The sequence below is a fragment of the Branchiostoma belcheri genome, unplaced genomic scaffold, assembly GCF_001625305.1.
Source record: "Branchiostoma belcheri isolate BF01 breed outbred unplaced genomic scaffold, Haploidv18h27 scaffold6, whole genome shotgun sequence".
Taxonomy (NCBI): domain Eukaryota; kingdom Metazoa; phylum Chordata; class Leptocardii; order Amphioxiformes; family Branchiostomatidae; genus Branchiostoma; species Branchiostoma belcheri.
In genome coordinates, this window is record NW_017804242.1 from 7,003,084 (window position 1) to 7,060,311 (window position 57,228).

The following is a 57,228-nucleotide window of genomic DNA, read 5'->3' on the forward strand; positions in this document are numbered from 1 at the left end:
AGATGGATTTTTCATTTGATGTAATTGTTATGTTGCAAGTTCTTTGCAAAGCAGTCTTACTTAACTTGCTTAATTACTAGTACCTTAGATTTAGAAATGATGTTTACACTATTGTCTAATTACTGTTTTATTCGTGTATACAAGCTTGATCTGCTTGTCAATTTTCATGAACTAATATTTGAAATGCATTTCCATTTGTGTTGTCAACTTGTCGTTGGCTCTGGTGTTTTTGTATCTAGTTGTAATTTGATGAATGTCAATATGAGATGCATATTATGTTGTTATTTGGATTGTGATATCAAGTGTGATTGTTATTTGGTTATGATATTCTACATGTCTGTTCACTGTTGGCTGTTCTCTTCTTTTGCCTGACATTAACAAGTTCCATGTGTTCTTTTCCCAACCAATACAGATTTTAGAACAAATATATTGTGATATCTTATGTACAATTGTGATATCATGTGTGAGATGTATTTTCTTGTGATTGTTGTTCCTTGTTGCTCCCAGTGCTCTTCTTTTGCCTCACTAACAATGTTTCTTGTGCTCTTCCCCCAATCAAAGCAGATTTTGTAACAAATGTTGTGATTATCATGATGTCATGCATAAGTGAATATTGTGAACATTGCTGTATACTTTGTGTATGTAAATGTGGCTTGACATTTTTCTGAATGTTTATTTCTTTTACACCCTTAGAACTTATGGGAAGCTGAGACTGTATCTGACCATGTTCCTGTGCGTGTGTGCTGTGGGACCCGTCTGTGTTCCTGTACATATTCCTGGAGTATCTGTCAGCTATCCTGTGTACCTGTCCTGTTCCAGAAGGATTTGCCTGTGTGTGTCCCTGAGGGACCTGTCACCTATCTACGAGACAAGAGAACATCGGACCTTGATTGTGAGTTGGCTTTAATTTTTAGAATTCTTTCTTTCAAAAATGGGGTCTGCATGCCGCAATGCGTAAGAACATGAATTAGATTTGCATAATGTGAAGTCAGGTCGTTATAACTTAATATTGAACGTAACATTATGAGTAAAGCATTAGGCGGAGGCATGAATAAAGCGTAATGCCGGGTCACTGCTTTGAATTTGAATTTTGCATAATTCGAAGTATATCTACGTGTTAAGCAATTCCAGTCTGCATAAATAAAGAATTGTAACACGTGGCCGCTGCTTTTAGTGCAACGAAAGCATGATCGGGACCTCCCATGCACAGACCCAAAAAATGACAATGAAATATGTTGGAATAGGGCATCTCTGCGATCCTCTGAATTTTAGTTCCAAACACCTGATTATTCAAACTGGCCCTCTCTACTATTCATTGTTATTTTTGATTGAAAGAGTTCACATTTCTTTTTTAATATCTAGTTTAAGGTTGTGACTAATATTAGTGTATGCATTTATGGTGTATAATTTAGAACACAGTTCTAGTACATTTTCCCACTAAGGAAAACACTTCAAATATTGTCTGTTGTTTCATTCTGTATAGCAATGGCAACCACATATTATAGTTTAAAAAGTATTATGGTAAACAGTTTCAGTGTGACACAGGTAGCATTTAAGGGCAGTTGTAAAAGAAATTATCGTTAAAATGTAGAATCTCTGATATGAATATAGTGAAAGAAATTGAGGGAATAATCTGAGGAATTTCACAATTATATGACAGTTTTGTTTCGCTGATTTCTTTCATGTATACGTAGACCCCAGACTTTATTGTCACAGTTGATGGACTTGTAGCAATACTATTTACCTCCTGTTGGAAAATTCAGGGCTCGTCTCATGTTGATCTAGTAGAGTTTGACAGTGATGTTTTGTGCTGACAGACTTTATTTGATGAGCTTGAGAGTAGGTCTGGGTTTTGGAGCAGGAGGTTTGAATTGTTTCCAGTATATTAACAGTGATAACAGAGTTTGATTGGGAGTTTATATCACTGCATGACGAAACACAATTCCTCTCTTTCCGTATGTTCTATCCTTCCACTTCTTGTCCCTGGGCTTAGCCTGGAGGAGGAACTTCTGTCCCAGGGTTCAAACTTACACATGCCTTGACTCTGCATAGTAGACTTGTTGAGGAACAACTTTGTCCGTCATCAGGCCTACTATGCTAACGGAGAGGGGCTTTATGTATTTTTGTTACCCTGGCCCAGAGGTTTTCTCCTCCAGGCCTCGACACCTATGGTTTGCATGGTTGCTTGGTCTGTTGTTTAAGTTCACTTTGGACCCTTGCATTTAAATTTGCCAACACTTTTGAGTTCAATTTTCCCACCAAAAAACTTTCACTTAGTTAATCAACACTTGGTTGATGAATTGCGAAAAAAAAAATTCTGTTGAAATCCTGCCTGACAAAAACATTTAGCCTAATTGGGACCCTCAAGTGGATAATTAATTGCATTAAAGTTTTCCCGCCAAAAAACTTAGTATATGGGATCCTGACCTTTGACCTTTACTCACTTAGCTACATTGAACCAAGTCACACTGTTCCAATGCTTGGACTTCTACACTTAACTTCTCCAAACACTTTGTGACACTCGTGCTATGTCAGACCAACCTCCCGAAACACTTCAGTTACTTGAGTGAGATTTTTCTGCCAGAATGATTGTCACTGTACTGTCAGCAATGCACAGAAGTTTGCTCCCCTGGGGATGTCTTTGCGGAGACACGGTGTTTCGACACACCAGCATTCTTGTGCAATTGACTGACCAGTACAGTGACAACCATTCTGGCAGAAAAATCTCACTCAAGTAACTAAGTGTTTCTGGAGGTTGGTCTGACATTATAAGCACAAGTGTCACAAAGAGTTTGGAGAAGTTAAGTGTAAAAGTCCAAGCATGGGAACAGTGTGACTTGGTTCAATGTACATGTAGCTAGCTGGTATGAGTGTGGTGTAAGGGTCAAAGGTCATGATCCCCATATACTAAGTTTTTTGGCGGGAAAACTTTAATCTAATTAACTATCTACTTGGGGGTCCCCATTATCCTAGGTGTTTTTTGACAGGCAGAATTTTGGCAAAAAAAAATTACACACACAATTCACTAGGTTCAAAGTGACAATTTTGGGGAATTAGGATAATTGAGGGTCCCCATTAGCTCATTTTTGTTTTCTTGGCAGGAAAATTAAAGTGTAAGGGTCCAAAGTGACGCTTTGCAATGAATTCAGGAATACAAATAATGTGGATTTGAAATGGCCAATTAAATTTTGTGACAACGGTGAATGGCTTCTCACGAAAAAGGCATCCAGACCCTCAAAGTAAAGTGACTGAGAGAAATGCGAGTGTGAGTTCAAGTGAGTGCAAACGTGTGCACCTGAAAGCATGTGGAGTGTTGTCTTGTGTTAACAAAGAAACCATACTCACACCTCCCCATCTTCTTTCATGCAGCCCTGCCTACAAAAGTCTGGTTCTTCCTCCTGCTGCAGTCCAGTCTCCGGGTTCACATCTTGAAGACAGAGAAACAAAAGTCACTATATTGACAACAGAAATTGGCCTTACTAATGCAAGATATTATATCACACAACATGCAAATTTATGACAGATTGTAGCTAAATGCTTAAAGGTCCAAAGCACTGCAAAAAGAATCCATAAAGTGTGACGTGCTGTTATCTCAAATGACAAAGTGCAATGTGGGACCAAGGGGGTCATACTGGAGACACTATAACTTCTTTGGTATGAGTAATTGTTTGAAAATGTGAAAAGGAGTCTAGAAAAGTGTGACATACCGTGTAATTAAAAGCTTTAGTGACTGGATGATTGGATTTTAGGATAGAAATGTATTAGCCTGGGTTTGTTGCTGAACAAATGAACTATACTCACAAGTTACAAGTGTGCCCACTGTCTTCTCTAGCTGCTTTGCTGTCTTCATTTCCTTCTGCATCTTCAAGTCAAATGGTTTGCTGTCAAAGCCATCTTCACAGGTTTCTCCCAGACTGGACAGCCAGCCATCACACACCTAAAAATAATATAAAAGGATGTGTTGAGGAAAAACATCCCCAGGCAACACTGAATAACCAAACTAATAATAGCAAGAACAATTCAACTATCCCATTGATTGAATAAATTCTTAAAGAGTTAGGCTCTAGACAACTGCTTTTTAAAGTGCTGTACTCGTAGCATGTTACACCTTTAGAGTTCTTATTGAAAATAACATGTGAGGCAAGGAATAAGTCATGTAAGTTGTCAAGCAAGTTGCTTGAATCGATGCACAAAAAGTTAGTATTAGGCTTTTGAAAGTGTTACTAATAGCAAGCTATGCCACAGCTTTTAATACATCCAATAGGAAAGGAAAAATCTATGACGTTGTTAAGTATTGTCGCACTTGCACGAACAGGTACAAACTCTGTGTCTTCAGGTCAACTGGTTTGCTCAGCCGTCATCACAGGTTTCTCCCAGTCAGGATATGAACGCCAGGACACACCTAACTAATATAATGAATAATTAGTGTGATGCTCCCCAAAAAATTTCCAGGCAACTAGGTGACAATGAAAGTGATAAAATCCTGCAATTTAACTACCAGTATCCCTTTGCTTAGATATTTATACAGTGTTAAAAGTAGCTTGTTATGCCTCTGAGTTCTTAACACAGAGAAAAAAACGTTGAAAGCATTGTCTCACCTGTATTAACTCTTCACTCTGTCATCAACTTCAAGCTGTCTCATCTAGCTTGGTTTGGACAGGAACATCAGGACTGCTGACCCTAATTATAACTACATAATCATAAAAGAACAATTGATGCCAGGTACATGACTATTGTATGAATGGGTAACTAGCTACCAGGTAAAGATGATCTCTTGTATACTACCTTTTACTTTGCCTCTTCCTAGAAATGTTGAAAAAGTTCTCAAGAAGTTTTAATTAATATTATAATAATACTTAGTGTAGTAATTTATGTGAAAGATGTTTTGCTACATGTGTGTTATTTCTATTAAGTGTAAGACATAAGGGAAGAGTGCTTGAGTCAAACAGATATTCTAAAGCATTGTCTCACTTGTGGATGTTGTTGTCATCTTGCTCTTGTGTCTCTAAATCACCCGATCAGGTCCAATTTCTCTTGTCAGGTTCAGACAAGAGTCTTCACTACTGCATCAGTCAGCAGCAACCTATCTATACAGACATTAGAAATTATACACTTGTCTCAAATAACAAAGTAAATAGTAGGTTGAATGCAAAATTCAGATTTTTCTTACCTGAGAGTCATCTTTGGTCTTCAAATCACCTGGTCTGGTCCAATCTTCTCTTGTCAGGTTTACAAAGAATTCACCACCACTGCATCAGTCAGCAGCCACCTAACTATACAGAAATTAGAAGTCACACACTAATGTCCTAAATAACATGAAATAGCTGTAGTTAAATGCAGAATTGGGATTTTTCTTACCTGATATTCCTCTTCGGTCTTCAAATCAGCTGGCCTGGTCCAATCTGTCTTGTCAGGTTCAGACAGTAGTCTTCACTCCTGTATAAGTCGGCAGCCACCTAACTATGCAGACATTAAAAGTTACACACTTGTTTCAAATAATACCAAGTAAATGGTAGGTAAAATGCAGAATTGGAATTTTTCTTACCTGATATTCCTCTTGGGTCATCAAATCATCTGGTCCAGACTGTCTTGTCAGGTTCAGACAGAAGTTCTCACTATCAGTCATCACTTAACTAATATACAGAAATTAGAAGTTAGACACTTGTCTCAAATAATAAAAACTTAAGCAATGCACAAACACACCTTAAATATCGTTACTTTAAAACAAACACACATCTTGAACCTCCACGAAAACTCTACATAACACTGGTCGCATCAATTTTGGAAAGTCACAAGGCATTTGGAAACTCAAGTAAAAATTGATTTTCAACATTCAAGTTTCACATCAGTGTGTAGCTCTTGGTGTAATGAGCACAGTGATATGAAAATTATTGTTCTGCAGTGTTCATAACTTAAGATATCATTAATAATAAATACAAGCAGACCGGTGGTCTTTCCTAACAGCCCGTCAGGCCTAACAACTAGCCCGCAAGTTTTAATTACAGGACCTTCGGTCTAAAGGCATTAGACTACAGGTGTAGAATCCCAGCCCGCGGGCTGATTTACTCAAAAACCATTCAGACCGTCAGCCTAACTTCAGCCCGCGGTCTGGAATTTCTGGTCAAAGAGGTGCAAAAAGCCCAAAACAATGGCATGGAAGGCGTGAATTGATTGATGTTTGCAGACTGTCTGTGCCAATTTCAGCCTGGTGGGGTAAGGATTCAGACCTCACGGACTACATCTCAGCCCGCGGTCTGATCCAAGTGATGTGTAAAACTTCATTCTCAGAGCAGAAAATAAGGAAGGAGAGCATAATCCACACCCATCTGTTAACAGTGTTGTACATTTTTGCCGCTTTCAACCTCATTCACTCACTCAATCACTCAGCTTCGCATGCTCTTTCCACTACATGTAGACCACAAAAAAGAAAGAAGAGCTTACAAACACGTTCTGTACCAGCTAGGGGTAGAAAATGAAACAATTTTTTCTCATGAGCATCCTGAATGTCATTGAAGTTCAGTTCAGTTCAGTTGAAACATTGGGAAAATTATGTTACAGACAGTTTTGCCAGACAAAATTCTAGTGCCTAATACATGCATTGCAACTTAAACCTGCTTTCAAGCAATGGAGTTATAAAATCCTCAGTCCATTTCTGTTCAACCATGGTTCAACAGTTCTCAGGTAATTATCTGATCAAGGAACAATTGTTATGCGGGATGAAACTAAGTTTAGCTATTGTTCTTGACATGCAAATGCCACTGTCCAATTATCAAGTTGGACTATTGTTGAGTTACACGTCGAATTACAGTACCCCTATCTGGGCCGCTTGACTACTGGGTCACCCAGTAGGAGCCTGAAAAGATGACCATCTTAAAAAATAAAACTAGGATTCTCATCATTAATTTCTTGTTCATAATCTAAATCTAATCTAATCATAATACTACAAACTAGTTGAGGGATAGAAAGATTTGGCCAAGACATGGTTCTCAACGTGTGAACCCAGGCCATCTGACACTGTCATTATATACAATGTCATAAGGTTTTCTGATTGGATATTTTTTCGGGCTATTGAGCTATACCCAGTGCAAGCTGCAAAGACCATGTCACCCATGTCTGGGTACTAGTAGCCCGACCAGACTCTCTAATTTGTTAATTGGACAGGTATGAATGATAACATGCATGGAAATTAATTTTGAAAATTTTCTTCCTGCAGGAAATTTCTGCAGGAAAAACCTACTAAGACATTGTAGATTCCTGCAGATAGAATCCTTCCTAGAAATTTCGGCAGGAATGACTGTATAATAAATATATACAACTGTTAGGCCACACCAATATACATGTAATGTAGTCTCCACCAGACTCCTTTGCAGGCTAAATAAATAGTAGCAATCGGCTAAGGCATGGAGGTAGCTCCATGGCTAAGGGGAACATCATTGGCCAGAGGAGTTGGCCGGCCATAGAGACTAAATATAATGTCATTACATGTTTCTCAGACTCATTCACTTGAAGAAGAATCCTGTTCTATAAAATTACAACATTATATCAATATTCTCTCAAGGTCACCTTAGTAATTGATCAATGATCATCTGATTTTTTGTATGTCATGACAATTCATCATGCAGTCTGATAACTCAATGAATGCTTTTGCTTCGGAAGCAAAAGCATCCCCTTTCTTCAGTTGTAAACACGTCTAACATTGATCAGATTCTGACTGGAGACTAACTTCAAGTTGTTGCTTGGAAGTTAGAACTTGTTAATTTTATCATAATCACCTCCCCTCCCCTTTTGTCACCCATTTTTAAAGAAACTGTGTTCTTTGTGTCTAGGGGATAACAAGCCTTTACAATGTAATTCATAGGCTTATTGAGGGATGTCTATTATCACTCTATGGTGACATTTCCTTGGGCAAATGTTGGCCCTCCAGGAGCCAAGGAGCTAGCCTGGCAGCAGTCTGGTACCCATGTAACAGTGGGGGGGGGGTTATAGGCGCTACAGCTCGCCCCTGTTTCTTACACACACCCAGGCTACCTGGTCTGCTATCATACATGTACATCCTGCGCTGTACAAGCATTTTACGTTCTGTTCCTGAATTTTTAGGAAATATCCAAACTGAATGAACAGCTCTTTTCATTATATATATAACCTATTTGAGATGTTTCACAAATATTGTAACAATTAGAAAATTTTCTACTTTTTTTAAATCATACTTTGAAATTATCTAGAAACATTGTGTTTTTTTCGAAATGGTTACAATTTGTAATGTGGAATATAGCAATATAGAATTGACTCTAGGCCTTGGGCAAGCACTTCCAATTAAATTGTAATTTAGACTTATTACAAATCCTGTAAAGATTCTCATCATTAATTTTTTGTTCATAATCTAAATCTAATCTAATCATGACACTACAAACTAGTTGTGGGATAGAAAGATTTGGCCAAGACATGGTTCTCAGCGTGTGAACCCAGGCCATCTGACACTGTCATTACAATGTCATGAGATTTTCTGATAGGATATTTTTTGGGCTATTGAGCCAGTGCCAGTGCACCCATGTCAGGGTAACCCGACCAGACTCTCTAATTTGATAATTGGACAGTGGTCATTTGCATGCCTGGAACAATAGGTGACCTGAGGTATGACCCGCATGACAAAGGTGCAGGAACAGAATAATTACAAAAGAAAATGTAACATGAATTTCCTAAAGCATTGTACAACTCCTTGCACTGAAAGCAAGTTCATGTTGCAAATTGAGGATCGATTCCTTGCTTTTTATGTTTTCAGTATACATCGGCTGAGGCTTATACATGGCAGGATTATGGCACTAAAACTCCAAATGTTTTCCTTTTGATTTAAATGTTTCCATGGAGTTATTGTTTATCTGTTAACCATGTCCATTCATCTTGTTTTGTTGTGACCTGTACTTAGCCAAGTCTTCATTCATAAATTTCTACCCCCATGATGTTTCAAAGGGATTTGGCCAGGGGAGTTGCCCATCCATAGTAGGACAGATTGGACTATACCTGCCAAACAGAAACTGTAAGTGACCATGAAGTGTCCTCAAAAGTTGGCTTCCAACACCACAACCAATCAGGTCTAATATGAAGTGTTCTTGCTGAGACAAGGGTCTTTTATGATGCTATCTGATCTTTTTTAGTCATAACCGTTACACAAATGTTACACCCCGCCCAGGTATCAGCCCAGGTATCTGTATCTGTATCTGTAGGTAGCACAGCAGGAGCAAAATCCACCTCCTCAAACATGTTCAAAAAGCTTTCTACTAGAAAGAGACTTTTTGCAGTCTTAATAGCAGAACAATTCTTCCCATGTACAGGAAAAATTCTTCCAGTAGAAATTTCTGAAGCTTTTGCAGAAAATGTTCAAAATGAATATTCATGAAAGTTATCATCATTCATACCTGTACATCATACTTGTCAATAATATGTAATCACTTATTGAAAATATTAGCTGAAAATGTGAAGGGTGTTTATTAATATGAAGTGATATGAAGTGAAGTGTAAACCATCATCAATCTGGAAGCATCAATTAATTTGGCAGCATATTTTTGTTTCCCACTTTCTGTTTGGTGTTTAAAGTCTGAAGGTTCTCTATCATAAGGCCTAATCATCAGCCCAGCCTGTCCACAGACCAACAGGCCTGTTCAGGCCCGCGGGCTAACCATTGAGCCCAGACCTCTCATGAATTTATCACAAACTTGTTAATTACACGGGTGTGAAAATGTGAATTCTCATTAATTCAGTGGTTTTCATGGGGTGTTCATGAGGCTAATTGGATGCGGTCTGGATGCGGGCTGGCTAACTCAGGCCGCGGGCTAAAGTTTAGGACTGCCAGGCTAAGCTGCTGGGCATGACGGTGCGTGTTCTAGACCGCCAGGCTTGCAATTTTTAAAGTCAAATATCTTGATAAATTTGTACATTCTGACCATAAAAAAAGCAACCTGGTACTGAAGATAGCATGATCTTTCCAATGGCATGCAAAAGTTCACTGTACATCCAGGAATAACAAAGTTGAAAATCAGGGGTTTCAACATAGGTGTCTCAAAATTCGGAAAGTGACATTCCAAAATTGAGGTGACCAGTGTTACATAATGACCATAAAAACGGGGATAGAAACAACAATAAGATAAATCAACCCCCTTCAACTGAAACTTTATGTGGAATACGAAAAAAACTCGGCGCAAAATGTTTTGAAAACAGGAATTACTACCGTCAAGCATAGTCAACTGTAGTGTTTGCGCGAAAAATACTTGGGCTTGGTCATTACTAGTACTCTTTACTGAATTACTCAAAAAACGAAACGAACAAGCTTTTAAATTATACATCATATGGTGCAGATGATAAATGAAGAACGAAAGTATGATCTACTCAACATAACTAGTTTTGTATCGTATTCATTTCAGCGCCTTGAAACTTAGAGGACCCTATCTTGTTAACGCAAATTTTTGGCGGTATCATCAAAAATAATTATGTAAAGTTACATGGCCACATTCCACAGGTATTTTGAACCACGTGGAGATAAAGAGAGAAATGGTTTGGTCAATGCAGAATTTCTTTCGACAAATATAACCTCAAAACGGTGAACAACTGACTAAAAGACATGCACATACATTTAACATTCTACAAGTGCACCACACATTGAAAATGTTGAAAACGCGGCAACTTGATGGACTTTTCTAAGCCTGTGTAAAATTAGGAACGGTCGCTGCCTAATACAGAAATAGTTCATTTCTTACGGAATATGTTGACATGTTCGTACTAGTTTCTAAGGAATAATGTCAGCCAAACAATAACAGTACTGGTTTACCTGCAACAATAAGTAAAGTCGTCTCCATACCAGGCTAACGTTACTCGTCCCAACTGTCTCGCCATTTTTTTACTTCTCCAAAATTCACCAGGTCAGGAAATCCGCATTTTCTCTTCAAAACATCACGAGAACGGCACAAATACACAGCACAAACTCCCAGACGTTCTGCTGCACACTTACTAAGACATTCTATCGACGAAAACGTCTGAAAGTACACAGAAAGTTGTGAAAAAATCAGCTCAAGTATTCCCGTCGTACGAAAGCGCCATTTTGAACGGACGATACCAAACTTGTTTTTACACAGGTGTGCAGAACGGCCGTGCATAATTAATGTGAAGTTGATAATCTAATTATGACAACCAATGACGGCCCGTTTTGGTGCCAGGCACTTATATGTGTCGAAGAAGGACGATTAGATTATCTAAGTACGAAGGATACTACCGTTGATGTCAATCTCGGTAAAAAAATGGGCAAAAATACAGCTACAGGGCACCTTTAAATTCGTATTTCTATCATCACAAATAAACGTTCTCAAGAATATGCTGTTATGTGGCCACAGTATGAAACATAACACTCTTGCCCAATTTTGCTATTCCTCTATTTTCGCGGTTTATTCCGTGGTAGAATAAACACCTTCCACACACAGGCAAACCTGTCCTTGGTGCTGAACACCTTCCACACATAGGCAAACCTGACCTTTGTGCTGAACACCTTCCACACATGTTCACAAGCAAACCTGTCCTTGGTGCTGAACACCTTCCACACACAGGCAAACCTGTCCTTGGTGCTGAACACCTTCCACACATGTTCACAAACAAACCTGTCGTTGGTGCTGAACACCTTCCACACATGTTCACAAACAAACCTGTCCTTGGTGCTGAACACCTTCCACACACAGGAAAGTGGCTTGTACAGATTTGACTGTAGAGGCATAAAAATGCGACATTTGCTACCGGTAAGAAAAAGGCTTTTAAATCTTCTTGAAATCTTCACTTTAATCTCATTGATCAAATATCATATAAAGTGGACACTGGACCAAACAATACAGTCATACAAAAGTGCCACGAGAAATAATTAACATGTGTTCAATCTTGGGTCTTGAATTTAAATATTGCCATGAACCGTAATTAATTATTAATTATGTCATGTATCGATTTTAGTCTGGATTCATTAAAAATCAAAATCTAATGTTGCTGCAAATAAAAAGAAATAAGGAAATTAGTCCTAGCTAAAAATTGCAAATCAAATCTAATCAAATATACCATTAATATAATATAAATATATACTAATACCATTTTCACAGACAGTTCAAATACATTAGGACAGTTGTTGACAGCACATAATATCTTGTGTACAGAATCTGATATATAAACCTTTTTACACATACATGTACATTGTACAAATGTACTGCAATGCCACATATACATTGAAATACAGGTAAATATACAGGCCATATCTACAGTTTCACTGCATACCAATATGGTTGAAGGATCATTATAATTATAAAATTCATAATTATATTTTAAAGTATCATAACTACATACCATAATCTTGTGTAAGTGAGCTATTGGTGAAACTACACTGTACCAAACATAATTGAGTGTGTTTAGAGCTGGAAACACAGCTGTCAGCCATGTTTGTTTACATTCTGGTATAATTTGTGGTGGCACCACAAACTGAACTGTGCCTCATCTGGGCTGCTTTAGTGCCAGCCATAAATGTCAGAAATGTGAAATAATTGCACAAATATGTTAAAAAGTAGATTAGTAAATTACAATCACACAAATATTTCTTAACTTTAAATTATTAGTCAAGACTATTTCAATTTTTCGTACAAAAACGTTACATAATGCCCCTTTAAGTGCAGAGATTGATGCAATCACATGAACTTTACAGTGGCAACCATACATGTACATGTAGATGCAATCATAGCCACTCTTTCAATAAATATATATTTGTCGAGTACAAACACATATTAATAAACACAATATCAGCAACTTTTTTGTCATCTTGTGTACTTGTATAAATATACAGACTGAGGTTACTGAAGTTTAAGGCTTTTCGCGTGTTAAATTTCACTGGAAGGTGACTTCTTTTCACTGAAAGTTCAGAAGAAAATTTTTTCGGAAATCATTCGGAATGTTCAGCCATGTACTTTCTAAACCGTTCAGCATACTCCTCTGGTGGTACGGTGGAGAAGGACTGTCCAGGAAAACGAATCTTCTTCCACAGGTTTTCCAGCTTTTTCTTTAAGCCGTAGGTTACGAAGAAGTCGATGATACCAAGGAAATATCTGTACTCCTCTCCATCTACGATGTGTAAGCTGTTTGGTGTGTTGGGCAGAAGTCTTCTGTTTAGGCCTGGGATGTTCGGAATCATGTTGTTTTTCGCGCCGGGGTCTGTTTCGCGTTCCGTACCGGCGTTCGGGTCGGGCGGAGGTTCGTCGACCGAGTCTACCATGCCGGGAAGCGAACCCATGACGCCGTTGACAGGAAGGGTCGCGGCGGAGTGGCTGATTTCCTCGTGCAGGGTGCTGCCAGCTGATTTGGGGTTGTTGGCAGACTTTTCAGGGCTTCCATGATGAAGGGATCTACATTGTACATGAAAAATGTATAATGAAGTTGCAATCCATATGACACAGTATATATCAAATGTATGAACCGTATGCTATCTATCGAACCTGTATTCTGTGGAACTTTTGGAACTCCGTGTGATAACTGAATATATAATTCTTATCATTTAGAACCTGTTATATCAAACGGGTTGGAACACCCTTATCAAACATTATCATGGCCCAGGTATGATATTAAGTACAGTATGTACACCCCAGGCCTACATTGTATATATATATGGTCTGACACCACTACATGTACAATGTATGTTCCGACAAGCAGAAAGGTAGGGACATTGAAACATACATGCATGGTTATCGGAACATACACATGCCCCCATATGTTAATTAATAAACTGTCAGCCAACTATATGACATTGTACATTGTACATGGTACATAATAGAATACAACACGTGGTATTCTGTATCGCCCGAGGTACCAGCCCGACCGCGCGTCGGATCACCCGAAGGCCGGAGGGAGATCCGATCCGTGGGAGGGCTGGGACCGCAGGTGATGCGGAATACACCGTGTTGTATTCTATTCATGTCATACCCACCCAACACCTTTCAATGCGACATGAGTGAAAATTTTGTGTCCTTAAACATCAATTCCAACGTCTGAATTTTGTATCCCAATTTTTTTAAAGCAGTGCACGTAGTTAGGGCGAAACATGTTCGAATATTTCCATCTATAATGGAACATTTGGAAGCCCGGGCTGTATGCCTAAAGAAGCCTGGGCCGTACTGTAAAGTACGGCCTTGGAACACCCGTATCAAATGTACAGTAATTGTGGCCCAGGTATGACATAAATGTACGTGTTAATAATAAATCATTATTATCAACTTACTTGGTAACTCTCTGGACTAGGCTGGCCAGGTCTTGGCTGTTTTTCTCATCACTGTGTAGCTCTGTGATCCCCACCAGTAAGCTGTAGTCTAGAACACCTAACTCTTCCAGCAGTTCTGTGTCAGCCTGCACCTGTTGTAAGAACCATGCTCTGTTGCTACCTGGAACACAAAACACTTGTGTGAGACTTTTGAATGTGTAAGAACCATGAAGCAGCAAACTTTGGCCTTATCATGTTAATTTTTTTTTACCGTTTTAACGTAATTTTTCCCAGACGGGGGTGGGGGGTGGGGTAGACGTGCTTGCATGAAGTACAAGTCTTTTTGTTGAAGCAAGATTTTACGGCTGGATGCCCTTCCTAACGCCAACCAAACCCTAGTAGGGCCCAGGAACCCTCTAGCTGATCTGGATAGATTACTTTATTTACCAAAAATACTGAAAAAAATACTGCAAAAACTGCTCAAAAGTCAAGGGCAAACTACAGTAAATTTTTTTCATACTCATAATTAATTTTTATTGAACATGTAACACTTGTTACAGTACAAAATGTAAGGCTGTTTAAAAAAAAACAGGTTATGTGTGCAAAATGTAAATGGTAAAACTAGGTTCAATGGTTCAACAAGGTTAAAGAAATGTTCAAACAAACACGTCAAACAAACAAACAAGCATGTCGGCATAAAGTACTGTGCCTGCGAGAAACCTGACATGATAGCACTTTGACAGAACGTCTCTGTTTAAGGTCCTTTTCACGTATTTAAGCATGACATCCCATCTACAGGTTTTAAATGTTGTGTCAGAAAAGATAGAGCCAGAAACAGACAAACTTCTGATGCGACGTTAACCAAACATCCAACAGAAAGTGCGGCTTAATTTCGCACAGGTACAGTACGTTCTGGCGACATGCTGACTGTTAAATTCAAAGTACTGTACTGTACAATCATAATGGTTAAACCAAGGAACTTCTTAACTGAACTGTCAGAAGAAGTCCATACCTAGGTTGATCTTGTTGTCCCCAAAGTTGTTGTCTTTTAAGACTGTAATGATCTGACTGCCATCCTTTTCTGGCTGTAACAAAAATGACAATTGTCAGAAATGTGACACACTGGCACAAATATGCTGCATAAAGGAACTGAACAACAACAACAACATTATTATTTTAATTAAAACATTATTTTTCAGTTCTGGTGAAAAAATGTTACACAATGACCCTTTCATAAGGGCCATCAAATCTGTTCTCTTTTGCAATTACAATCACAAGACAACTAATCAATGTAGCAGCACATTCAGTACCAAGGATAGGGATAGTGAGGCCGATTCAGTACCAAGGACAGGAAGAGGCCAATCCAGTACCAAGGACAGGAAGAGGCCCATTCAGTACAAAGGACAGGAAGAGGCCCATTCAGTACCAAGGACAGGAAGAGGCCCATTCAGTACCAAGGATAGGGATAGTGAGGCCCATTCAGGACCAAGGACAGGAAGAGGCCCATTCAGTACCAAGGACAGGAAGACGGGAAGAGGCCCAATCAGTGCCAAGGATAGGGATATTGAGGCCCATTCAGTGCCAAGGACAGGAAGAGGCCCATTCAGTACCAAGGACAGGAAGAGGCCCATTCAGTACCAAGGACAGGAAGAGGCCCATTCAGTACCAAGGATAGGGATAGTGAGGCCCATTCAGTACCAAGGACAGGAAGAGGCCCATTCAGTACCAAGGACAGGAAGATTCCCATTCAGTACCAAGGACAAGGATAGTGAGGACAATTCAGTACCAAGGACAAGGATAGTGAGGCCAATTCAGTACCAAGGACAGGAAGATTCCCATTCAGTACCAAGGACAGGAAGAGACCCATTCAGTACCAAGGACAAGGATAGTGAGGCCATTTCAGTACCAAGGACAGGAAGAGACCCACACAGTACCAAGGACAGGAAGAGACCCATTCAGTACCAAGGATAGGGATAGTGAGGCCCATTCGGTACCAAGGACAGGAAGAGGCCCATTCAGTACTAAGGACAGGAAGAGGCCCATTCAGTACCAAGGACAGTGAAAGTTACGCCAATTCAGTACTAAGACATGCTATCGCAAATATAAAGAGAATCACAGTAGTGTGAAAATGCAGGGTAGATAATTACCAGAACATATCTGCTTGCCTGGCAGGCTTTGATGTCATACCTGAAGGGAAGAGGATGACAGATCATAACATGTCATTTTGTATTAAAGGATCTAAATTTTTCATATTAACTTCATGTAGGCAAACATTTATGATATGAAAAGTATTATATGGTATCTTGGGAAATACAGTACTGTCACCGTGACAGTGTTATAGACATTCATATAATTCACAACAGAATATAATCTCCATAAAGCCAACTTGCTTATCAATACGTAACAGTACGTATCAATACGTAGTACATAAAATATGTATCAATACCTAACAGGGTTGTGCACATCTCTGTTACTTGGCCCTTGGGCCACACAATTTTTCTCATGTCCAGGGCTTGCACAAAATACAGAATAATTACATTTTGTACAAAAACTTGTTCCTACCGTTCACGTATTCTCTCATCTGGGTAGAAGATGCTCTGCATGACAATGAAGTACAGCTGCAAAGAAAAGGACCACTTTAGACTTGCACGTTCTAGCTATAGCTATAACTGGACTTAGTAGATTAGATACCAGACGTGATGAACTGTGCCTGAGGTTTGCTCGTTCTCTCACAAGCAGTGAGAAATACCGTAATTGGTTGCCAGCACAAAGGGGGGATGTACATAATAGAACACTAAGGAACAGCACGAAACTGACACAGTTTAAGTGCCGAACACAGCGCATGTTAAACAGTACACTACCCAATTGTGTCCGTCTGCTGAATGACAGTTAAAGTAGTAGAACTGTAAGTCGTGATGATATTGTTTTTATGTAATTTTATATGTGATTTATGTCTTTGTTATTTCTGATTTGCAAAATTGCTTTATGCTGATAAGCACACGATTTTAGTGGAAAAAAACCGCAATTCAGCATTTTTGCTGCAAGGGTTTTTGTTGTTGAATAAACCATTCTCTCTCTCTCTCTCTCTCTCTAGTAACCCCAAAATCTCCAAAAGATGAAGCTAGAAATCCTTGCCTATTGGGTTTGATTAAAACAAAACTATTTTCTGTCATCTTTCACACATGACTTTGACAAATGTACAGTTAGTGTAGTGATGTCATGACAGACTGGAAATTACCAAATACCCTTGAATAAGGATTAATATTGCAGCAGCATAGTATCAGTGTACACCTTTGTTGGTTTCATTAAGATGCATTCTGACAAAGGGAATATTGTGACTCTGATTGATGAATCCCACGCCCCTCCTCCAATTCTATTGACTGTGTGATCTCCATACAATCCCTGTGAGACCAAATTTTTTAGAGAGCTGACATTCTGAAATTCTGAAATGTGATGACATTGAATGTGATATTAGTCATAACTCGTACTGTCCAGCCAAATGTCAATAGCTCACTTTTGGAAGCACATCGGCAGAATGTACTGCACTTGCGCAAACCCCGTAATGTATTGTGCGTAGCACTTTGGCAGAATGTCTCATACATTGTATAATGTCATATTTGCATTATATGCATTGTATAAGGTTAATAATATCCAGTCAGTAGTTTCAAAATGTTGGAAGAGATATCATCTGCAATATGCAAAATTTTGAAGCAACGTTGACCAAAAAACCATGAAAAATCAGGGTTTCACGGAGGCGCAGTACGTTCTGCCGACGTGCTACTGTTGGGAATAAAGCACTAATGCTAATGACCTCGAGTGATCTCCCACGAGACCTTTTTTTAGAGTAATGACATTCTGAAATTTGTCACGACATTGGTGACGACATCCTAAGTGATGTACACCATCACACACTCAGATTCATCCTTCACTCACACTGGGGAATAAACTTTAAGTACAGTGTATAACCTGCTGATGACCTATAATTGTGATCTCCTACATGTATGAGACCTAAATATTTAGACTGACGACATCTCATAGTGACATGAGCCATGACACACTCAGATTCACCTTTTATCACTCAAAAGGGAATAAAGCATCTACTGATGACCTATTATGATCTCCTATGAGACCTAAATATTTAGACTGACGACATTCGGAAATTTGTCACGACATCAGTGATGACATCTCATACCTAAGTGACACAAGCCATGACACACTCAGATTCACCTTTATCACTCACAGGGGAATAAAGCACCTGCTGATGACCTATTGTGATCTCCTACGAGACCTAAATATTTAGACTGACGACAGTCGGAAATTTGTCACGACATCAGTGACGACATCACATATCTAGTGACGACACTTTGTAAGTCAGGACTCAACAAGCCAGCATAATGTCAATGACCTCTCTTTTATGAATAAAGCACCTTGGGGGATCTCCTGGGAGGCCTAATTTTTAGACTGACGACATTCAGAAATTTGTCACGACATAAGTGACAACATCACATATCTAGTGACGACATTGTGTCAGCCCTAGAAAAAAAATGTTGTGTTTCATGTTTCCCGACCGACCCTAGAAAAAAATGCTGACCCTTGACTTTTTTAGGTGGACCCCTGCAAGGGACATTTCTAGCTCCATGCATGATCTGACATCTAAGTGATGAAATGTTGCACAGTCGGTTTTCCAACATTAACATAGTATCCTCATGCAAGTTTTACTTTGTCAAACATTTACTGTATCATATAAATTGCATCACTAGAAATTGCCAAAATGTAATAAGATGACAACAAAAAAAAGAAGAAAAAAAAGATAATCCCTATCTACCAACCATAATTTTTTCAGGACTGAAACAGGAAACACAACATTTTTTTCCTAGGCCTAAGTCAGGGCTCAACATGCCAAATGTACATGTTCCTCTTTGTCACAGTGACTGTAATGTCAAGGTTGATAGCTCACTCTGGGGAGTAAAGCACTTGCTGATGAGCTAAAACTAATTTTCTAATAGATGAGGCCTAATTTTTAAACTCACAACATTCTGAAATTTACGGAACCATGATCACGAATCCTGCAACGATACTGTGTGCACTTTGGCCAAATGTCAGTACCGCACTCTCAGGAATAAAGCACCAGCTGATGAGCTAATGTGATCTCCCATGAGACCTAATTTTTCCTGTGACGACATTCTGAAATTCCTCACGACATCAGTGACGACATCCAGTGACGTACGCCACGACACACTCAGACTCACCTTTATCACTCACAGGGGAATATTTAGCATTTTAAAACACTTGGCAACGGCCTTAGTTTTTCTCCATGTACTAAATTTATTCCATTCACCAGGGAAAAAAGCTCTTAGCATTGACCTTCAAAACTAATGGGGAGTTTCCGTGACAAGATCTGAAGAAATATCACTTGGGAATAAACTAGGACTTACCGATGACCTTTCATACTGCTAACCTCCATTAACATTTACATTGTGTCTGCCTGGTTACATATTATTTGCCACATAGCTAGAACTGATGACCTTCCATACTACTAAACTCCAGTAACATTTATCTAGGCCTAGGAAAAAAAGTTTCCTGTTTTCCCACCGACCCTAGAAAAAAATGCTGACCCTAGCTTTTTTTCGGGGTGGACCCCTGCAAAGGACATACATTTTTCTAGCTGATCAACGTTTTCTTGCTACATGACCTGACACCTGAGTGATGAAATGAGACACAATCAGTTTTCCAACAGTCAGTGACATTGAAAATAGAAGTGTCAACTCATGCAAGTTTTACTTAGGCCACACCAATTTAATTTGTTGGTTCTCGGATTTTTTCAGAAAAATATGAAGCGACAGGGCGAAAAAAAATAAAAATAAAAACAGGTTTAGGCATCCTATTATAGGCTTAAATGCTACGAAATGAGCCATGAAGTCAACACAAAAGGCTGGGTTAAAATCTAAACATTGAATTTTGAACTTTTAATCAAACCACTGCAATGATAGATGGGAAAACTGTAACAACTAGGAAGAAAAGGACTATCCTCAACTGTTGGGGGCAAAACATGAGCATTTTTCAGTTGATTCAGAACCAGAATCATATTTTTTTTTTTTTTGCAAATCAGAAAAAAACGAAGAGGCGAATCCGAGAACCAACAAATTAAATTGGTGTGGCCTTAGTTTGTAAATTAAACTATATAGTTGGATCAGCACAGATTGCTAAAAATGACAGAATGACAGATGATGGCTAGAATAAGTACTGTATTATATGATGGTATTACATGATCAGTATGAAGTTTTTGTACTCACCCTTTTCTTGCCCTTGAGTTTGATGTTGTGCAGGCCCAGGAATTTGACCATCAGGGTGTGGGGGTACTTTTTGAAATGTTCTACGTATGTCCTGTAAGATGAATTGAACAAAAATATATTATGATGATTGTAAATGTGTTGTCAAATTTGACAGAAGTTTGATAGAAGCTTTTTTCAAGCAGGCTATGACAGAACTGATCACACCTGATCACACACTAATCACACCTAGAACGACATGAAAGTTAACCAATTCCTTCACATTTACTTCTTTAGGACATAAAATTAACATGAATATAATATGTCCATTACAAAACCAAAATATACCCCCCTCCCCCCTAGCACCAAAGTATCAACAGTGCCATACTACAGACTTTTTAAAAGCCTTTTTTAATGCCTTTTTTTAAAGATCTCATGATAGTAAGATAACATTCCCACCTGAGATGTTCAAGGAAGAAATAAGTCTCCTTTTTTGTCTGAGTCTTGATCATAAATCTCTTATCAGGCCTGAAAATCAACCCAGAAAATCAAATTGTTAGATAGCAACAAATTAAAGAACAACCTGAGGTATTGCTTGATTATTAAGTTGATAGATGATTTTACATGTGCTCTACATTGTAACTCTGGCCATAATATCATACTGTTAGATGTAATACTATTAATATAATTACTACAGGAACTGTAAGTAAGTTCCTGAAGCTATAATCAAATTCAATGCATTTCTATGCAAATTAATGATCTTTTAGTAGTTATAAAGTTAAGCTTGAAGCTTTTCCTTTGCAAAGATTTGATTCACATGAACATAATGAATAAGGCCTTCAAAGTACATGACACTCATCTTTAACTCACGTAAGAAAGAAGTCCTGGCCACTTTTGGAGTTGCTGATGAACTCCAGGTATCGCCTGTTGGCCATGGGTGTGACGGAGTTGAGATATTCATCCTCGGAGATGTTGATGATGTTACGGAGAGTGGCGAAAACCTCCCCTGCGTACGTGGCAAACTCAAAAGACTGCTGCAAAACAAAACAAGAAATCAAAGATTTTAGTATTTCGAGTTGTTGTGCATTATTTTCTTGTTTTCTTGTAAATTGTGAAGTTCTCGCTGACTACATGACTCCACTGTCCCTTCCTCCCAGCCTCAAGGGAGACCATTTTGAACTCCAATTTGACCTTCCTGTCAGTCTGTAGATACACCAATTTTTTTCCCTTACTTTCTCTGACTCTACTGTATTTATGCTGACTACAAATACGCAAGCAAACAAACACATTGAAAATATAAAACCTGCGTACATACACGGAGCTAACAATCATGTATAGCTTTCTAGTTTTCAAGTGAGAGAGTTGTTACAGTTCAAAACAGGTTTGTAACTTTGAATGTTTTCATTTTTAGGTTGTTGCATGTTAGGAAAATTTTCACAATGTTGATATCTGCAAGAAACCTAAATTATATCAATAATTGGATCAGGCAGTGGAAAATCTGTCTTCGTAGCACACATCATGTTGACATTGTTGCGGAGCTAAAAAAACACCATGCAAAAACATCCCTACTAGTACTAGAAATGGTAACTCACTCACTCACTCACTCATTCACTTACACACTCTAACTCACTCACTCACTCACACTCACTCACTCACTCACTCACTCACACACTAACTCACTCACTCACTCTCACTCTCATTCACTCACTCACTCACTCACACACTAACTCACTCACTCACTCATCACTCACTCACTCACTCACTCACTCACTCACTCACTCACTCACTCACTAGGTCGAGATTCCCTTGTCTCCAATGGTAACACGTGTTTCCATCCATACTCAACACCTGTGATTGTCTTACCTGTGACTTCTTGTCTATTGTCTCAGTGTGTCTCTTGCACCTGATGTCCTCGTAGTCATCTTTTGTCAGCTCCTGTAGCAAATTTATAAATAATGATTAACAAATCAATCATTCAATAACTAATACGTACCAGTGAGAATGTATGTCCAATAAACATCAATTTACAGCAAAAATTTTCTTTGTCACAGTTGTAAGAATTAACAGGTGGTTTTTGATTGTGCCTATCGGGTATAAAGCGCATGTCAAAAACTGGTCACTTTGGCCATGTTTCCTTTGATGTTAAAATTGTGCCATGTGCTGCCCTCCCCACATGCATTCACCAAAGATCTTGCAGTGTTTGACAGTCAGATCTTTTAAGATCTTACAGTATTTGACATGAAAAATCGACTTGGAAACCATTCATGTCTTAGTCATGTTATGAGGCGACCCTCTTCAAGGAGACCATCTGTCCAAGGTGGCCACTTTTAAATTTCTTTGGTCCCCTGTAGGGCTACTTGGACCGGTACGGACCGGAAAAATAGTGTCAGTCCGGTCCAGAAATACAGAAACGTCAGTGGACTGCTTTTTTGGACCGGAACAAAAATTCATACTTGATCACTACACACAAGGAGGCCTGCCAGGAAAATGAACATCCAGCGTTAAAATAAAGAGATTTACCTTAGTTAGTTTTCGTCTCTCTCATTTCGCAACAATATTTTTCCAGATATCTTCCATGGTTATATTTGATGTTCTTTGAAAGATACAGGACAAATTGTCAACACTTTATTCATGTTTCTGGCATTATTGAAGAATTTCAGTAGAACATGTGACGCGCGTGAATTTTCAGGTACAGGTACATGTCCGGACCTGGACCTAAACCTCTGTACCTGTACCTGTACCTGATGTTACGAAAAGGAACGCAGCCCTAGTCCCCTGGGTGGTCGCCTGGGGCAGATTTGACTGTAAATACACAATAGTCACCTCTATTGGTTTGACGTGTGTCCTGTCAGCTAGGGCCTTCTCCAGTCCGATCCTGACACAGTTGGTGAGAGTCCAGCGTCTGTGACCAGACATAATCTCCACCATGCCCCGTCTCTTCCACCTCAGCCACAGCACGCTGATCTTCTTACCCGACTTCTGCCGTGACGTCTGAACAAACAAACAAAAACAAATATTGTAGTGTACAAATAGATGTAGTTTATTCATTGCAAATACATGCCAGAGGGCTAATTGCAGTTACAAACAACATGATACAGTATGAAGAAAGAAAATACAATGTTATGTGGGACTATGTCTAACACTATACTTTGTACAACATACATGGTACTAGTTTTGCTTGGTTTGACTTCTTCTTTTTAGGCAATGGAAGATGAATTTACCAACTTCTTCTATAATATATGGGTTCTTTGATTTTAGTAGTAATGTTGTTTTTTCGTGGTAGGGAGTAGTGTGGAAGTATGGGAGCATTTTGGACATCGTGGTAAATATTCTGATGTCATCATAAAATGGACAATTAGAAATGAAAAGAATATTGTTGCAAGGTTCAAGCTTTGTACCAAAACAATAAATTAAAGGAACTCGCCATAAATTTCGTAAACCTTTGTCATATGTGTGATGCACTCACTATTCTTTACATGTACTTCACAAATTCTTGTGTTGAAACAAAGCTTGAACTTTATATACAAGTTACTGTTACCATGGATTCTATCAACACAGATGAGCTTTCATTCAAAAAACAAATATTATCATCTCAAACATAAGTAACTTAATGTAGCACCCTTTTGAAGTCATCTGCTTTTTTTTTACTATTTGCTTGCTTGATTCAATCATAGAAAATAGGATCCAAGTGTGAGCTATAATATTAATAATAATAGCAACTCTATTTTCATCCACCAACACTTGTAAGAATTGTCCCAATTCTCTGTTTGAAGAGTCTAATTGTCAGTCATAGACCACTGTACAGTGTATGCAGAAGAAAAGATTAGTGTCTAAGCAACTGTTTGTTCATGGAGACCTGTGTTTTTCTAGCCAGTTTGAATTTTTTTTCTATCAATTTCTCAATGTTGTTTTGACATACATGTAAAACCATGTTGAGTGCTGTGACTACATTGATATTGAAAACAGTTTTTCAAATGAGGGTTTACGAAGCTTTACACCTCAGTTGGGTTAAGGCGGCCTAGGCTGATATTCATGTTCGAGTTCGGGGGTGTGCCTGCACGATTGCCACATACATGTTTCGAACCCGAATCATGTTCCACCATGTTCGATATGACGTCATTCGAATAGAACGCATGTTCGATTTTCGGGGTTACCCGCGGTCATTTGTATGTTTCCCCTGTAAACCCGCGTAGTTACGCATTTTATTCACGGAGTATGACCTAAACGGCTTTACGCGCAGCTGAAAACAGCATAATTGATCTTAAGAGTAATCCATGTTTACGTATTATAACTTTTTTATCAAAATTGTCCGAGGCTATTTTGCATATAAGTCGATATTTTTAAACTGTGGCGATTTTTAACGAAAAATGACAGAAAAATAGCTGTTTCTGTCGTTTTTGGCCCAAAAAAACAATGTAACTGTCATTTAAAACAAAATAGCCTCGGACAAAAATAATAAATAGGGGGTTGGCTTTTTACTTGTAAAATATCATGATGAAAGGTGTTGTTACCGCTTGCGCGTAAAGCCATAAAGTAAACAGCTTTTTTTTAACAAAAATGTTGATTTTTAACCCAAAAATCCAGAAGTAGTAAAAACAAAATAACCTTTATTCAATGTGTTTCAAGTACTACTAGAACTGTGTGAAGTTTAGTTGTGGTGCGACCAAGCTATCAAAAGTTACATACATATGTATGAAATACTACTCATAGTATGCCATAGGCTGCCTTAACCCAACCGAGACATACGTTTGTACATTATGTTTATATGGTTGCCAATGGTGACCACAGTACACATGTAGGTAACACAACCAGTAACTGGACACTGCAGATTAAATCAGCGCATCACAAATTATCCAATGACACAATAAACCAACAGCAAGCAATCTTAGAAATATGTAGATAATGATTATGGTTGTCAGAAGTTGTCTGCAGGTAAAAACATATACAGCGGTTTTACATATATGTAGTAATTCTAACTGCACTGAAATTTGGGGGTCTGCATGCCCTTTTTCATAAGGCGTAATCAGACCTTTTAAGTCTTCGTAATCCGTAGGCAGCCTCCCCAAAAATCAACGTAATTCGTAATCAGTACATTAGCCGCAAAGCGTTAAGTCGTAATCAACTCTGAGACTTTAACGTAAATCGTAATTGGCGGCGGAAATTTTGCGTAATTCGTAATCACTGCCCCCCATGCAGACGCTCAAATTTCTGTGATTACAACCATTGTGCTTTATAGGATAACACAGACCTGTACATACCTTAAATGTTGAGCCATATGCGACTATATGAATGATACGCCATTTTGTAATATATATTTGTGATAATCCAGCCGCTTCAAGGTGTAGTCTTACACCACAATAACCTGACAGTGCCGGTATATCAGCTTATTAGCCTCATTAGTGCAAATACACAGCACAAATGGGCAGAGCTAAACGACTCGACTGTTTGCTGGTTTCTCCAAATAAAAAATCATGATGACAGCAAAATGTATCATCTAAAAAAGAGACAATTTTTTGTTTCTTTAGCAGATTGATATGCTACTCAAAGCTATATAGTATACAACTCTTACTAATAGAAGGTTATAAACCTACTTGAAGTATATTCATAATTATTTGTACAGTCTTAAGTACTACCAAGCTACATTTACTGTAATGATAAACTGATACATGTATATTTTTTTAACCTTTATCATTATGTCACTTTACTTCTATTTCTTTAATGTAACCAGTATACTGTTGATAACACCAAGCAATGATGTTATACAAATAGTTTAGCACCTAACTAGTTATTATACATACTGTCATGTATTTCAATTCTATAATTTAATGGTTACAAATCTGTGTTTGGCTGTTTCCTCGCATACATGTAATAATAAATACTCTTTTGACCTTGATTACAGACTTTCGTAGTTAAGGCTCCACTAGGCCTTCCTACGGGATTATGGATTATCCTAATAGTAGAATTTGGAAAAACTAGGGTCAGTAATTGGCCATGGGGTGAGCCTGTGGTCATTTAAACATTTCCTCTTGTTACATTGTAACTGTGCCTACTAGACAAATGAAACACTATGGCAACCAAACTCCCCTGGCATATTTCATGTAATATTTATTCTCCCTATTTGGCTATGACCATTTTTCAGCCAGTATTATTAGTCTGATGGAGACTACAATATATTGGTATGCTGTCTCCATCCAATTTATAGATATTGTTTTGAAAATTTGATTATCATGTGGATATCCTCTGGTACAATTAGGTTAATATTGTATAAATGGGAGGTTTATAGGCGCTACCAACTGACCCGGCCGATGGGTCTAGACCTTTTAGCCGAATCGGTAGGAGCATTGGATTTGAAGCTGGTGCTCGGGTTTGGTCGTGGGTTCGATCCCTGGCCCGGGACCAGGGTTTTTTTACCTGTTTCGTACTCTCCTAATTCTTACATGTAGAGTAGGGCTGTGTACCAGTACACAGTACCAATAATGTACCATGAAAATTGAAGGTCTAAATACATGTACCTAACTATAAGTTCTGTACCTGAATCAATTTACACTAAGTATAAGCTCATCTGTGGCGTAAAATCGGCAAATAGTTGGTCCCCCATGGGTTCCACAAAGTGATCTGTGATACAGATTGACAGTGCTAACTACACTGAAAGATCTCTTGCTTATTAGTTACGCTCCCTGTAGATGTCATTTTGTATCACATGAAACCAAACTCCCCAGGAAAACCATTCTATCTATTTGGCTAAATTTTGATATATTCAGCCTTGTTTGTCTTAGGTCGAGGACATTCGGAGTAGTACATGTGTATAAGTATGAAGTATTGTCTGTTCCCTATTACAGTATTTCACCATGATCATATCTTTGACTCTGTGAAAGCAATTAGCTTTGGGGCAAGATTTTGCAAATAAGGATATTACATTACACAGGAAGCTAAGGCCCTCCATTGCAAATTGGTCTGATGGAGACAAGGCAGTCTATATGGACTGATGAATGATGAGGTCCAGTTAATTAAATTGGCCCGGCCACAGCTTGATAGGCAGGTTGGGTCAGTGAGATAATTATGATGTCCCCTGGGACAGCTACTGTTAAACAAGAACACTGTTGCTAGGTAACAATACAACAACATCCTAAGGCCACACCAATTTAATTTAATTTCTTGGTTAACAGATTTTTCTAGAAAAATAATGGAGCGGGAGGGCGAGAAAAAATATAAATAAAAACAGCCCTAGGTATCCCATATGGCCCAAAAATCGTACGATAGGAGCCATGAAGTCAACACACCATGCTGGTTCAAAATTTAAACAATGAATTTTGAACTTTTAATGATACCATTGCATTGAAAGATAGAATAACTAGCAACTACACATGTAAGAAGAAAAGTACTGTTTTCAACTGTTCAGGGCAAAATATGAGCATTTTGCAGTTGATTCTGATTTTTTTTTGCAAATCAGAAAAAAATGAAGCGGGCGAATCCGTTAACCAAGACAGTAATAATTGGTGTGGCCTAACATGGCTTTCAAAGCCTATAACCTTATTGTACTAACTGTAGCTCCTCAAGTATATGATCACAAATTGAATGTTTTGTTTGGACATCATTAGCAAATTTATAATGTTCTTCTGAATGAACTCATAATTACAATATAGCTGATTGGTGCTATTTGTGAGCAGATATTAGGAGGGAATATTGAGAAATATGAATGCTAGGAAAATGTGATAACTGTTGTACAAGAAGGTGAACTTTTAATTACTCAGATATTGTAAAATGATACAATATATGGCAATTTGTACAAGAATTCTAGAAAACCATGGTTACCGTAATAATACAATCAAAACTGGCAAAGAACAGTCAGGGGACTGATAAAATCTGGTCTACGTGGACAGGTTGTCACTATGTCTATAGACAGTTTCCAAATGTATTTTCAGTAGGGAAAATTTATCTGTTAAAGCCTTGAAGTGACTGCCAAAAAGTAGTCACATAACTGGATTTTGAAACTTGAAGATGATTTTCTGGTTATTTTTTCTTAATTGACAGCAAATTAAATCACCTTATCCTATAGAGACATCTGTGATTCAAAAATGCAATGTCACAGACCAAAAACGGTTGATTTAAGCTAATTCTAGTTTAAAATTGGTGGTACCAAAAAATAAAGGGACTTGTAACTCACTAACATCTTGTTGTTGGGCTCATATTTTCAAATGCTTGACGTATGAAATCATGATAAAATGTGCTAAGAAATGGCAGTAAGATTTCCTCGTCCAGAATATTTTATGTTTTGCCGCCCTGAAATTGCATTACGCCCTAATCCTTACATCTGGTAGGAGAATACAACTGGGTATGACATGATAAACCTCAGGCACATGCTTTATATAGCCATCAACTAAAGGTCAGCTGCAATGCTTGGAATTCAAAATGCCCTTTTCTACTGAAATGCAATGTTGTCACATAACCAAATGTCAAGTTATAGAGCAGGGTTCGAAACACTGGGTGCATGTGCACCTTAGTGCACCCAAAATTGGAGCTGTGCACCCAATTATTTTCTGTAGGTGCACCCAAATATTTCTGTTAGGTATTTTGTACATATTATATGAAAAATACTACACAGGATATTCTTGGCATAAGTCAGAAAAATAATAAAATTTTTGTTGTAGTCCTTACAGTGGTCGAAATACTTTTTTTCAGCGCTCTGCAATATTGCAGAAGAGTCAAAATTTTGTTCTGCAATTTGGAAATACTTTCTGCAAATACACAAGCCTCCATACTACAATCTTGCAGGTTTATAAGCATGAACTATTGATTGATATGCAAATTAGTGAAGACAAATTTTTGGAAGTCCAAAAAGAAACAAAAGATAGACAAGTCAAGACAAGGTTGATGCAAATTAGTGAAGAAGCTCCTGTTGTTTTGGAACAGGAGCTTAAGTGTTGTCTGTCCTTGGGGCCAAGAGCGCCAAATCCCAAGTGCCAATTTTTCCTGCTGCAAAATTGCAGATTGTATAAATTTTTCTTCTGCAATCTTGAAAATCTATCTGCAGATTGCAGACTGCTATAATAACGAACACTGCCTTATTTAAGATTTTGAAATTAGCTCCCATTTCAGTTTCAAGCTCAGAAGAGTAGCAGTAAGATCTGTACTTGTCTAGTAATTAGGTTTTGTTTTATACGGTGCACCGTATTTTAGGTTGGGTGCACCAGTGCACCTATTCCAAAAAAGAATTTCCAGCCCTGTAGAGTGGAATTCAAAATGCCTTTTTCTTCTAAAATGTGATGTTGTCAGTCATAACAAAGAGGTTAAAAAATTGAACCTCTTTGGTTATAACCAAATGTCAAGTTAGAGTTACAAAAATTGGCTTGGACTATTTTTGTATCTTTGCTAATATGAAACAAAAGATTTATCTTCAAGCAATTTTATTATCTGTCAGTACTGGCTGCAAGGTTTAAGACAGTTTCAAACTGGCAGTGCAGTAATAAATCCAAAATTGTAAAAAAAAAAAGATACTTAGACTTACATGTAGTGCTATAGAAGCATGATAAAATGCAAGAAAACACATAAAAAATACTTCAGCTAAAGCCTAAACCTCTAGATCTGCTTGGAGAGTAGCAAAATGTTACATGTTATATACTATAGTATATGTGGGTATTCTCAGTAACAAGGTTAGCCAGAGAGCACTTTCATATTGTAGTCTCAGAACAGCAGAGTCAAGGTCGTAACTTTGTTATATTCAGTAGTATAATCTAAATACTCTAACAAAGTGCTGCATATGACAAAGGTCATGGAAAAAGCTGTATCAGAAACCAATAATTCTTATCATTTACTGTGATATAGTCTTGTATGACTGAAAACCTTTCAGTTGAAACCTTTGATCTATTCATCATCACTGGGTTCAGTAGGGCTCAAAATCCTTTTTTCTACATACCAGACATTGAAATACATGTATACCTGTACCAGACTTAGTTTTACCTGCATCAATCAGAATTTAGAAAGCATGGATCATGCTACATGAAAACTGTTCAGAAACCATTGCCATTTATACATCATGCATGTACATGTACATGTAGGTGGTAACAGTTTTTTAATGCAGCAGATTAAAAAAATTCCCATACTTTTATGTATGAACCCAATTCATGAACCACTGCAGGCTAATAATTACAATGTAGGTGCAGGTAGACATCAGATTGAACTACCTGCAGCTCTAATTTTACCTGCACTATCTAACCTGCATAATATGCAGGTGGTATTTCTTACCTTGGGGTAGAAACTGTATTTACTAGTGTGTTAAGAATATTTTCACAGAATGAAATTTTTCCTATCCCTAAAAACATACTGAAGACTTTAACTGTGAACAGTTTTCCTTTCCTCTTAAGTTAATCAAAACATTAAATTGTTCTGCGGAAATAACAACATGCCAGCGTCTAATTGTAGAGACTGTTACGACTAGTGTGTTTAGATATTCTCGAAGAATAAAACTAACTGTTCCTGTTCCTAAAAAAAATAGTCTGCTGCTTCAATAGTGATCATGAACAGTTTTCATTTCTTACAGTTCATCAAAACATTAGAATTTTATTATTATAAGGAAATTGAATTGTTCTGCAGAAATAATGAAATTTTTTCTATCCCTAAAACATACAGTAACTGCAGGCTTCAAATGTGAACAGTTTTCATTTCTCTATTTCATCAAAACACTAGAATCTGATTAAGAAAATTGAATTGTTCTGCGGAAATAACAACATGCCAGCGTCTAATTGTAGATGTTACGACTAAGTGTGTTAAGATATTCTCATAGAATAAAACTAACTGTTCCTGTCCCTAAAAACATAGTCTGCTGCTTCAAATTGTGAACAGTTTTTGTTTCCTCTACTTCATCAAAACATTAGAATTTGATTAAGGAAATCGAATTGTTCTGCGGAAATAACAACATGCCGGCGTCTAATTTCCTATTTCCCTTTGATCACGGCATGACTCAGATGTTTGACGTAAGTTGCGCCTGACACTAAGAGAGAAAAATGATTTCCCTAGAAATTCCTTTGGACTTACCGGCATCTTGATTGGGTGCTCTCCCGCGCCTATTTCCGCCGACTTCGAGATCGTGCGACTGACAAGCCTCGCCTCTCGCGCTCGGAGTAATCAACTGCGCATAATCCAGTCAATGCTCCCAGCGTTCAATCATAAGCAAGTCAGTGATCTTACCGCACGTTTTATAGCGTTCTCTCGGGATCAACTTTCGCTCTCTCCATCCATAATGCATGGACGGGAAAGGTCACCGAGCTTCGGGGCTTTGATTTCGGTACGCGGAACGCTGTGAAATATTTACCACGTTCGCATTCACACAAATCTCCCTGGACAGGGCATATTGTATATACTGACGCTAACAGAGCTTTGTGGGGGTTTATTATATACTCGTTTGAATTTCCCTGCCATTTCAAATACTGAAAGAAATCGATATACATACGTTGTGCACTACACAGGGTTGTGGAACCATTCCCATGCAAAACTTCACACAATAAAATGAGTATTACGGCAAAAAAGTCAGGTAGTGTTCTTATATATAAGTTATAATCTTATGAAAATTGTCCAAATACTAAGTCTTGTACAACTGTAACAGTGTCAAAATTGCTATGTACATGTACAAATTGTATCATAGTCTGGGATCACAATGCAAATTCAGCATAGTTAATAGAAGTTATGATTCAACATGAAGTTAATGTGAACTATTCTATTACTAAAAGAAATCCCCAAATCATATCCAGTTGCTTGAGTAACTGTTTTTTTGGCATTCTTATTACCTGGATGTCTAAATAACCTTCATCGACATACTTTATTTTTAGATAGTAATTACTATCTAAATTATGTTATAACATAATTTTTATACACATCTATTATAGAATCTTAATAAAGATCAAATTTGAATGAGGATACAGACGTCACACTATATCAATCCATTACCTCAAATTATGAATGATAAGAAAATAAAAGTTCAATGACACAGGAATTAAGGAAGTCCACCTGATCTATAATTAGAATCTCAATACGAGCTAGCCCTTTTGCTAATATAGTAAGTGACCGATCATTTGTACGTGCCCATGTCTATATTTGAGCCATCGTCAATAATGCATTTAGTGACCTTTAACTTAAGCCATGAGAGACCAGTGCATGTCACCACACGCAAGCAACATGCTAGGTACATCTTCAGACAGGTAATCAGTCAACTTCTGACAGAATCAACCTTAAGGTCAATGATCCCTACCATCTTAACCTATTAGTAACACCTTACATATACGTACAATTAGGTGTAAAATATAGTATATGGTATTATTTTTGGGGAAATACATTAAGAAGGGGAATACAATTAGTATTTGACACAAAATACAAGTAGCTATAGCTTAGATAGAATTTAGGTACCATAAAATGCACATGTCAATATCTTGTATGATATTATAAAAAATAGTGTAATTTTTTATAGAATGCCTCTAACCAGGGCTCGAAATACTGGGTGCATGTGCACCTTAGTGCACCCAAATATTCTTAGGCTTAATGTACATGTATGTAAAAGATGTTAAATGTATAGTAGTTACAGCATATTCTTAACATCTAAGTGTCAGAAAAAAATACAATCATTGTTATTATTAGACAGTAAGTACTTTTCTTGAAATGAAACATAATTATAGTTTTGCTGAGTGACATTCTACTTATTTTATCTTATCTGGTGCACCTAAAATATTTTTGTGCACTCAATTTCTTAGGTTGGGTGCACCAGTGTACCTATTCCAAAAAATGAATTTCGAGCCCTGCAGTTGTATAAAAGTAGCTTTTGCCATTCAAATTGTGCTTTAATTTTCTGCTCCCATGCTCTCACATAATTGTAATTCACTTACTAGAAATTATTTCCACATGAAAAGAGTAATTATTGATAGATTTCAGACAATCATGTTGAAGAGAATTGATAAAAATATGCATGTGATATCCAATTCTGGCATATATAAGATAATAACGGGTATTAATTCTGGGACCTCTGTACATCCATAGCCTTTAAATAACAGTCATGTCATAGATTCATAAATATGATATTTGTCTGGGGAAATGGCAGTCCCCGTGGGCCACTTTGCGTAATCTCTATTATAAGTACATGTATCAGTAATACAGGAATGTATGTATTTAGGCATGACACAGCAATGTCATGCATTACAAGACAGGGCTCAAAATACGTTTTGACATACAGTGCATTGTCCATTCACTGGTGCAGGTAACATTTGAAAATCACCAGCAATTTAGCTGCACCATTCAGAATTTAAGAAGTATAGATCACACCACAAACTGTTGAGAAACCATTGCCATTATTTCTTGACAATTCATATGTCATAACAGTGGATGCAGCAAATGAATATCCACACAGAATTACATTTTTGTATATCTATATTGTTTATATAAACCCAGTTCATAGACAGTGCAGGTTAGGTGCAGGTAGATGTAGACATGAGAAAATACCTGCACAGCTACAATTCCACCTGCACTTATTACCTGCGAAATATGAAGGTGGTATTTTGAGCCCTCACGGTAAAATAAATTTGGAGGACAAGACGGCATGCAATGATACATTTTTTTCCTGGGGCAACTGAAAGTTAGATTTACTAGTAGATTTTTAGAACACAGGATCTTATGCAGACTTATACATATTTTGGGGATGGCTTGCACAATTAATATACTTGTAACTACATTATAAGTCATGGAGAAGGAAGGAGCAGCATTTTACATTAATTCTTATTGTTGACAGTCACCATACAATGTATGTCCTTGCTCAGATTTTCCCCCATCTTTAACTACATACACTACAGTACTAGTGTAAGAGGTGAACTTTTCATGGTGGTCTTATATTTCACTATAGAAGGGAGATGACACCTTAGGTTTTCATGGTGTTTTAAATTTGTGGTTGAAACAATTCAGAATCTACTAAGTTCAGTGAGTCATACAAAGAAGACATATTTGCAGTGTCACAAATTTGTAGAGGATCCTCCGGAGTCACTGTAAAACTAAAACCAAGATTCACAGTACTATCAATATGCTACATGACCTACATGTACACTAACATACAGCATGTTGAGCACAATCTCACTCAACCCAGACGTTAAGTACATTATACAGTCTGATAAGGCTAAAAGCTTTCCTCTGGCTAAGTACCTTTCCTCTGATGCAGGCTCCAACTAACATTAGGTGGTACAGTTCGACATCATTTGGCTGCAGTTGAGGAATAAACTACAGCAAATGTTCCTGTTGGTAGTTGCTGGAATCGTAAATGGATTTTTTCTTAACCAGGGTTTTTTTCTAAACAGGGGAATAAGGGCGCTACTCCCTCATGTAATATAACCAGCCAGCTCCCTCATATCAATTTTCAGATTGAACCCTAAGAGGCTACATACACATATACCATTTGGTCTTTCTCAAAATGATCTTTTTCCAGTTAAGACACAAAAAAACAAGACTACAATGTAGCATTACAAACTGTGTTATTCTCATAAAAAATCGCGCTTTGCTCCCTCGCCATGCTTGTGATCTGCTCCCTCATGCTAAATTTTTCTAGAAGAAACCATGTTAACGTTGACAATGTTTCGTACACTCACCTGTTTTGCTAGAGGTGTCAGTTCTTCTTCCGTTTCGGCCATGTTGCTGTCGTTTTTCCTCTCCATTTTAGAGTTCTACAGAACTGCAGCGCGATATGTACGACGACTAAACAGACAGGAAGATCGCTAAGAATCGCCCATCTTTTTCCCAGAGAAAGACAGCGGTTCCGGAGTAGTGCCTTAGCCGTAGGTCAGCATGCTTGACTTGTGTCAACAATAGCCGGGTGTCTACTGGATACAACAATATTTGGTCTCCGCCACGAATAACACACACCTGCAAAACAAACACGCGGTTCTAAGGTCAGCGCCAAATAATCACGATACAAAACTGTGGAAACAAAACATGCCGATAAGGGAAATAGACTGTTATCGGGACGTAGCATCTAAATGTGTGTACCAGACACGGTAAATAGCTGTCGCAGTGGTTTAGTTTTTACATCCATTTCCTTTCAAGCACTCTAACTGTACAGTAATTCATATCCCTCAACGCAGCATGCATTAAGTTTTGCCTAAACAGTGTTTCTTCTATCCTAAATGCTGTAGTATATAAAGACATATATGTAATACCCAGTGGCTTTTATATATGCTACTTTACATGTACCATATGGCATAATAATACAGAGGTCCATAAAATTATGATCTTTCAAGGTAGAGCCATACACGTACATGTAATATATTCGATTTACGTACACATGCCAAGTATGTGGGTGGGCCTTTTTAAGCTGTAGAATTTGTCCTAGCCTGTCTTTTAAAGTTCAAGGTATCCAGACTGGCCTTTTAAGAGAGTTACATTTATATAGCAGGGCTTGATATCCTTTTTTCTCCACACCTGCACTGGTGTAGGTAACGTTACATTGTAGGTAACAAGTAACATTTAAAATTTTACCTGCACCACATTTAGGAAGTATATGGATCACAAGATGAAAACAGTTCAGAAACCATTGCCATTATTTCTTTCATACTTCATACATGTAGGACGGGGTAACAGTTAAGATACATGTACCTCAAATAAAAATCCACATACTAGTACACCTACATGTACATGTATTTAGATTGCAGCTTAGGTGCAGGTATAGACCTTAGAATATACTAGTGCACAGCTCCAATTTTACCTGCACTAAACTGCAAATTTTGCTATTTTTGAAGCCGCATTGTAATGTTAGTCTAGTGGAAACTAATATTTTATCATATTGTTCTCCTTAGAAAGGTGGAGGCTTCCATGATCATTCCTACCAACTACTAAATGTGACAGTTTAAAACAAATATGCCTCAAGCTTCTGTCATAATAACAGGGTTCTAGCTAGCGCAAAGTAGCGTAGGGGCCCCCAGTACGCTATGATTTTCACCCCCTATGCTAAATTTCCCCCCTATGCTATGATTTTGACCCCCTACGCTATAATTTTGACCCCCTGCGCTAAATTTTCAATACAGCATAGGGGCATTGTGACTGTATTTCTTTGTTCAAGAATGCCAGATCAAATGTGAAAAATTACCAATCAAGGATACATTGTACATACCCTAGAAATAACATTTTTTCCCTTTGGGTATCCCTCAAATGGCCCCTTTTTAGCTCAATTTTTTAAAAGCTCTGCACCATCCCCCCTCTCGGTCCCTTCGCTCCCTTGACATGCGGCCAGTACCACTATGCTAAAATCAAATCCTAGCTAGCTAGAACCCTGAATAATGTTAGAAAACACAGCTGTCATACTACTGGTAGAGTACATATTGCATTATTAGTATTCAAAGGATATCCAAAGTGACACTGGCATCATCCAAGTTGAAAAATCTGCACTTATCGTGAAATGGCTGAGGCAGCGTTATAGTGTAATATATCTGTCAGGATTTGGACCATTATACCTGATGTATCACATAATCTACTTTCACACGCACTCCGACAAGTATAAAGGGAGTCTGATGCAATTTTTCATCCTGATTTGTATGAGAGACAAGAAGGTAGGCGGCTCTCAAGCACCCCATAGGGGAAACATGTCTATAGTAGTTGTCATTACCTTCGCCAAGAAGGTTATGTTTTCAGGGGCGTTCGTGTACATGTATGTGTGTGTGTGTGTGTGTGTGTGTCTGTCAACACGATAACTTGAGAAGGCCTTGATGGATTGTCTTGACACTTGGTAGGTGGGTAGGTCTTGATGAGACCTCAAAATGATTAGATTTTGGACCCCCTAGCGGCTTGTTATGGTACTGCAGCTGAACTTCCGGTTTTGATATCTCATGATCTAGACATGCTATGGTGATGAAATTTAGATGGTAGGTAGCTCTTGTGCTGGGGAAGAAGTGATGTGAGTTTAGGCCCCCTAGCGGCTTGCTCTGGAACTGCAGCGATATGTTCTTGAAAATATTCAAAAGGGGATAACTCAAGAACCGGTTGACGGATCATCGTGATTTTTGGTATGTAGGTAGCTTACGTGATCCTTCATATAATTATGTGACAATTATGCAAATATGGATATAATTTGCATAATTTATGGGGAAATTCTATAAATCAGCTGCATTCCATGATAGGACAATTAAAGCTTGTGACATTGGTAATTGACAACGAGAGAAACACAGGAAGATATTGATTATGTTAATAATGACCTAATTTGCATAATTAATGAGAAAGTTTTATAATTATGTAATGATAACTGCCTGGAATTTCATACTTGTGGTATTTGAAAGTTAAATTGAGGTGAACATCATTAAACATAATTTATTCAAATCAGGACCTCATTTGCATAATTTATTAGGAAATGCTAGAATGCATTGTTTGTTAATATAAGACTGTTTTTTTGGTTGAGATTATGATAAAATGATATAATTCATGAAAATTAGGTTCCTATTTCTTAAATCAGGGGGGAATAATCTAATCTATAATTTGTCAGTCATAAAGATTAACATCATTTGGCGAAGGTATGAGATCGGGGAACTCTAGTTTGAGATCTGTTTTCAGACATAAGGCCTTGTACTCAAGCTCCCTTTGGGAAATACACATAACGATATGTACAGGCAACGGCAAATAGGGTCGGTCAACTTCAAATTGTATGTAATGTAGAAAAACAAGGAAAATGAATATGTTTTCAAGGTGAATAGAAGTTATTTTCAATGACTCTGGAGATTCTGTAATCGTTAAAATTAATACAACAAATATTTTGTCTCATTGTCTTGTTAACAGATTCAGAATCTCTCAATTTTTGAACTGAAACAAAGTATAAATTGGAATTTGCTTCTGTCATGTCTGTATCTGTGTGTATAGCTGCCCTTTGGTGTAACACACCAGCTTTGTTGGTATGTTAGTGTGGCGGCGGCAGCTGGCTATATTATAATTACACCAAACGACCTGTTACACACACCCTACGTGTGCATATCTAAGTGCAGGCAGTGTTTAAAGACATCTAACTTGGTGATACCCCAACTACATGTATATACAAGTACTTGGTGGCTGCGAGTTCCACTCCATGTACTACATACGATAGTTGTAGGAACAGGGCTCAAAATTCATTTTTGGGAATACATGTAAGTGCTCTGGTGCACGCAACCTAAAAAATTAGGTGCACAAAAAATTTTTTGGATGCACCATATGAAACAAAACCTAATTGCAGGTCTTCTGAGCTTGAATCTAAAATGAGAGCTAACTTCAAAATCTTAAAATAAGTACTAAACCAAAGATTTTATTATTTTTCTGATATTTAGAGACCAAGAATATCTGGTATACTATCAATTATTATATATTTTCTTGTTAAAAATTCCTACAAAAATATTTAGGTGCACCAGTGCACCCACATAAAAAAAAATCCCAATTCCAATTCAACTCCAATTTTGGGTGCACTAAAGTGCACATATGCATGTACCCAGTATTTAGAGCCCTGAGGAAAATATGATTTTTTTAGGTCAACTGAAAAGAAAGAGCCCCCTTCAATGCTTCATCCAGCCCTTCTGGTTTAACAGCGAGCAATTTTGTCTGTACAAAGATTAGTTGTTGGAAGGATTTCACTTCAGACGTATCTCCATCACTATCTCCTAATCTTCTGGCATGCCTGCATGAAGAAGTAAATTGTTAAGATGTCTTACTTTGAAGATGTAAGCTCTACGTGTCTGCGAAAACTGATAAGACGTCCTTATCGGGTGATCTGGCGCCTTCTTAATTCCTAAGGAAGTGCAGAGGCTTGTCGATCAATACGGAACGGAACCGATTCACAATTCCGCAAGTTTGTTCATGACTGGAATATCTTTTAACTGTATTATATAGAGTCAGATGTAAACAGTGTGGACTTCAGGCTACCTTTTTATAATCCTAAGGGGGTGGCCAAGGGAAAGCTGGTCAATGTACCAGAAAAAGGGTCTGAATGGGGGGATCCTGGAAACGCTTCATGGGAATATTTGGAGGGGTGATACCGTGATAAATTCAGACAGGTTGGTACGGCTTATGGTACATTTAAGTTTGTCTTGTTTCAGGCTTTGGCAGCAACTTCTTTGGAATGATCTTGTGACGGTTATATCAAAGATATTTTGATTTACACTAAAATTAAAAGTAATCCTATGCAGTGTGTATTAGATAAAAATGGTAATTATTCCTGTATCGTTCTGCTGAAATTTTTGGTCTCAATATCATTTACCACGCCTACCCAGGATCTAAATTTTTTTTTCATGATTGATTTTCCCCAAATTCCTGGTTTGTTTTTATCAAGTCTTGCACGCCTTGAAATTGGGACAGTGCCCGGTGTAAGGAATGGGACATAGAAAACACTATCTAGACACTATATTTCACACTACAGTCTTCAATGTGAAAAGAAACAGACTTGTTTGATTTTCAAGGCTTCGTGTCCAACACATGTCAAACCGGGTATTCGGACTTAGCTGCCCTGCCCGGTCCACTTAAACCGCTGCCCGGTCCGGTCCGAGGCCGCTAATGGGGGTTTTGCGTATCCAAGCATTTCTCTTTTTCTGAGTGCGGTTGCGCCCCCTAGCGGAAAGCACCGGAAATGCAACAGTACACACAATAAAATCTACTCCTTGTCAGCATCAAGTGCGTCCCAATTATGTTTTTTTTTCACCAACTATTTGCAATTACAATTTTGAACCCGTATAATTATATTTACCTCAGTGCCACGTGGTATAAATGTATAATTCTTTTTGCATTGCTTGTAAGACTATTGGTGGTAATCATTAAAAACATACCCCGCGCGCTGCAGGGACCTCCACGATGGGGAAGTGGCGCTGCGCCACCCAGTCCTTATCTCAGCGCCACCAATTTTCCAAATTAGGGAATTAACTCCCATATGTCCCCGGTAGATTTGCTAGTCATTCGCTTTTTCTTCGGCCGAGCGGCGTGGATCGATTGAGCTGCTATTAATAAATTGGTCCCTATTGTCTGCACAGTCGATGAATTGTCGATCTCGCTATGACGCCACAAAGAAAACATTGTCAATGGTAGAAAATCAGACATCCCACTGGTGTTTTACAACGCAATTTTCATGTAATGTAAATACATGTAACTTCGACTACCTCTAGCTCTGTTTACATCGTCAAGCAAAGCGGGACGATCACCAAATAAAAAAATAAAAAACACGTGCACGCTAGTATCGGCAGTGCGGCGGGAAAATGATTCGTTGCCAGAAGAAGTGATACGCTAGCTATAGGGGGCGCTAGGGGGCGCAACCGCACGCAGAAAAAGCGAAATGCTTGCTCCGGCGCATGGGATACGCAAAACCCCCATTAGCGGCCTCGGACCGGACCGGGCAGCGGTTTAGGTGGACCGGGCAGGGCAGCTAAGTCCGAATACCCATGTCAAACCATGGGGTGCCCATCTTTAGCCTCCATAGCATGCCAAAAACTGGAGGTTTTGGGGGTCTTCATGGTCTTTGGGATCTTTTATATGCTATTTTCTGATTGCATATAGACAACATAGCCGGCCTGGTTGAATTACCCCGTTTTTTAAACTGTGCTATACAGAAAACAGCCGAAGACCACCAAATCCCCAGTTCTATGAGCCTGCTACGGTTTGTGAAACTGACCACAGCCAAATCATTGAACGCGCGCGTTCTTTGCCGAAAACCTCTGGACTTTCCCAAACATTTTCACGAACATTTCCTCCCTTATTTGACAATTTGACGGTCCGCATCGCTAAAGAACATCACAGTCTACACTAGACTGCTGAGATTTGAAAGGATTTCTCGAGTAAGTCAGAGAAAAATCAAGAAACACTCACTCACCGTGCGTTACGATTCCGCCCTCTTCTCTTCACTTTTTGCCGCGAGCTGATTTAATTACATGACGTCACGGTGTAGGGTAACCACGGTAAATAGACAGGTCCACTATCTTTTGAGGGGAGTCATTTATTTCTTTAAAAAAGAAACTCGTTCAAAAGAGCACGCATAAAACGTTGATTTCTCGTATTTAATCGTGTATATAATTATGATATGAATTTGATATATGAAAGATGCTAGACTAGGGGCTGTGATTTTTTTTCATTACTAAAAAAACTCAAAGGGGTAACGTGAATGGACTATTCCTGCATCCGGTCTTTTGAGGATAACCCCAAGAGAAACCAAGAAGAAGAGGTGACAGTTGACAGTCCACTTATTTGCGGTAAAAACATCCCCTTGCCTCTGTAAACATCAATTTTCAAGGTTACAGGGCAATACAAACTGTCAAAGAAACTTGTGAGAAAGATTTGTTCAACTTTTAAAAAGTTTCTGGTATATTATATGGATGGTTGCCAATCCCTCTTTGTCAGTCAACTTTGTGTTGACCTCTGACCTCTTCAGCTCAGTTTCAAGTGTTTTCCTCATTTGATTTTTGTTTGTTTGTCTACCAATTGTATAAGTTTTGTTAATGTACTATTAGTTGTATTGTTAAGGGCATTGGATGCAATTCAGGGTGGCAAAATAAAAGATAATATTATACACTGGATGAGGAAATCTAGTCTGAGACTGATACCAAGCATTTTCATCATCATTTCCTACTTGAAGCTCCAAAACAAGCAACATGAGACAGCTTTTTATTATTTGGGTACCACCCATAAATATTTAGAACCAGTCTATGATAAAATATGTTTTCTGTTATTTTTTGTGTCACAGATATGAATTCTGCTATGGAAGGGTTGATCATTCAACTTGCTACATTTAAAAAAGACCAGAAAATTGACTCAGTTTTACTACCCTGAAATTGCAAGGAAGAATAGTGTCAAATTATGTACAGTAAGAGATCCTTATAAAAGTAGAAAGGTAACATTTGCAAAGCAAATGCATAATGTTTACCTTCGCATGTGGTCTGCTCTGTTAATTCTTAATTTTTTACTCAAATACATTCATGTATATATTGTATGGTCAGACATGGGGTATGATATAAAATTGCAACATGGTGTAACCCAACACCAGTTACCATGGTGAGAGATGTCAACAAATCAGGACATTGGCCAGGTCAGAGATCACTGTTTGAAAGGAAGAAGAAGAAGAAACATAGCAAAAACAATATGTTTTCCTGTTTGTAAACATAACAAAGACTGAGCATGAGCAATCCCCCGCTTCCGTGATGTCACGCAGATAACACACGTGACTCCGTGAGCAGTGGATCATACATGTAGGGTGCAGAAAGTCTGTAGCGCCCCCCGTCTCTGTTGAGGGATGGTTGTCACGTGTGTTATCTGCGTGACGTCACAGAAGCGGTGGACTGCTTATTCCTTGACAAAGACTGGAGTTGTACAGTCAAAAATTTGGGTGAGTCCAATTTATTGTGTTGAATATTACAGTTTAAACCTGCTTCATACTGATTTCAGATGAACTTTCAAGATAATAACAAACAAACTTGACTTTCTTTTCTTCCAGTAGAAAGATGGAGGATACAGATGATACTGATCTGGAGACATCAGGAGGAACCCAGGAGGACACGTCATCGGAAAGTGTAGCATCTGCTACTGTAGAGGATGAGGAGGAGTTTGGAGGACCGGTGTTCTCTCCTCCTCTCTACAGACAGAGATATCAGACTGTCGCTGATCTGGTCAAAAAGTACAGGCCAAGAAGGGTAAGGGTTAAAGGTATAAAGTCTTTATAGAGCGTCTGCATGCCTTTATCCATGAGGTTTAGCAAGCCATTTTAGTTTGAACACCATCTGAATCGTAGCTGGCCATTAAGTCAACGTTTTTGTTAAGGTGGTATATACATTTTGTAAGGGTGCCTGAGGACTTTGGGGACATCTTAAAAACACTAGTTAGAATTACATATGGTCATTGAATTTTTCTTTATAAGTACCTTATTGCAAGACAATAATTTATGCTAATTTTTATGACATCACCATGACATCATCTTGAGTTATGAGCCATGCCCACTTTTTAGAAAAATCAATTTTCCTGGAAAGTGCTTTGGTTTTCACTGACCATATTTTGTAGAGAGGCACACTATAGTGATAGCAAAAATGTACGCCAGAATTTTTTTCTATCTTCAAATGTTGATTTTTAATGATTTTTTTTGTAAATTGGTTAAGTGATGTCAGATTATCCTAGCCTGGGTACCATCCCCAGTAGTATTCGCACGCTCTATAACTGGGTCTGGACTTGATCACATATAAAACAATTGGTGATGACGTCACGTAATGAGCTAGCCCGAGCAGCGGGGCTTCATTTGATTGGCTGAGCCTCAGAGGCGACGGCCAATGGCGCGCCTGCATTATTCAAGTGATGTTTGTTGTTTTGTAAACACAGATCTTCGTGCGAGTGTTCCTTTTCTGGGTGCGTTCTTTTTTTTTACCGGTAGGACGCCCAACGAACAAAATTATTCAATGCATCTTTTTGCTCATTTTTGAGCGACGATATTCCGTCTAAATCGTCCCAAACGGACGTGATTGCGAGGTCAACATCAACCTCCGTGAGCTGAGCGGCTTGTGCGTCAGCCATGTTGATGATTTATCGCGGAAAGACTGACTACGGCTATATCATGTGCGCTTTAGCGTTCGGTTTGCCGTCGGACATGTTGATGATAAGGCGTTCGGACGTTCGAATGGACGCTAACGTCGCCGTTCGGACGTCCGAACGGCCCTTACCTAATATGTACATACCCCAAAAAGGGCTTAGACGAGTAGGACCAATCAGCACGCTCGTTCAAAATCTGAACGAATATTCAGACTCCAGACGCTACATATGTGTTCAAGTCCAGACCCAGTTATAGAGCGTGCGAATACTACTGGGGATGGTACCCAGGCTAAGATTATCCATGAAGTGTAACTGGTGATTTTGATTCCAACAGAGTCTTTATTTGTACTACGTTGTAGTGAAAAAGAAAACTCCCATAATCCTATATATATCTAGACCTACATGTAATAAATATATGTGTTATCTTTATTTGTATGTGTTTACTCTGTAGTTGGTGGACTTCGGATGTGCAGAAGGAAAACTGATACGATTTCTTAAACCAGAGGAAAGTCTTGAGCAATTGATAGGTGAGACTGCATTAAATAGATCTAGACCATTAATGATCAAACACATCTAATGATAATAAAACAAATATTCCCATCATGTATGCAAAAAAAACAGTTGCCAGGAATGCCAGGGATCAAACCTATGTCCTATTGATCTTGTGTCCACTAGCCACTCTTCCTCTTCTTCGATTTCCCTTGTTGCTGTTCTTTGATTCCAGTCTGATTTTGCCTTGCAAATTGATGTTTTCCTGCAAGTCAGTCTATCACTGATAGATCAGGGTAACTGGAAATGAAAATGTTGAAGACTAATTTGTGTTGATTTTATCTATTAATTGGATAGAACCCCTCCACCCCCTGCTCTCATGCACTCAGAATGATCTTCTGGTAGAGATAAGAGGGCCGTGGTAATTTTTATGGGTTCACCACACCACGAAGTGGTGGTGAACCCATATTGCTTTTTCTGATGTTTCTTCTTCTTCTTCTTCTTCTTCTCCTCCTGCCATTTTTTAAATGGATTCAGCTTCTTCATTTTAGGGCCTAAGGTCCTGAAATTTGGTATGGAGGTACAGTGGGCAAATACCCCTAGGCGTTTTTTGAATTTTTGTGATACAGGCTTTTAGAATGGTTTTATTTGAGTTTTTTGGCTGTGTTATAGCAAATGTATTACTGTGTTAGTGTGCCTGTGTTTACCACGTCTGGGCATGAGTCATCACAATGGAATGCAGGGCATCAACCAATAGGCATGCAGCTTTCCTCTATACTTCTTGCTGATTGGCTGTTGGGATTTAACTTGATTAACACCTGCACAGAGCATTTCCACCTGCACAGAGCATTTCTTGCTGATTGGCTGTTGGGATTTAACTTGATTAACACCTGCACAGAGCATTTCCATACTGACAGTATGTCTTTATTCAAGTGTTTTGTAGGTATTTCAAGCTTTCTGCTCCAGCATTGGAATGCGGGGCATGAACGTTTTTTTTTTTAAATCAACAGTTTGCATTATGCAATTAAAAATCCTAACCAATAAAGTAGGGAATAGCTATCCAACTGTTGTTTTAGTTGTAAGTTACTTCATATTATAGTTATATCAATGTAAATCATTGTTTTCGAATTCCCTTGTGTTTCTCATTCTTTCCCTGCCATGTCGTAAAATGTGGTGAACCCATCGCTGTATTTGCTCCAAAGCAAATATTGGCCTTTCTAGTTCAAAATTTCTTTATTCGTGTGAAATTCATGTGGCACTAATGGAGATACTGATGAAACAAACAAAGAAACACTCACTCACACACACACACACACACACACACACACATGCACACATGGGGTCTCTCCTTGGTGCTGATTGGTTATCGGTCACAAAAAATTGGACTTACCCAAATTTTCTACTCTTCAAGAAATAAGCAATCCACTGCTTCCAGGCAAATCTAATGTTCTATTTTGGAAATTTCAGTTTGAACAGAGTTCAAGTATAAAATGATAACAAATGATAAACTAGAGAGGTAACATTTGCAAAGCAAATGCATAATGTTTACCTTCGGACATGGTCTGCTCTGTTAATTTTTTACTCAAACATTCACATATATAGCGACAGCTGAAGTCTAAATCCCTCCGACTGTAAAATTGCAACATTGTGTAACCCAACACCAGTTACCATGGTGAGAGACAAGTCTGGTTCAGGTCAGAGGTCAGTGTTTGGAATGGAAGAAGAAGAAACAGAGCAAAAACAATGTTTTCCTTCGGTAAACATAACAATGTGTTTCCCCAGGTATTGATATAGAAGGAGAAATACTGGAGTCCATACAGGGGGTCATCAGGCCCCTGCTGTCCGACTATGTGCAGCCCCGACAGCGCCCGTTCACCGTGGGTCTGTACCAGGGATCCATCGCTGAGTGTGACGACAGGTTCAGGGAGTACGACATGGTCACATGTGTGGAAGTGTATGTAGGACGATACAATTTTCCTCTAAAGCATTGTAAAGTTGGAATTGTGTTAACCTTTTAAAGGCACCTAATACAGTATCAATACTAGTGCAACAATACAGTTTATAATTTGGATAAGGAAATCTGTATGATATCGACAAATACTGCCCCCTATTAGCACATTTGCATGATTTAACTTTATACTTTAGGACCTCCAACAGTAAAGTCCAGTAAATTCAGCCTGCTAAGGTGCACCAAATCATGGTGCAAGGCGGCAGGGGAAATTGATGCATTAAAGATATCTTAAATCTGTTGCGATAGTTATCTTAAATCTGTTCCGATAGTACTAGTATTACTACCACTAGCACTATTAATACTAGTACTGCTACTTACTGCTATTAACTACTTACTGCTAGTACTACTACCACTACTTCTTCACTATTAGTACTTCTACTACTACTACTACAAATGTACTAAGTCTACTATTATGATAGTCCACTAGTACTACTACTACTTAAGTACTACTATCAATACTACCACGTGACTACTATTACTACTAGTCAAGCCAAGATTACTACTACTACTACTCTCCTACCACCACCCCCACTACTACTAGTACTACATTTTGTACTACTACTACTGATACTTATACCACCACCATTGCTTCTTCTACTATTAACGAAAGTTTTTTTTTTTTGAAAAAATAATACGAAAGTTTTTATTGTAAATACTTGCCCGAGGGCTAATTGCAGTTACAAACAACATAGAAAGAAAATACAGTGGTATGTGAGACTATATCTACTTCTAACATTATACTATATTCTACAACATGACATGACACTAGTTTTACTGGGTTTGACTTCTTCTTTTTAGGCAATGGAAGACGAATTTAGCACTTCTTCTATAATATGTGGGTTCTTTGATTTTAGTAGTAAAATTGTTTTTTGTTGTATTAACAACACACTACAACTACTCCTCTGTCCTGTAGGATTGAGCATCTTGACCCTCCAATACTTGATGCCATGCCGTCCAACGTGTTTGGCCACATGAGGCCGTCTGTGGTGGTGGTCACCACTCCCAACGCAGAGTTCAACGTCCTCTTCCCAAACTTCAGCGGCTTCCGCAACGCTGACCACAGGTTCGAGTGGACAAGACAGGAGTTCCAGGATTGGTAATAAGTCGTAAAATTAACTTTAAAAAATATCAGCATCAGATAGTTCATTTGTACATGTATTCTATTAAAAAAAAGTTGTTGTTGACGTCTCAGGGAGGAGCCTAATGGTACAGTTACTAGTATTGTGTGCAGTTTGCAAGAATTCTAGGAATTGTACAGGAATTTTGTCCACAGGCATGGAATGTCCACAGGAATGTCTCCCAGCTCTGTTTGTTGACATGCCCACATTCCTGGAAACCCTTGGGAAAACCTGTCTGCCCCGGATGCCCGACTTTCTGTGACCCCAGGGCTCGCTACTAGTATACACTCAGGGGAGGGGAGGGTACCAAGGCTTCCTCAAAATCATGAAATGATGGCAGTGCCATGCAAACAATATCCCTAACAGAAACCACTGTCACCATGGCAATGTATTTTTTCATTGCCAGTCTTGTTTTGCTCTGAATTCTACTAACAGCACAATCGTAATTAATATTGTAATCAGTTTTAAATTGCCTCTTTTTAGGGCAGAAGGTGTTGCTCACCGGTTCAGCTATGCTGTGACGTTCCATGGTATCGGTACAGGACCTGAGGGTTCTGAACACCTGGGCTGCTGCACACAGATGGCCATATTTGAAAGACTACAGACCTCCCATGACCAGAACTCTGATGTTATGTGGGGCACACCTTACAAACTGGTGAGATCACATTTCTTTTAAAGAAAATAGTTTGTTTTCTTCAGGTATGTCAACTGATCTTCCAGCCATCACACATACAGTTAGGTATTCGAAGGCCAAAGTCAGAGCCATAGTCATAATCTACGGTATATCAATTTTTATTGAAAATATTAGATTAAAGTTCCAGTGACACATTCAAAACCTTCCCGCGACCACCAACCAACCAAGGTTGGCTGAAGTTTGAGAGCAGTCTGACTAGATTTGGGCCATGCCTATCTTCGATATGAATCAAGTCAAATTTGAGTTATATTTGAGTCAAATTTGACCCCTGAGCATGCCTCAAACACTGCTGACCTACTGTAGTACTGAGCCAACCATGGCCAAACCTCCAGTCCACATCCAAATGTTTTAAACACTTCGAAACATTCGACTGGTGCAGCAAAAGAATAGTCGACCTCCCCTTATACATACACTTTGGTACAGTAAGGAAATTCTTATAAAGTGCTGTCCAGCTAGAACTTTTACCCATGACCTTTTGATCCCACGTCCGCTCGCCTTAGCCACTGGGGCATCCTTGGTATGTTGACCGATCCATTATCCATTTAACTTCCAGATAGCAGAAGCGGTCTTCCCATACAGAGAGAACACATTATCCCAGGAGCAGCAGATCCTACAAGAAGTGCAGTACTACATCAGACAGATCATTCAGCGGAGAGTCCATGGGGAGGAAGAAGAAGATGATGATAACGAAGACGCAACTTCTCCTCAGGAAGTTTCAATTCCTCTGGACATTCTGATGAAGTTCCAGGGTTTGAAGAGAGTTTGTCCTGACGTTCAGAGTTTACAGTCTGCTTTAGTGGGTTCAGATGATGTGAAACTCAGCCAGGACAAAACTGCTGTGGTCTGCTGTATGGACAAAACCGAAAACAATGATGATGATGATGATGATTGTTACAGTGAGACTTCAGGTAGTTCTGGTGGGATGTTCGATGATGCGGAGGAAGACGAAACACAGCATAACGTTGACTACAGTAGAACAGACACTGGGAGGTCTACAGTACATGTACCTCTGCCATGTGAAGAGGACTGGGTTTAATATCAGGTAGTTCTGGTGGGATGTTCAATGATGCAGAAGAAGACGAAATGCAGCATAACTTTGACTACTGTAACTGTTTACAGTAACTATAGAACTGACACGGGGAAGTCTACAGTACATTTTGTTCCTCTGCCATGTGAAGAGGACTGGGTTTAATTTCAGGTAGTTTTGGTGGGATGTTCGATGATGCAGAGGAAGATGAAACACAGCATAACTTTGACTACTGTAACAGTAACTATAGAACTGACACTGGGCAGTCTACAGTACATTTTGTTCCTCTGCCATGTGAAGAAGACTGGGTTTAATATCAGGTAGTTCTGGTGGGATGTTTGATGATACAGAGGAAGATGACAAAACACAACGAAAATCTGACTACTGTAACAGTAACTATAGAACTGACACTGGAAGGTCTACAGTACATTTTGTTCCTCTGCCATGTGAAGAGGACTGGGTTTAATGTCAGGTAGTTCTGGGACGTTTGATGATGCAGAAGAAGATGAAACACAGCATACCTCTGATTGCTGTAACTCTAACTATAGAACTGACACTGGGCAGTCTACTGTACATTTTGTTCCTCTGACATGTGAAGAGGACTGGGTTTAATATCAGGTAGTTCTGGTGGGATGTTTGATGATGCAGAGGAAGATGAAACACAGCATAACTCTGACTACTGTAACAGTAACTATAGAACTGACACTGGGCGGTCTACAGTACATTTTGTTCCTCTGCCATGTGAAGAGGACTGGGTTTAATATCAGGTACATGTAGTTCTGGTGGAATGTTTGATGATGCAAAGATGCAACACAGCATAACGTTGACTACTGTAACAGTAACTATAGAACTGACACTGGGCAGTCTAAAGGACATTTTGTTCCTCTGCCATGTGAAGAGGACTGGGTTTGATATCAGGTAGTTCTGGTGAGATTTTCGATGATGCAGAGGAAGACGAAACGCAGTATAACTCTGACTACTGTAGAACTGACACTGGGCGGTCTACAGTACATTTTGTTCCTCTGCCATGTGAAGAGGACTGGGTTTAATATCAGGTACATGTAGTTCTGGTGGAATGTTTGATGATGCAAAGATGCAACACAGCATAACGTTGACTACTGTAACTGTAACTGTAACTATAGAACTGACACTGGGCAGTCTCCAGTACATTTTGTTCCTCTGCCATGTGAAGAGGACTGGGTTTAATTTCAGGTAATTCTGGTGGGATGTTGGATGATGCAGAGGAAGAGGAGACACAGCATAACTCTGACTACTATAGAACGGACACTGGGCAGTCTACAGTACATTTTGTTCCTCTGCCATGTGAAAAGGACAGAGGTTTGATTTCACTGCTACAATCAAACCAGTCTATTTTGACTGGAAGATAGTTTTCACAGTTAACCATATACTAGTAGATGGTTCTTCATATGCATGTTTGGGTCAATTGGAAACTCATCTAAACGGCCATCCCTTAAAATGGCTATGGTCTCTATGCACAGATTCATGCTAGAAAAATTCTACTGTACCTTCCACAGTAAAGGTCTCGATTAATTGAAAAAAATAACTTCCCTTCCCACGCATTTTCTCACTCGTTTTGAACTTGTTTATTTCTTGTGCAAAAGGCGTGTCATGCGCAGGTAAAAGTCGTGAAAAAGCTGTTCTTTTCGGAAGGTATTCTATTGTATCTCTGGATGAAAACGTATTTTTGTGCATTGAATAAATAAGAGACATGTTACACTTTATTGCCCATGACACTTAATTCTTTCATCGTACACTTCGAAGTCTGGTCATGTCGCAAACTGACCGTTAACTGGTCCTGCACGTAAACTGGTAACCTTGCGCTACTCAGCAGTATATTGTGGAGGTATCCCCTTCAATGCAGTACTGACCAAAACCGCCAGGAGGCATAACGTTCAGGTGGATGCAGGTGCACCGAAGTGCGGCCTGTGGCGGTGCTGATATAAAAGGAAAAAAAAAACGCAAAAAGAAGACAAACTTATTTCCATTGCTCACTGAGACAACTTTAAAAAATAAAAGTTTTCAATCATTGTGTGAATGATTTTGATTCAGTGGGAACATAAAAAAGGAATGAAATACATAATTGCATCAAAGTAAAAGACAAAACAATAAATCAGAGCCTTGCCTTGTTTCCTCTCTTCATATTTATCTGCCATCCACGTTCCGGCATGGCAACAGACATCTTTGCCCATTTTTGGCATGTTGACCACTGTCAGAAGGCAACAAAATTTCTTGTTGTTTTTCCGAAATCAGGCGAAACTTAGGCCATGTTGATTTGATTATATGGATGACATCCTCTGGGAACCCCAAAACTGATGCGAGCGCGCGAATAAAAAAAAAGTTTTGCAAAAAAAAAAAGTTGCTTTCATGAAATCTACGTGGTTATGAAGGTCGAACAAATGACACAGAGTATGGTATGGTGAATAATGTACTCTTTAAATTCATTTCTTTGCAGTTTAGTTTTTTGTTTGATTTTGGCATTCTAAGACGTTGGAATCGTTTTCAAATATTTTTTTGCAACTTTCGGTATATATTTGCTCATTTTGCAACTGTTTTGTACAATTTCCAGTGTGGTTGGAAACTTTTTTTTTTTGGAAACGGCCAAAAATTCATGCGCGCGCGGATGTCATCCATATAATCAAATCAACATGGCCTTATTACTGCGCGCGCTGAATTTGATACGTAAATATTACTTGCCGTGGCCTAAGATAAGGAAGTCTTTGTCAGGCAGGGAGGTCTCAAGGGCTACCACGTGTCGCCATGACAACTTGGCAACCCAAGCTAACAGGTGTCGCCTGAGGGGTCACGTGGGTGGGGTAATTTGAAATGACGTCATCTGTAAGTCAGTGAAAGGAGAGCACGTCGGCAGAACGTACTGTACTGGACCTGCGCGAAATCCGGATTTTTCACGGTTTTCGTTGCATGTTTGTGGCCAACGTTGCATATCAGAATTTTGCCTTTTAGGAAAGAATATGGAAAAGTATAGAGGGGATGCAAATACTGTGGCGTAAAGACAGGCTCGAAACCAAGAGGTCCCGAGTTCGAATCCTGTCATGCCAACATTTAAAGGCACTTTACACGGCTTTCGTCACTTAACTCAGGTGAAAATGGATATGTCTATTGTTTATTGTCCTCTGCGTTGGTGGCGGCATGAAAAAAAGTTCAGAAAACTTGAGTGTGTCGTCACCATGTCTTGAGATAAATAATAATAATGGAATAATAATGGAATAATGCAACGTACGATGCACGCAACCGCTAACGGCCAGACTTGGCGTGCAGACCACACTATTACACCTTGCCCAACCGTGCGAGTGACGTGCGTAGACGCCGGTCCTTCCCCACGTTTTTAGAAAAACGTAGCAGACGTAGGCTCCCAAAAAACGTACGGACCAAAAGCACGTACGGCGGGTTATGACCAGAGTTTCTGAGTTCACGTCAGCGGGTTGACTGTCCCGTAATCCCTCTCTACTGTTGAATGAATGGATAATGCCCCGGGAGAAAACGTGTATTACCGTCAGCAGGTAGAGGTCACACGTGGGTTCAAGAACAACAAAAGTCGCTCACCCATGCGTAAACAAATTTTCAACGTGCTACACCGTCGTTGTTCAAGTCAGTCTCACATTGTTCAATCAGACATTACCAGTATGGTAGTATGAAAACACAGTTTAGCTGGTGGTGGGGAAAACGCTGAATTTCGCCGTCTCTTTTAATACAACGGACGTTTGAAACATAGAGGTACGTGTTTGCCTTTTCATACTATTGTTATCGAGATTTAAACTGTGGGTCTTACTACTGTGATATCTTGCAATAATTACAAGTATTGCAAAATGTACAGCGTAGTACAATACATGCATGGAGGACATGGGGCATGGTAGTGCTTTTATTCAAGCGCTAGCCTGGGTGCCAGACTGTTTCCAGGGCAGCTTGCGTGCAGGCTAGTTCCTCGGCTCCAGGGCCAACACTTAGCCTCCTGTGCAGGCTCCGGGGCGGCTGGGAATTTTGATACAGCGTTTTGAAGAGTTTTTAACGCGTTCTTTTCATAGCCGGCCATCCTACAACCAGCCGCCGAGAGAAGGTTCCATTCCGTTCACGCCCTTTGACTTTTCTAATCCCCTTTTTGCCTTTTTCGTGCCGAACGGGAGCAGTAATCTCCAAGCAGATCCCTCTCGGTGGCAAAAAGACAGTATCAAATTGGCCAGGCAGTATCCATTAGCCAGCGAAGGTCCGCGGCCACCGACGGGGGTAGCGACAAAAAAAGGGCCAAATATAAAAAGCTAACGATCATTCCCCCACAACCTCTGCTTGGAGAGTAGGGAGCAGGCTCCGTGGGCGGAATGGAACCTTCTCTCGGCGGCTGGTTGTAGGATGGCCGGCTATTAAAAGAACGCGTTAAAAACTCTTCAAAACGCTGTATCAGGAGGCTAGCCAGTACTAGGAAATTATACCATAGACACCCCTTAGTTAGTAGACCCTGGATCCAACTGAAGGGCTGGCCTGTGTGCTGAGATACCCTCCAAACAGAGGATACAAAACAGTTGCAAAATGAGCAAATATAATGAAAGACCTTTATTGTACATTCATGCCACGACGGGCTAGGTACAGGTCAAGACTTAACAGACACATAACAAACATATGTAGAAAAGTGTATACAAAAGATACACTGCTTGACTTAGACATACATACATAAGGAACATACAAGGATACTATACTAGGCTAATACAAAGTGTTCTACTTACTGAGCTAATACAGACAGGTCAACTTCTTCTCGCTTTTGCAATGGAAAATGTGGGAACAGATCATGTTTGTGATACAGGGTTTGTCTAGACGCATCAAAAATATAAATCTATCGTTTGCATTCAGGTGTTCGAAGTATGGGAACTTCTCTTTGATATGATTAAAAAGGACAGATCTTTCATTAGAATATAAAGTACAGTCTAAACTAAAGTGTTGTTCATCCTCTATTCTATTCATGTTACACTATTGACAGAGTCTGTTCTGGAGAGAAATGCGGTTGTGCCGTCCCGTTTCTAGGAGTAATTTGTGACAACTTATTCGGAGTTTAGTTGCAGCTACCCTGTGTTGAATGTTGTTGACCGTAATATATACCGTAAGTTGAAAAAAAATTAGAAAACGATACCAATGTCGTGGAATGCCAAAATCAAACAAAAAAGACGAAAATGTAAAGACATGAATTTGAACATAGTCTAGATTATTCGCCAAACCATACTCTGTGTCATTTTTTCAACCTTCAAAACGTAGATTTCATAATGAAAGCAACTTTTTTGGGGACAAACTTTTTTATTCGCACACGCGCATCAGTTTTTGGGTTCTCAGAGGGTCATCCATATGATCAAATCAACATGGCCTTATGAAGGCATGCACGAAAAGCAGGATTTAACAACAGTGATAGTGCAAGGTAAGTCAAGTGATGGTTGCTTCTGGCATTTGATTCTTTGATCTTCTTTAAGCAAAAAAAAAAAATATCTGGCATCTATCTCTATTGTTAAGGTATTATACCGGAGGCATAGAGCAGACTTTCCCGTAATTCAGCTTTTGGTAAATCTGGCTTTTGTTGGAGCGGTAACACCGGTATTAGTGTATACGCGCGAATTAATTTTCGGCAGTTAAAAAAAAAAGTTTTCTCCCATACTGTAAATCGAACGAAACAGTTGCAAAATAAGAAAATATATACCGTACGTTGCCAAAAAAAAAATATCAGAAATCCATAACAATGTCGTAGAATGCCAACAAAATCAAACGAAAAAGACGAAAATGTAAAGAAATGCATTTTGTAAATTCGAAGACTAGATTATTCGCCAAACCATGCTCGTTTACGCATTTATAATGAAGGTTCGAAAACATCCTATGTGTAACCCTTGCTATCTTTTAATTTTTAAGGCATCGTTATTTTTAGCGCCGTCATGCTCATACGCCTAGGTCTGCCAGCGGCTATATTGTGTCTTGTAGAGTCAAAATTGGGTAATCAAGTAGTTCCTACAGAGGTCAATCGGGGTCACGTCGGACCGCTAGTGTACGTACGTACAGTGGGAGGGGGTTGTGTGGTCATTTTTGACAAGATTTGTCCAGGAATGTTAAAGGTATGGAGATTTTAGAGGCTATACAACAGTTTAATGCTGCTAGAAAAGGCGGGTTTGTAGTAAGGTGAAGAGCAAGTGCAGTTGAAGGTATGAAACATTACACAACGGGCCCGTTATATATAACGTTATAGAAACACTCTCATAATATGACTGTAATGTAAATCGGAGATCGTATTTTGTTGCATCAAAGACGTGATATAACGTCCTTGTTCACATAGGATGTAGTGTTTATGTGTGAGGGGTAAGCGTGACATAATTCATTGATCTATAACAAAGTTATATGGTTGCGTTTTAATTGTACACAAACTTATAAGAACGTGGCTATATACACTCCCGGAGTGTATATAAAATCTATTTGTCTTTTATATACACTCCCGGAGTGTATATAAAATCTATTTGTCTTTTATATACACTCCGGGAGTGTATATAAAATCTATTTGTCTTTTATATACACTCCGGGAGTGTATATAAAATCTATTTGTCTTTTATATACACTCCCGGTGTGTATATAAGATCTATTTGTCTTTTATATACACTCCCGGAAAGTTGATAGGGCATTCGAATGATCTGTCGCCGGTGCGAAGACCGCGCGATCGGCTGTGTTATCCGGAGTCACCAAAGGGACCGGGGCGAACCCCGGGTTGGTCTTGGTCTGATAAATGCACGCCAGACCGTGAGGTCGGCGCTTCTTCCGCATGTATTAGCTCTAGAATTACCACAGTTATCCATGTAGGATGTGACGATCAAAGGAACCATAACTGATTTAATGAGCCATTCGCAGTTTCACTGAGACAGTTTAAACTTGCACGTGCATGGCTTAAACTTTGAGACAAGCCTATGACTACTGGCAGGATCAACCAGGTAGCGAGGACGCCAGGGGCGCGCGACCGGTCTCGCCGCCGCCGCCGGGAGCGGAGGGTCCCGGGCCCCGCGCAAGCGGGGCGGGTCGGTCCGCTCGACCGAACTTCTGTGGAGATTTCCGTGTTGTTTTCTGATTTTCATCATCCAATAAGATAAACTTGAAGACCGAGGTTTAAACTTGGTGCCCCTGAATCCTCAAACACTCACAAAAACCCAAGTTTTGGGCCTACCAAGGAGGCTAGTATTTCGGAGTGTATATAAAATCTATTTGTCTTTTATATACACACCGGGAGTGTATATAGCCACGGCGTACTTATAAATAGCCACGACCACAAAATTATTTTCCCGGGTTCATAATTTAGTGCGTAATAACCGTACATACCATACTGCTGAAGTCTGAAGTGTACAAAAGGTCAGTGAGACGCTCTTCTTCCTGGTTTACAGTCCAGAGATAGATTTGTAGATAGATGACTGTATCAAGATATCAATAAAAAATACTCAACCCCCTCTGTCCTGCTGTCCTGATAATCACCCCCTCTGTCCCAATACCCAACCCCCTGTCCTGCTACTCACCGTCTGTCCTGCTGTCCCGATACTCAACCCCTCTGTCTTGCTGTGTCCTGATACTCACCCCGTCCTGCTGTCCTGATACTCACCCCGTCCTGCTGTCCTGATACTCACCCCGTCCTGCTGTCCTGATACCCCGTCCTGCTGTCCTGATACTCACCCTGTCCTGCTGTCCTGATACTCACCCCATCCTGCTGTCCTGATACTCACCCCGTCCTGCTGTCCTGATACCCCCGTCCTGCTGTCCTGATACCCCGTCCTGCTGTCCTGATACTCACCCCGTCCTGCTGTCCTGATACTCACCCCGTCCT

At 39.1% G+C, this 57,228-nt stretch overlaps 3 protein-coding genes across 5 annotated transcripts in view; 2 read left to right on the forward strand and 1 right to left on the reverse strand.

Annotated features, from left to right (window-relative positions):
- Positions 1-12,641: 12,641 nt before the first annotated feature.
- Positions 12,642-41,384, reverse strand: LOC109482504 (phosphatidylinositol 4-phosphate 5-kinase-like protein 1). 2 transcript variants are annotated; one of them, XM_019785233.1, is made up of 12 exons: positions 41,342-41,384; positions 35,136-35,409; positions 23,350-23,517; positions 22,390-22,461; positions 21,397-21,560; positions 20,986-21,054; positions 20,551-20,641; positions 16,820-16,875; positions 16,405-16,444; positions 15,270-15,342; positions 14,279-14,438; positions 12,935-13,409 (listed from the first exon to the last, which is right to left on the reverse strand). In XM_019785233.1, exons 2-12 carry the CDS (start codon positions 35,199-35,201, stop codon positions 12,950-12,952), a joined length of 1,419 nt encoding a protein of 472 aa, XP_019640792.1. In that variant the 5' UTR covers positions 35,202-35,409; positions 41,342-41,384; the 3' UTR covers positions 12,935-12,949. The 2 variants fall into 2 exon arrangements, with proteins under 2 accessions (XP_019640793.1, XP_019640792.1); XM_019785234.1 differs by lacking the exons at positions 35,136-35,409; positions 41,342-41,384 and adding an exon at positions 31,558-31,608 and having other exon boundaries at positions 12,642-13,409.
- A 269-nt stretch (positions 41,385-41,653) lies between these two features.
- LOC109482505 (small RNA 2'-O-methyltransferase-like) lies at positions 41,654-49,412 on the forward strand. 2 transcript variants are annotated; one of them, XM_019785235.1, is made up of 7 exons: positions 41,654-41,717; positions 42,956-43,151; positions 44,486-44,561; positions 46,306-46,477; positions 47,448-47,630; positions 48,136-48,307; positions 48,900-49,412. In XM_019785235.1, exons 2-7 carry the CDS (start codon positions 42,963-42,965, stop codon positions 49,380-49,382), a joined length of 1,275 nt encoding a protein of 424 aa, XP_019640794.1. In that variant the 5' UTR covers positions 41,654-41,717; positions 42,956-42,962; the 3' UTR covers positions 49,383-49,412. The 2 variants fall into 2 exon arrangements, with proteins under 2 accessions (XP_019640794.1, XP_019640795.1); XM_019785236.1 differs by having other exon boundaries at positions 41,664-41,717; positions 42,959-43,151.
- A 5,980-nt stretch (positions 49,413-55,392) lies between these two features.
- LOC109482323 (zinc finger protein 569-like) overlaps positions 55,393-57,228 on the forward strand; it is a 5,353-nt gene continuing 3,517 nt past the window's right edge. The window contains exon 1 of the mRNA XM_019785006.1: positions 55,393-55,489. The gene's annotated coding sequence lies outside the window, so the exon portion shown is untranslated. The remainder of the gene's footprint in view (positions 55,490-57,228) is intronic.

Coding starts and splice junctions, on each gene's coding strand:
- LOC109482504 (XM_019785233.1), bottom strand. CDS start 35,201: ATGGAGAGGAAAAACGACAGCAACATGGCCGAAACGGAAGAAGAACTG. Junction 21,561..22,389: donor CAATAGACAAGAAGTCACAG/GTAAGACAATCA, acceptor TTTGTTTTGCAG/CAGTCTTTTGAGTTTGCCAC. Junction 16,876..20,550: donor AACTCAAGGGCAAGAAAAGG/GTGAGTACAAAA, acceptor TTTTCTTTGCAG/CTGTACTTCATTGTCATGCA.
- LOC109482505 (XM_019785235.1), top strand. CDS start 42,963: ATGGAGGATACAGATGATACTGATCTGGAGACATCAGGAGGAACCCAG. Junction 43,152..44,485: donor AAAAGTACAGGCCAAGAAGG/GTAAGGGTTAAA, acceptor TTTACTCTGTAG/TTGGTGGACTTCGGATGTGC. Junction 47,631..48,135: donor AGACAGGAGTTCCAGGATTG/GTAATAAGTCGT, acceptor GCCTCTTTTTAG/GGCAGAAGGTGTTGCTCACC.